Source organism: Lissotriton vulgaris, chromosome 8 (assembly GCF_964263255.1).
Source record: "Lissotriton vulgaris chromosome 8, aLisVul1.2, whole genome shotgun sequence".
Classification (NCBI taxonomy): Eukaryota; Metazoa; Chordata; class Amphibia; order Caudata; family Salamandridae; genus Lissotriton; species Lissotriton vulgaris.
The window spans coordinates 814304769-814376857 of NC_141696.1; the positions used below are offsets into that span (position 1 = coordinate 814304769).

At 44.3% G+C, this 72089-nt stretch overlaps 1 pseudogene; it reads right to left on the reverse strand.

The window, feature by feature from the left end:
- Window positions 1-32373: 32373 nt before the first annotated feature.
- Window positions 32374-35008, reverse strand: LOC147698031 (uncharacterized; annotated as a pseudogene).
- Window positions 35009-72089: the final 37081 nt, after the last annotated feature.

A 72089-nucleotide genomic window follows, 5' to 3' on the forward strand; every position in this document is an offset into this window, starting at 1 on the left:
ACTAAATTAAGGATCGGTTCGAATGAACAATTTAAATCCCCTGCCACTAGGATAAAATTGTCACTACCTAATTCCCTCAAAAGCAAATCGAGGTCATTCAAGACTGGCTGTTTACGACCTCCTTGGCAGCCCCGGGCATAAATATTTATCAACACGGGACTCCGATCATTTCCCCTGTTGAGTTTGATACATAAGAGGTCCAGAATTTCGGATGGTCGGTATCCCAGAGAGTGTCTAATCCACTCCACCAATCCTCCAGAGGCTCTTCCCTTTAGGCCCTGGAAAGCAGGTTTATAGTAATTTAAGTATCCTGCTCTAAATAACGGGGCTGTTGCCCAGCTCTCCTGCAGCACAACAATGTCAAAGGTGTCGATGTATTCGGCCCAATCTTCATTATCCAAACGACCCCTTAACCCTGCTATGTTCCAGGAGACCACTTTGAGCAACCCCACTTGGCTACAGGCAGGGTTAGTCTCTAGTAAGTTAACATCCGCCACCCTGGTTTCAGTAATCTTAAGGACAGGACTCAAATTCAGGCTCTGACTGGGACCTTCGGACAGACGTACAGTGTCTTCACAATGTTCAGGTGAAATAGAGACAGAACTCACAGAAAGGGGAATATGTCAGGGTCATAAGCAGGTGCCTTTATCCTCGTAAGTCAGTCGACCTCATCTAAACATCCATACCGATTGAAAGTTGGGGCCCCTTCCCAAAAACCATTGCGACCTTGCCATCCATCCAGTCGCCCACCCCGCACTGGGTTTCGAGCTAATGACCAATTCCCATCTTGATTTAAACTTGGCCGCGGGGGGTAGAAGAAAGTAAGTGGTCTAACAACAATTGTTGAATTTTCACCTCGTGCATCCCAAGAGCATAAATGTTGTGCCGTGTGGGGATCTGCAAAGGAGACAACAATACAGTCACCAGGTATGGATTTAGAAGTTGGGCCTATCCAAGGGACCCTATGCACCATTAGGACATTACTTCTTAAATGATTAGGTAATTGTCTATTTGTATTAAGCCAGTGAATTACCTTATTTTTTAAAGACCAGAAGTTCTCCTGGGATTGTGTCTCCAATACAGGCACTCCAGCCAAGATCACGACATAGGGCCTAGCATCCGGGGGTAGATCTATAAAACCCCGCGAAAATTATGTACATTTCGGGATCCCTGTGGGTATGTACGATGAGTCACAGTGTTATTTGGTCTAGGGGCAGCAACCTGCTTGGTAGGTGGCATACATTGAACGGGGCGGGGAGCGGGGGCAGTAGTTTGGGGAATAGTGGCTATGGGATTATAAGCCTTGTACGTGGTTTGGGTATTGGTTTGGGTGGGGACTGTACTGGTGGAGCTGCTACTGGTACCTGCGCAATATTCTCTTCTCCCAGTAACATTTTTGGTTCCATTTGCTTAAGGCTAAGGCTAGCTAGTGTGACAATAGTCTTGTCCATTTCTAGCAGATGATTTTCTATGCGTGAGAGTCTGAGTTCAAGGGGAGATAAAAGCTTTTTCAGGGTCTCCCATACTATTCTTAAAAAGTTTTCATCACTCCCCTCTAACTCGCACACGGGTCCTCCATTAATCCCCGCGACGAGATGTGAGCGAGCCTCATTGGCTAATATATCTAATTCAACTTTATCTGTGCTTGTACAGGGCTCTACATCACTGAGACTTAGGTCAGCTTGGGGCACATCTTCATCCACCCTGCTTAATACAGGGGGTCTTCTATTGTTAAAGAATTGTGCCCTAGCGATTTTGGCCTTCTTTTTAGCATAGGCTGATCTAGCAATGCGCTTTCTTTTTTGATTAACAACCCTATGATTATTGGGACTCACAACCACATGATTCTCCTCAGAATTTCTGTTGGGGATATTTAAATCTAGTACAGGGGGAAGAGACTTTGGCTCAGGCTTGGGAGAAGTCGGGCCAGAGGTAATAGCTTGCACAGATGGAAAAGTGACTGTAGGATGATGAATAACTGCCTCTGTTGTTATTAACGGGCGCTCAGGGGTTTTGGCGGAGGCAATTTTACCTAAGGATGACCTTTTTGACATGGCTAGGTCCTGGGATAGTCTTCTAGCCGCGTCTAACTCGATAGAAACTCTATGTTGCATTTTGATAATTTCATTATCAATGGCCATGTTGGTCTTTGTTAAAAAGTCATCAAGTGTTCCGTTCACCATTTTCCCTCCCTTAGCGGTCTTACTGCGACTTCCTCGTGAACACATGGTATGTCTCTGACCCGATTGCAAGCAGGATTGTAGTGTAGTTCCTAGTTTCCCACTAGGCCCTGCACATTGGAATAACATAAACAGTAGTATAGACGTGGAACTGCGGATATTCCAGGCCTCCACTGACTATGCTAAACTTAATTGCGTTGTGTTACCAACTAGCTCAGAGGTCACTGGAAACTTTCTTCTCTGCATAGGAAGTGATCAGCTTCCTTGGCACAGACAAGAAGGGATTCAGCTTTCCAACAACCGTGCAACATGACAACTTTGCTCCTCAGATCAAGAGTCAATCTCTAGGGTCGTGTGAAACAATAGACATGTATTTCACTCAGTCAGTCTAGTGCAGTTTACTTTCACGAGATGTAGAGAATAGAGAGACAGGCGTTTGTCAATAAAGGTTAACATTTATTGAACAGTCTTTCTTCTCGTACAAGAGAAATGTATTGCCACAATTGCAAGAATTGTTATTATAAAAAGTACGTACAGTAAGATAAGTATTGCGAAATAGAACTGTAAAAGCATTGATATGGTTTCTTAGCCATACAATGGTTTAAAAGTAATAAAACATATATACAGTCATATATACATTAGGCTAACATACTCAACTGGTGCTTCTAACTAAGCCTACCCCAGTGTGCCTGACCTAAGCCTAACACGTGGAAGGGGAGCAAGTAAGTAGCTTTAAGTTAAGTTGGTTTTGCCAAGGTTTGTTTCAAGAATTCTCGTCTAAGGGTTTAGTCAACACCATACCTCTGAATAGAATGATGGAGGATTGGTATCTCCTTCAGGGGTCACTCTCGATATCCCAGTCACCCGCGAGGGTAGACCGGAAACGCCGGAGCTGGATTTCTCTGCACGAGAAAGGCAGCGGCTTTTCTTCAGCGCGTCGAGGAAGGAGGGGGGACAGCGTCCGCGGGCAGCTGGAATCTGCTGGATGTCTTCGCAGAGGACGGCTGTTCAGCTCCTAAGCGTACTGTACCATCGTTCGCGCTTTAGCAGCGATAATGGTATCAGCAGCTTCACCACCACAGGGACAGCAGGCTGCAGCGACAGAGTGCTAGATTTACCAACACGGGGTCTTGCAGGCAGCTGGCATCAGCAACAGTAGCTCGCATTGCTTAAGGCAACGTTGGTAATATTTATACCTGACAGGTGCCGGGTTTGACGCAAGTTTGCTGGACATAAGACGTCAATTAAAGATGTCACTAGGAAGTGATAGTTATCAGTTGCTCATTAGAGTTCCATTACTAATCAAAACACAGCAAGCGGGGATTTCCAGGTTTGCTGAGTTTTTATCTTGTTGAAGAACTCTGAGTGTTATCTAGGAATATCAGATAGTGACTACTGCTCTGTCATTGCACTAATTGGTCGCAAAGGAAGTGGCAGAGAGAACTATGCTGGAATGTGGCTCTGTTCGTGTGAGGCCAGAGATGACTTTTCAGAAAATCGCACTTGAACGGTTATGCCAATATAGGGAATAAATGGATTTATAGCCGAATAGGGGCATAAGGTCACAGTATCGATCAGGAACCTAGATAAACACGCAACAGGATATAATGGGCAACGAGAAAAGTTAAAAGGGAAAGGGCCCAGTCCAGTCCTTACCGGCCTCAAACGGCCCGCTCTTTGCCCAGGCTTCGCCCCGAGCTGCGTCCCGCGCTGCGGGAGACCAGCCCCAATATATGGGGGTGGTTACGGCCAGAGGGCGGAGAACAGGGAGAGCGGACCGGAAGTTGGGTGTCGGTCAGGCAGGGACTCCTGGGTAATGGAGTCCCTGCAACGCTCGCAGCCCCGTTACCTGCCTCTGCCCGGGACCAATAGTTCAGAACACCCTCGATGACAGCCTCAATCTCCACGAGGCGAAGCGGCACCCGCGAAGCAGCACCCGCGAAGCGGGTGCGGCGAGGCCCGATGTGCAAAGCTGTGCGATGTGCAAAGAAAGCAAGCAAGTCCTCCTCCCCTCAGCAAACGCTCTCCTCTGGTAGGGTCCACAGAGACGCGCCACTGTATCCATTTCGGATCCAGTGACACTGTAGGCAGGTTTACTGAATAGTGCCTCGAAGGCAGATTCTGCTGTGAGAACAGTGATCCTTTTGCCTTGTGCTAGTTCTCGTTCTTTCGCTATAGCAGTTTGCACTGCTTTCACAGTATTTTCTGTGAGACAATGTTTTTTCTGCTTGTATGTACAAATGAGATTTGTAAGCTATTGGTACCGTTTCTCCCTCATTAGAGGTCAGGTACGTGAATCCGCATCTTCCTGGGATGACTCGGATTACAAGGTTTTGTGTGTTGTCACGTGTTTCTAATTTATTTATTTATTTTTTTAATTTTTGGAAGACCTTTATTGATAAGAGGTTACACTTACAATCAAGCACACAGCCCGGAGGCTCAGCAATGTAGTACATTTCAAAAAGGCAAGTCCGTCAGGAACAATTACAGAAGCATTGCGGTCTAATTTTCAAATTAAAGTCTGAAGGAGAAATAGCATCAGGATATCGAAAAGCAACACATCGGTTCCGGCTTAATGAAATCAGGAGAAAACAGTATACAATGCAAAACATCGCAAGAACCACATCTCGCCGCAGTTGAGAAGTATCATGGAAAAAGCACAAATCGGGAAGTACAACGGACCGCAAGCATTTATCAGAACACAGTGTCCCACCCATAGGAAGCAAAGGTCTATAACCAGGTCGAAAAATGACACAATTTGTAGGTCTCCCCAATCGCGCTAAACCCCAATCCCAATAAAGAATAAGATGTATAAAAGAAGAAGAAAATAGAGAAGAAGAAGAAGAAGATAGAGGGCTATAGAACACAGAGTAACATAAAACACGTCCCATCCCCCAACCCCCCACCCTGCATACCAGCGGAAGGCCACGGCCCACCCCCCCCCCCCATAGGCATGCCTGTCACCCCAAGAAGAACCCCAAAAGTGGGAAAAATGGAGGAGGGCCATAGCACCAGCTCCTTGTACACCCCCAACCCCAGAAGCATAGGCCCACTTAAAAGGAACGCGGGCGCCAACATACAATCACCCCAACCACCCACGGTCTCCAGTGCAAACAATAATCCGTTTCGAAACCAAGGTCACAAAGAAGTATCATAGATAAGCAGCAGTCAGCCCTGGCCAGTACAAAAAAAAGTCAACAATGTCCCCCACTTGCACACAGGTGATGGCAACAAATCCGCAGTACCAGGGGGGGCCATCCCGGTTCGAACCAAAGACCAGAGTAATGACTCAGGAGACAGATCCACAATCCGCAAGAAGGCAAGGCAATGGCAATCAGGCAGGAAGGCTGCCAGCATGAGAGGAAATGGAGGAGTAATATTGCTGTTCCTGTCGTCACGCTCCCCGGTCTCATCAACATATATCCTGCGCGCCTGGGAGTCCTCAGCTGCAGCAACTGGGGAGAAAGCAGGCTCGCGTTCTACAGTGCACACTGCTGTATCCAATTGTTCCTCAGCAGGAGAGATGGCGAGCTGTGAGATGTGTGCAGTCGCCCGCAGGTCTTGTAATTCAATATGCCAGTCTCGGAGGGCCAGCCAAACATCCAGTACCGTTGGCGCCATTTTCGCACTTCCAGCGCCCAAGGACCTCGAGCCTCACACACCTAGGAGAATCCGTCCCACCGGCGGCCCGGCTGCAGCAAGCAGTGCGCGGTGTGCTAAGAAGCATAAATGAGGCATAAGCAAGCCCCCATGGATGCGCAGCGCTACACGCCTCTCACCGCAGTGCGAGCAGAGTCCGGTCGAGGCAAGCTGTTCTGCCGTCCGTTCACCTTCCAAAGTCGCCGGCACCGGCAGGGTGTTTGCGCCGCTGTAGTCAGTGTAGCGTTGCAGCAAGGATTCCAGGAAGTGCGGCGAAGAGCGGTTTCAGTTTCACCACTCGGGCCGCCAGATACTCATGGCCGATTGGGGCCGGTGTTTACACAGTGCGGGGCGGCTGTATCTCTATGCGAGGTCCCGGCTCACACTGGAGGAAAGGCCAAAAACTTGCAGACGGCAATGCTCGGCCGTCAGAGGCCGTGCGAGGATCGGAGTAGCGCGGTCGGGCTCCGCCGCGGTTCCGCTGCACTGGACCGTGGCTGGGGTGCAGGATCACTGCCAGGATAGCGTCGGAGGTGAGGGCGAGCTGCGGAGCCGGGCGTCTATGCGGCCATTTTGGCCGCCGTCTTGGCTCCTCCTCCCTCTAATTTTGTTTTTGCTAACATGTCTGTTTGCAGTGATCTCAAAACTTCTGTGTGTTTTTGAGTCCAGTTGATTGGTTTAAAATCAGGTTTAATTAATTCGTAGAGAGGTTTAATTCTTTCTGCGTAGTTTAGAATGTAAGTTCTTCCGAAATTCAGGAAGCCTAGAATCGATTGTAAGTTCTTCAGCGTTTTCGGTGCTTGGAGTACAGCGCACTTCTCTAAGAAGTTGTCCGCTAGGCTTTTTCCTTCACTTGATAATTCGTATCCTAAAAATAAGACTGTCAGATGGGCAATTCTTGACTTTTTAAAGTTGAATTTGTAACCCTCTGCTGCGAACCCAAGTATTATGGTGTTCACCCTTTTCAAGTGAGTATCCAAGTCGTCGTCTGTGAGATAGATGTCATCGACATAAGATAATGCCTCATCATCATATATTTGTAGTAACTCTGTTACTCTGGCTGAAAATAATCCCGGGCTATTCTTGAACCCCTGTGGGAGCCTACAGAAATTTTTCTGTGACCCCATTATTGAGAAAGCGGTCAAGTACCTGCTTTCTGGTGCAATATTTTGACAAAAGAACCCATTAGATATGTCTAATGTTGTTTTAGATTTTTTCCGAACTATGTTATTCATCAGTGCCGCACTGTGCGAATTTTGTACCGCAAATGTTTTGCAACATGAGTTAAGGTGTCTGTAGTCCAGGACTAGACAATATGAGTCGTCTGGTTTGGAGACAGGAAACAAAGGATTGTTCATTTGAGAGGTGCATGTTTCAATCACCCCCTGGTATTCAAGTTGATCTAAAATCTCCCTGACCTGTTTTTTAGCTTCTTGCTTAATTGGGTACTGCCTTTGTGCAGTCGGTTGATTTTTTAACTGGATTTTGTGAGGAGGAGAGTCCTCAACCCATTTTACATGATTCTTATATAATGCTGGTGCCTGGGCCACTGCCCATTTCCTTGCATATATATATTTAGTGTGAATTGGAATGTGATTTGAGAAGGCAGGCATAATCATTTCTTCGCCATGAGGGCACTCCCTGACAAACTCTGGGGTCCCATCTTTCTCAGCTAACAGGATGTCATAGCCTTTTGAGAGGTTATCCCAAAATAGACCCCTTATTTTCCTAGTCTTATCTCCCTCTATACGCAGTGTTATTTCGTATATCTTATGGTGTTCGCTAACCCTGCTGTCTGCAGTTTCTACTTGAATGTATTCATTTGTGTCCACTGTCTCCAGACGACTCATCAGGATCTTGCTAGCTATGGTGATTTCTGCTGCACTGTCTAGCATTGTCTGTGCCCACTCTCCGTTTTTCAGCTGTGTCCTCAGTATTCTCGGCATGTTCGATTACTCTAATACTGGCTACCTTCTTTCTTGGAAATTGTAATTTTTTACTTTGAGCAGGTTCCTTGTCTTTGGACTTGGTGTGCTCTCCTGGGTCTGACCGTCCTCTTCTTTCCGATTTCTGCGAAAAAGATCGAGAGGGACGTGTATCAATACTTTGATATCTATCAGGCTTTTTCAAGTTATCCCTATTTCTAAGGTTATATCTTTTCTCAGAGTGCTCCCTCTGGGGAGACTGGTGTTCTCGAGTCGGAGTTCTTTCCCTCCGCCGAGGAGACCTTCCTCTGGACTGGAAAACTTTTTCTTTGGGAGTGGATTGTTTATTTCCATCCCAGCTCTTTTTAGGAGTGTTTAGATTATTTGTAATAAATAATTTTTCAGGATTTTCGAGTAGTTGGGGTTTTACAGGTTTCCCACCCAAACTATCTCTACCTAATTCTTCATAGCATTTTTCTATAATTCTGGCAAGCTCAATTGGTTGATCTGTTACATCTGTTTCTTTCAATTTCTGGCGGATCGCCACAGATGCTGCTTCTCCTTTTATGTTGGCTAGTAATATAGCTGAGACCTGCTTGAAGTCTTTCAGTAATTTCATACCAAGAGTTAAAGCAGGTTCTGGACCGTATTCATTCTGAATTTGTTTCAGCACATCTGGTATTACCGCCATGGACGGAACACCATGTGTTTTTGTGTGGATGGAAGCAAAGACTGTGCCCCAAGTGTCACAGTCCTCCACATGTGGTGCGACCCCCATTGGAAGGCAGATAGTCAGAATTCTGTGTTTCTCAATAGGGGTAGTATTCGGGAACACTGCCTTTATTTGAGTAATTTTCTGTGCTAACCAGAAAGGGATTTGTTCCAGTTTTATGGGTGTTTTACCAAGTCATGATTGTATGTTTTGTGGTGTAATTTTATTTGTGTTCCCCTGGTGGGGAGTTAGCTGTGGAATATTAACAGCTGTTTGGACTGTTGCAGTCCGCATTACATATTGGACTAACTGTCTATGTATTTTAATTAATGTTTTTAGCTGTGCTAAAAGCTCTTCGCGAGACATTTTTTCAATGTCCGGATGTGGTGTGTAGCTGGCTAGAACCGGCCACGTTGCTCCTGGTCTACCTAGTGGACCGAGCCTGTTGATGTGATCATTATGTTTTAGGGCGCCTTTAAACCAGAGCAGGTGCTCTTGGTATTTTAATGGTATTTCAATCTCCTCAAAAGGAGCGTACTCTTCCGGTGGTTCCTCTATTTTGTAATAGTGGAATTCATGTGTTGTAGCGTTTGCCGCTGGAAAGTTTATCCAAGAATAGAATACCCCTGTCTGCCGATATTCGTGTGCCTCTATCACGAAATTGACTGTACCACCTCGTGATGTCAGTCCGTTTTCTATAAGTTTTGAAGTTATAGATTTTCTTATGTTTGCCGGGATGATAATCGCACCCGGTTAATTAATCCCTGTAACATCGGGACCCTGTTGATTCGCATCTACTGCAACTTCATTGGTTCCGTTGTTATTGCCATTTTCTGACATTGTATTAATGAAGGTTTGCAGAGCAGGTTTCCAAGGAAACAAAGATTAGGTGCACAATATTTTGGAACACTGTATCCTTCAACGTTGAATAAACCAGAAGCTCTACATAGGAATCTCTTCCTACTAAGTTCAGGCGGATTTTAACCTTTCACCCACTCCAGACGTCTATTGGAGTATTTACGGGAGAAAGGGTCTGTGTGAAAAAGCACGACTGACTTACTCTAACGTCTTGCGTTAGTTTTATCGCCTTACCAAATGTTGGGCGCCATGTAGTGTAGTTCCTATTTTCCCTATAGGCCCTGCGCATTGGAATAACATAAACAGCAGTGTAGACGTAGGACTGCGGTCTTCTAGGTCTCTACTGACTAGGTTAGACTTAATTGGGTTTGTACCAGCTAGCTCAGAGGTCACTGGAAACTTTCTTGACTGAATAGGAAGTGATCAGCTTCCCTGGCTCAGACAAGAAGGGATTCAGTTTTCCAACAACCGCATTAACATGACAACTTTGCTCCTCAGAATAAGAGTCAATCTCTAGAGTCATGTGAAACAATAGACGGCTATTTCACTCAGTCAGTTGTGCAGAATTACTTTCACCATTATGCAGAGAATAGAGAGACGGGCGTTTTTAATAAAAGGTATTATTTATTGAACAGTCTTCCTTCTCATGCAAGAGAAATGAATTGCCACAATTGCAAGACTTGTTATTATAAAAAGTGCGTACAGTAAAAGTAGTATTACGAAATAATACTGTAAAAGCATTGATATGGTTTCTTAGCCATACGATTGTTAAAATGAATAAAATATATACATTCATATATACATTTGGCTAACATCCTCAACTGGTGCTTCTAACTACGCCTACCCCAATGTACCTGACCTAAGCCTAATACGTGGGAGGGAGTAAGTAAGTAGCAGTTTAAGTTAAGTTGGTTTTGCCAAGGGTTTGCTTCAAGAATTCTCTCTAAGGGTTTAGTCAGCACCGTACCTCTGGATTAGAATGTTGGAGGTCTGGTATCTCCTCTCAGGACTCGATATTTCAGTCACCCGCAAGGGTAGGCTGGAAACGCCGGAGCTGGATTTTCTCGGCAGGAGAAAAGACAGCGTCTTTCTCAGCGCGTCAAGGAGGAGGGGCAGCGTCCTTGGGCTTCTCGCATCTGCTGGGCTCTCTGCAAGGGACAGCTGTTCTGCTCCAGTATTCACCACCACGGTCGTGTTTGCTTAAGGCAACGTCGGTATTATTTATACCTGAAAGGTGCCGAGTTTGACGTAAGTTTTTTGACATAAGACGTCAATAAAGATGTCACTAAGAACTGGTCGTTCTTACAGTGCTCGCAGGAGTTCTATTAGTATTCAAAACAAAGCAAGCGGGGCTTTCCCAGGTTGCTGGGGGGTTTGAGCTGTCGAAAGAACTCGGTGTGTTATCTAGGAATCTAAGGAAGTGGCTTCTGCTGTGTCATGTACTGTAATGAGCTGCAGAGATGAGTTACTGAAATATGGCTCTGATCGTTTATGCCATTAGAGGGATATGTATTGATTATAGCCGTGCAGGGGCCTAAGGTCACAATATTGATCGGGGTCCTAGATAGAACACAACACTGCAAAGTAGCACATAACTCTACTTTGGTTTAGGTTAGGCCACTTTCCAAAGCAAATCAACATTAGTATTGGAAAGTAAATCCCTGCGCAACTCTTTTCTTGTGTTTTTTTTGTTGGAGTTTTATGTAACACAAACTCGACCCGATGGTAACAGAAGGCTTTACGTGAGCACCAGTTACATTACAGTTGCATTACAGATGGACAAATTCATTTTTTTCGTTTGTGTCACTTTTTGCGCATATTGTGTGAGCCTGTTGTATACTTTGAACAGCTTAATGCTTTTTTTTTTAATTGACATATATATGCGCAATGCTTTTTCTCCCACACTGGGATCGCTTAGGTCTATAAACACACTAGTCTCTTGTCCCTAGTGCATCAACCAGTTATACACACAGATTTCTGAAGTAATCATTTTGAACAACTAAGTGTGCTTACCAGAACAATGCATTTCTCTGATTAGTTAATCTTTAATTTATTTTTCACTTAAGGTATTTGCATTATATTACACATGCAGTTATTGCCAACGTTTAGGGCCACTGGTGGTACATGGCAGAGACTGTGTGGCTGGGTTGACTAAATTATGCAGCACTATAAGGCAACTTGGGTGGCATAATGGTTAAATGTTTTAACGATATTACATATTTTTACATTTTTAGAAATATTAGCACTGGGAAAGTTGCACATCATTTGTACTAGTTTAACAGCTAAATACCAGAAAAGGCAACTGAAAGGTTGACCGGTAAGCTTGCGAATGGGTTTCCACTATTCTGCTAATCGCGTTGCTGCAGTTTTAGTAACTTTTCAACCATTTGAGCATGATCCAGCGCCCCTACAGAAAATCTGTCTCAACAACACAACCCAATACCATGATACTCACCATTAATCATAAACTCTTCACAAGGCCCATAAGTAACCGAGACAAATATTGGGCAACTGAATCATGTGACCTAATTAATTGGAACTAATCACAAACTATTTACAAATTATATACAACTGCAGTTTATCATTTTAATTATCATGAAAATATAACGGAAACATTTAATTAAGTCACTTAGGTAATGGATCAACTGATGGTAACTAGACTAAGAATAAACAAGACCAGCTTGTCATTTCAAAATCTATTTTATTAATTTTATTTTCAATCAAAGAGCATTCTTAGAATTAGAAATCTTTTTATTAGCAATTTTGAAAGCATCATTTAATCAAAGTAAAGGCACATTAGACTGACACTTCAAAACAGATCAGCTTGTAGAGAATTAATGTAGAAAAGATCTCATTCCCTAAAATCTATTACCCTGACTAAACTCAATTAAACCTAAAGGAAAAGTCATTAGTTCAGTTATCCTTACGTGAGTCAAAAGTCCGACAGCACGAGGGGCGTGGCCAAGATGGCGACGGTGTGAGACGTCTTTCAGAGTCCCTCCGTGGCCGAACTCAGCTAAGCGTTGTACAGCCCCCGGAGCAGCGAGCTATCGGCACCCCCACTGCCTGCTGTGGCCCCCGAGGCGGGGGGGCCGGCTCCGGTAACGCGATCTCGCCTCGAAGAGGCTTGGAGGTAGACTAGAGCGTGGCGGCGCTCTGAGGCCCTGCGATCCCCGGCCTCGAGTAGCGAAGGGGGCCGGACATCTTGAGACGCGAGGAGAGGGGCGGACTCTGGCGGAGGCCCGCGCACTGCAGAGACTTCGGCGCACTCGGCTATCGACTCGCCTCCTGCCGGGATGTGCTGCGCAGGGACCCCGGAGAAGGGAGGCCTCGCCGAGGGCCTGCATTGCGGCCGGTAGGGGGATGCTTGAGGTGAAGTGCTGTGATTGCCCTCCGCCTCCCCCCCATTTCCTGCCCTGGACTGGCGGTTGGGGTTGCCTTGCGGCGGTGAGCCCCCGGGTCCCTAAAACCCCGGCTGGGAAGCTGCGTAACACGGTGGTGAGCCGCCATTGTGAGGCCTGGCCTGTGCACGCCTATACCGTGGGAGGTGAGGAAGGAGACTCTGCCTGGCGTTGCAAAGCGGCGGCGGCCCCCGCAACGCCGGGAACACCCCCGGGGACTTGCCATGCGGGGGTCTTGTGTGGTGCATGACTGCAGGAGCAAGAGACCTGGCTGCCGACGTTTGCTGTAAAGGTGAGCCCGGACTCTAGGATCTGGCAGGCAGGGAGGCCTACTTTGTTCACTTGCACCACCATGGGCAGACTTCCAGGTCCGTGGAGAATGGTGCTGTCTGCGGTGGGGTGCCCCTGATCGTGCTGTGCCCATCGACCTGCAGAGTCCCGACGGTGGGCTCGGACCCACGCTGTGGATCTGAACTCTCTGCGGCACCCACTGGCGACAGTGCTTGATCCGACTACGGCGCAGTGGTCTGGAGGCGCATTTGATGAGGTGGACTTGCGTGGGCACCTAGGCAGAGTGAGTGGTGGCAGACGGACTGCGCCACGGGTGACCGGCAAACCGCGAGGCCCTTACGTCTCGTATCGACGCCTGGGGCCGATGGACAGAGCAGGGTCGGCCCCTTGAGAATAGGCCCGAGAGACCAGAGGCCGAGGTGGTAGTTTGACTGATCTCTGGGCTGGAGCCGGCTAAACCCGCGGCGGTGTGCCACCCTCTACAGTACAGGCCTACAGCGCGTCAATCTAGCAGGCCAGGACTATCCTTCGCCACTGGTGTGTGGGAATCCAGAGCCACATGGAGAGCAAGATTGCTGCCTCTGCTTGTTTGTTGCGACAAGACTTAGACTGTAACTCACTACGGCTGGGCCTCCATCGAACCAGCGGCTGTGACCAGTGTGCCTCAACCTGCATACCCGAACGAGCAAGGGCGTCGCCATGTCCTCCACACAACGTAAGGGGAAGCCCGGTAAGGATGGCCCCTCGAGGGGATCCCAGCAACCGGCGTCTCCCGGGCCTAGTGTATCGCCCAAGCCAAAGGAGGATGAGGCTCCTGCGACTAAAGCTTTTATGATGGAGCTCTTTGCTTCTATCAAGGAGGACATATCGGAGCTATGTTCCCAACTGGCCTCAGACCTTCGAGAGGTGAGGAGGGACGTGGATGGCATCGGAGAGAGGGTGGCCACTCTGGAGGACCACGATCTAAGCATGGCGAATGATGTCCATCAACTGCAGCAAGATATGATTCGGCTCGTGGAGCAGAACTTGGACCTCCAGGCGCACGCAGAGGATTTGGAGAACCGTTCCCGTCGGAACAACATCCGCATACGGGCTGTGCCATGGGACGGAGAAGCTGGTGATTAACGAGGCTATGTTCTTGCTCTCTTTTTGCAAATCCTGGATGATGAGGATATCCAAGACATTAAAATGGACAGAGTTCATAGGGTCGGCTTGCCTAGGCGTGGGGGGGGGGCGCCGCCCGACATTTTGGTCTGTGTCCATGACTTTCAGCTGAAAGAACGCATATTACGGAAGGTGCGAGAATCCACATTATTGCACTTCCGGGATCACCACCCCCAGCTGTACCAGGACTTGGCCGCCTCGACGCTCCAGAAGCGACGTGAGTTTCGGCCTGTGACAACCTATCTGCGTGAACACAACATCTCCTATTCCTTGGGCCATCCCTTTCGCATCATTTTCAGGTGGCAGAATAGACTGCCGCAGATCCGTTCTCTCCAGGCAGCAAAGGACCTTCTGGGCCTCGACGACACGGCCCCTTCCCCTGGGGGCGGAAGTTCCCCAGGACGGAGAAGACGACGGTCCTCCTCATGGCAGAGAGTGGGCCGAGAGGCAGATCGGGGAAGACCGGATCGTGCCACCAGTTTACAGGAAAGGGGCGCAGCGCTGGCATCCGTGGCCTCAGTGACGGAGTCAGCCTCACAGCATAGCTCCGGGCGGCCTGAGTTCTGCATTAAAGAAGGAGTGGCGCCGGAGGGACACGTAACTCCAGGTACCGTGGGTACACTTGTACTTTTTGGGAAGACACCCCGGTTAGTGGCCTTTGGGGCACACCATGTGGTGCCCCATCCTCTGCCCCTGGAGGAATCCACAAACTGTTGTGCATCAGGATTGTTAAGTGCCTTGCTACTCCTTGGTTTCCTCCTTCAACTTGCTGCTGTCTATTGTTTTATTGGTTTGAATACTGTTCCGGGTGTTCTCTGGGGGGGGGAGGTATGTATGGATGACTGACTTTTTTGTATTGTGGTGTATGCGTGTGGTGGTTCAGGACGACTTGTATCTGGCTTCTGGGTCTTTAGGGATCTGTGCTGTTATTGTGATAAGCTGGGGTGGTTTCTGGGAGTTCCTTCTCCCTGCAGGGGCGTAGGGAGTGGGGACGGTGTGTGGGCCTGTCTGATGGGGGGCCTCCGGTCAGCGGGGGGGGAGGTTGAGATATGCTTTGGCCAGTGCTCTTACTATATTATCCATGAACACCGGGGATGGCTTTGGAGGGCAGAGAAGGGGCGGTGTGGGACTAGCGTTAGCGGGATTGTTACCTAATGATGCCTATTAGTATTGGGTCGTGGAATGTCAAGGGCCTGAATTCCCCACAAAAACGTCAGAGGGTGTGGAAGTATTTGCATGACCACCAACTCGATATAGTGGGCCTCCAGGAGATGTACCTGACGCGTAAGGATGAACTGCGCCTTAAGCACAAGCTCTTCCCTCTAATTTATATATCTTCTGTAAAAGATGAAAAATTAGTTGGCCCTTTGTTGAATGAACACATTAAAATGAACCGTAGTTTATATTAATTTCTGCCTTTCACCTGCTTGCAAATAAAATGAGCCCACTAGTCATAATGAAAGGTTGCTCCATAGTGCACAGCTGGTGCACAGAGGGTTAAACTGAACTGTCTGAATTTCAGATAAAACCAAATGGATTGCACAGGGGGGTGGCCCTTCTCTTCCGGGCGGCCCTTCATTTTCAGCCTATAGGTGTGAACAGAGACAAAGAGGGCCGTTGGCTGATGGTGAAGGGTCTGGTCCATGGCAGGCTGAGCACCTTCGTAGTAGTGTATGCTCCCAATGCGGGACAAAATAGCTTCATCCAGGGACTGCTGCACAAAATATCAGAATTTGTTGAGGGACACCTCTTCTTGCTAGGGGACTTTAACTTGGTGTGGAGTAGGGAGATGGATAGCTCCGGCACCCACAGGGCTGAGGCAGGGTTGTTCTCTGCTGAGACGCAGAGGCTTATTGGTGACCTGGGCTTAATTGATGGTTGGCACGCATTGCATCCCCTCTCCCGAGATTACACCTTCTTCTCCCATGTTCACCATTCCTATTCCCGCCTGGATGACATATTCCTGAGTCAAGCCCTCAGGGGAGATGTCCGCGACTCTAGTATTTTCCCATTATCTGTGTCTGACCACAGCTTGCTAGTGCTTGGGCTTCGCTGGTCCCCGAGGGGTGATGGTCTGAGAAAGTGGTACTTCCCGGCGGCCGTTGTTAGGGATGACACGTCATGCAAAGAACTACGAAAGGCTATCAGGGACTTTTTTGAGCTCAACCCTGTGTCTGACAGGTCCATATCCACCACGTGGGACGCCCTAAAAAGCGTCCATCAGGGGTACCTGCCTGACCCTCAATTCCAATCTCAATAAGCTGCGCCGAAAGGAACGTGAGGGTTTGGAGGCGGAATTGGCTGCACTTGAGCAGGCCCACAAAAGTAATCCTTCTAGGTTGACCCTAAGCCCCTTGACGGCGGTCAGGGGGAAATTAAGGGCCAACTACAAAAACAGAGCAGAGTTCACCCTGCTACGAGTACGGCACCTTTCATACTTCCAAGGGAACAAAGTGGGGAGACACCTAGCTCGACAACTCAGTGAAAAGAGGGAACGGGATTATGTAGGAGGTATCCAGGACTCGCTGGGAGAACCTCAGCATCGTGATGAGATCAAGGCAGATCTATTTGGCCGCTTCTACGCAGCTCTATATACGGGAGACACGCTTGATTCTGACGCCCAGCGGGAATATTTACGGGGTCTGCCCATACCGCAGGTGTCTAAGGAGTGGAACGAACTCTTGGCTGCTCCGTTCACTCGCGAAGAAGTACTTGAGGTCATCAAACTCCTAAAACTGCACAAGGCACCGGGGCCGGATGGCTACACTGCCCTCTTCTATAAGACATTTGCCACGGAAGTGTGCGACTTCCTGGTCTCTCTTTTCAATAATATGGCTGAAGCCGGCACCACCTCTGGCTCGCTGGCTGAGGCTGTCATCTCCATCATTCCCAAACCCGAAAAGGACCCTACTCTGTGCTCTTCGTACCGCCCAATAGCCCTTCTCAACATCGATGCTAAGCTTTAGTCCTCAATTATTGCTACTAGGCTCCAGGACCTGATGCCGGCCCTTATCCATCCGGATCAATCTGGGTTTATTAAGGGTCGTCAAACCCACGACAACACTAGACGAGTGGTCCACTTAATAGAAAAAGCCAATAGATTTCGGATCCCGGCAGTCCTAGTAGGCCTCGATGCAGAGAAAGCTTTCGACCGGGTGAATTGGGAATTTTTATTTCATACTTTGACTGCCTTTGGTTTTTCGGATAAGTTCCTCTCAATGGTGAAAGACAATTATAGCATCCCCCGCTCTAGAGTGCCAGTGAACGGTCACCTCTCTGCCTTTTTCTCGCACTCCCGCGGCACTAGGCAGGGCTGTCCTCTTTCCCCCCTACTCTTTGCCTTGAGCATTGAACCATTGGCGTTGGCGGTGTGGGAACACGAGGAGATACGGGGCCTTCCCTTTACTGGGGAACAGCACAAGATCTCCCTATTCGTGGATGATGTGCTACTGTCTATTATGGATCCTGGTCCTCCTCCCCAAGTACTTATACTTATAGGGAGGAGTGGGTCTCCCGGACATGCACTTGTACTATAAAGCGGCACAATTGCGGGTACTGTTGGAATGGTCTCAACAGACCTCGGAGAAACACTGGCTACACATGGATAGGAGTGTCGCGGGCCGATCAATCTGGGATCTGGCCTGGAAGCCCAAGAACGACAGGCCCCAGAACGCCTACATTAGCACCTCCACCAGTGCCACCTTAAAAGTCTGGGACACGTTAGCCGCTGATGACCGCTGGACTACCTTTCCATCCCCATTCACACCTATTCACTTTAACCCGGAATTCCCGCTGGCACTGCAGGAGGGCCCCTTCAAAGTGTGGAGAGAGGGGGGATGTAGAGCCCTAACCCATCTCTTCCACGGTGATTCTCCGCTTACATTTGATAACTGCATGAGGGATTATGGCGTTCCATTGTCAGAACGGTATCAACACGTTCAGATGCTTCATTGGGCCACGTCGCCAGGGGTCCTCGAGGCAGCCACGAGGCCTCCCTCGCCATTTGAGGCGTTTATTCTCCGGACATCAGTTATGAAAGGTGCGATTTCCTTTCTTTATCAACTACTGCTTGCCTCAGCAGTATCTCCGTGCCCCCGATACATGGGGCAATGGGAAGAGCTCCCGGGAAGGGACGTCTCGGACAAGGAATGGTCAGTTCTTTGGCGCGATATTGCAGCGCATAACCACTCATTGGACTTGAGAGAGGCCCACCTTAAGACGCTCATGGACTGGTACTTGTACCCGGCCAAGCTCCATCGAATTTTCCCGACGACCTCTGACAGATGTTGGAGGGGCTGCGGATTGCTTGGGGACTTCCGCCACATATGGTGGGATTGCCCAATCATTCGTCCGTACTGGGAAGAGATCCTTTCCCATATTAAAGAGATCCTTAGCTACCCGGTGGAGGATTCCATGGCTTATGTGCTGTTGGGCCTCCGGGACCCCGCCCTCGAACACCAGACACGTGTGGATAAGCAAATCTTATGGCTCTGTCTAGGAGCCGCCAAACTTACCCTGGCCTCAGCCTGGAAAAAACCGGAGGCTCCGGCGATTTCCCTCTGGCATGCAAAGCTGTGGAAATTACTTAGCATGGAAAGAGTGGTGGACATCTTCCTGGGCAACTTCAAGAACTTCCAATTCCGTTGGGGCCCCTTGATCCGTTTCCTTTCCAAAGGATTGCCATCTGCGGTTTTTCCATCCTCCATACGCGCTCTCCATCTCTTTCAGGTTTAATAGTGTGAATGTGCTGCATGCTTGTTGAAGATAGTTGCCACCACCACTGTGGGAGGGGGGTGGGAGGGTTGGGGGGGTTTTTGCCTTTGTTTATTTCCTGTTTTGTGGCACCCACTCAGAAGCGGTGGGCTACTGTGGCTGGACATATAAGACTATGGGCACAGGCGGCTGCCCTTTTTACAGAGATCTGGCTGGCTTGACGGACCTTTTGCACTGTGCTTGCTACTGCTTCTTTCCTGGTCCTCCTCCTCTGCCTTTCTCTTCTGCTCGTTAGCGGACAGCTGTTGCTTCGTATCATTGTGCATTGCCTATACTAATGCCCCCTGCGTGGGACGATGTGCGGGTTTGCCGCTGTTTTTCTCACTTTGTTCCTTCTAATAAACCAAAAATATATATATATTTTTTTTAAAAGTCCGACAGCACTTCACGCCCTTCAGGAATCAGGAACGAGCCAACCAGCTCCTCCCAAGGGGTCAGGTTTTATACCTTTTCTCTAGCTAAAACGTACTAATTCACACTAAAAGAATACTTTTTCTCCGTCATTCAGCATTTCTATTGGCTGACAACAGTCAGTCCATATGAGATCATAACCTTTTCAATCCAAAATTGTGCTTTTCTAAAACGTCTTTGTCCTTTGTCCACAGGCGACATTAGCTTCCGAGGATTTTGCAACATCTTATTAAATAACAGTTTGCTGCTTCCTCAGCTTGGCTGATCTGCCGTTTCTTGTCCTTGAAGTTATTCAACTCAGAGCACATCTTGCACAGTTCCATTTATGTATTTACTGACGGATATTATTGTGGCAAAACTTTTCCACACTTTCTTAGCTGTGCTCGGCTTATCACAACAGGATTCCAAATACCCTTTTAAAAGCTAGCCTCAGGCCTCTTTCTCGAAAGCTAGTATGCAAAGAAACACAAAACATTAATTAATTTGAGTAATGAAGATTATTCTGTTACCCACCCCCTTGCTAAATATTAACCCATTAGTTTATGTTATCTAGCTTTAAGCACATGAATGCAGCATTTATAAAAACCTTCTCATAGGCCTCCAGGATTCTCCACAAGCCTTTGCCACATATAAGACATGACATAGACAAAAGCACATTTAAATAAGCACATGCCATTAATTAAACAGCCGCAATTAATGTTGACAAAACAAATAGACAAGGTTAGTTCATTATTTTCAACGTACTTGCAAATGCAACAAAGAGCACATAATGTTAAACACATATGTTGTGAATGCATCTTAATCTAGGTTGATTAGTACATTTTCGTGCATAAACTCATTAATATGATTAATTATTATGGAAGTTTAACTTCGCGAGTCAAAAACATAATTAATTTCTGAAACTCGCTTCATCAATCCCTCATCTGGTGATTTCAAAATCACCAAACAATACCCACAATGTTTACCAAAATGTTACTTTTGAAGACAACATGTTTTGAACACTCTCTGTGTTAGTATTTCTAAACTCCTGTCTCAGCAGTTTGTCTACAACTCTCATATTGTGCTCTTCGAAACTCTTCCAATTCTATCTCCTTCTGTTCTTTTCTGAGTTTATAAATCCTTTTCTTTTCCCTCACATGCTTCTTTCTCTTGTGTATCATGCAACTGATTTTTAACAAAAGTGTCACTATGACTATGATTATTACAGGATAAAGTATTTTGCCAATGATTGAACTGCCAATCTCTCGAAACCAGTTTCCAATTGCTGCAAATCTTTTGCTCAAACGTTTTGTAAAATTGTCATCTTCCAGGGGTTCTATTTCAGAATGAAATTCAGTGATGTTTTTAATAAGCATCTCTATATTCTGGCTCTTATCTGGTGTAGGAAGGTACCTCCTGACTATGGTTGCCCCCAACTTTTTGCCCTGTGTTTTAGCTGGTTTTTGACATAGTTGACCTGGGACCCTGCCAATCAGGACCCCAGGCCTACTGCTCTCTCTGTAAAATGGATTCCATGTACCTTAGGTACATTTCCAAATGGTACTGGGCCACCTTATCAGACCCTGTAACTCAGGGCATAGGTGTACCCAGGGCTGCCAGGGGCTGAAGCATGTATTATGCCACCCCTGGCTAGCCTCCTAATTCTGACACAACTGGCTGCATGACAGCTGGGGCAAAGTCGTGTAATCACCCTTTGCTGTAGATATAGTATACCTATATCTAACCCTAAAAATGGACACACAGATTCCTATCAGTCACTCCTATGGCAGGCCTTAACAATCCTGAAGGCAGAGTGCATGGAATCGTGTGAAATGGTGCTCTGGCATGAGCTGAGCCAGTTTGCAGCTTGCAGAACCAAGTCCTAATAGCTGTTCCATGATAACGCATACCATATACTCTTAAGTGCATTATAATCCTCGCGGTTATATGCCATCTCTGGTATTGCTTTATCAAAACATGTCGAGTAAGGTGTCATACGAATTGGAATACTAACCCCTCGCCAATTCTGGCGACGGGGTTAGCATTCCACCCTTCTAGAGGGACACGACATGTATGTAACTGTGAAACACCCGGTTAAAGTTAAACGAAGCCTCAGCTCCACAAAATGGATGCTGCCCCCACAGACACGAGTCTGACCTCCTGCTGCTGGGAGTCCTTCCAGCGAGGAGAGCTTGGACAAAGGGTTTCCTGTCCGGGGCGGTGCTAGCACCATCCCAGACAGGGTTTTGTGTATCCTGGGTAGGCAGGGCTTTACAGGAAGGTGACTGCTGAGTGGCACCCCGGTGCTCACTACGCATAGGCCGGTCAGAACCAGTTCCAGGGGCACACCAGCCCCTGGCCTGGGGAAAGTCCGGCATGGGAGAGGGGTGTAACCACCCCCCTCCTAGTCCCACCCATAGGCAGGACCTAGTCACCGGGTCAGCCCCTTTTCCTAGTATAAAGTTAGGAGCGGGCCCCCTTCCAAATTAGATCATCTTTGGAATCAAGACACGACTTTCTTCGAAAGGACTTCAAGATTTCTTCTTCAAGATTCTCCCTTGTGACTAAGGAGTAGTCACTCTGCATCCGCAGGCACCATCTTAAGAACACAGCGGTCTGCTGCAAGTCCTTCCTCCGGAATCCGACTGCCCAGCTCGACGAGAACCGGCTTTCCTGGCACCTATGACCTCTACTCACCTCTACAGCAAAGCTGAGAACCGTGAGTGCGACGAGACCTCGAGGGACCGGCCATCTTCAAGACTGCACGACTTCTTTCCAGCACGACCGCCGAGGGATCCTCTGGTCAGTGCTTTGGGGTCCGAGAAGCCCCGACCCTGAGCAGCTCCAGCACCGAAGTACAGCCTCCCAGCATCTCCACGATCTGCGGGGGCCCTTCTGCTTTTTGCTGCTCACTGCGTTGTTTGGCTACTAGCCCGCTGGCTTGTGGCCTTCTGAACGACGCCCGACGACATCACTGCTGCTGGTCTGGTTGCTCCAGACTGGCCCTTGCTCCCTTCCAAAAGAGGAGCACCCTGGACCCTCCTGGTCCACTCAAGACGCCATTTTAGGTCCACCGCGTGGGCTTGAATTAGCCAAGGCTTTGTTGCCCAATCCTGGGTCCAGCGACGCCGACAGCTTCATCCATCGTGGGACAGCTTGCTCCTCCATCCTGGTCGCCGACAACGCCTCCTGGTCCGTGAGATCTGCAGAGCCCAGCGTCGCCCACTCACCTAGTCGAGGTGACTACCATCCGGTGCCCTCCTGGTGCCACCTGACTACTGGCTAGTAGTCACGAACTTGGTCCCCTCTGCTTTCAGGTGTCATCTCTCTTCAAGATCCAGGCTTGGATCACTTCAAACTCTCTTCACTGGTCGCCTGCCAGCATCTTTCTTCCAGGCTCCTGGTCCGTCTACGAGGATTCCCGACGTCTTTTGAGACCTATGCAGCTGCAGCCCCTGGGCTAGGTAACTTCGGCATTTCGGTGCCCCAGCATAGCCTCACTATCCAAGGGTCAGAATCCACTTTCGTTTTCCTCCTACCAGGTCGGGTTCGCCCGAGAACACTAACTTTGTCTTTACTAGCTACCATAGACTTTGTCCCGCATCACGCGTGAGAGTGCACACTCTGCACCAGAGTCCCCTGGGTCTCCTAGAAGTAATCTAACTATTCTATAGTCAAGTCCTAGCGATTCCAAAGCCTATTAGTACTGTACTTACCTGCTAGTAATTTCGCATTCCACTTTCAGAGTATATGGTTTTCCGTGCACCTCGGGCATTTGTATATACTGTGCTAACTTAAGTATTTTCGTAAGAGTTTTGTTTTGTGCTTAGTACCCTGTCCTCATAAAGAGTACAGGGCTGTTGTGATTCTAATAAATACACTGTTTATTTTCATAACACTTGTGTGGTATCCTTTCACTTGGTGTTCAAGGGGTATATATGATGGTATAACAGCTGGCTTAACACGCCCTCTCGAGTCTTTAGCCTTAGACTGCTCGTATCCACGCTACTAGGATAGCTGGTCTATAAGGTTGACTTACAACCAATCATCAATAAGGGTTGTTGGACTGATACATAGTGTTCACTAGAATAGTGAGCACTGCATATCAGGCCACCTTCTCACATCTGGGATATAAGTACAGCAATGCTGGACATGTAAAATCCCACAAACTCCTCCTTCTTTTGCTATCAGAATGTCTAATGCAAGACGGTTCTGCATTACCATGCTTCTTGTGGCAACAAGTTCTGTGTTAACTAATTGGAAACCACTTGCGGTGTCTGTGGACAATCTATCTACAATTGTGGAAACTTTTCTGATTTTGACTGCATTCAGGGTTTTTCCCACCATAGGAATTATTGCACCAAATAGGTCACCCATGATTTCTGAAAAACTTTCCCTCCTGTACCTGTTCAGGTTTTTGCCAATTTCGAATGAACCTTCTGCATTTCTGTCCACATGAATTTTTTTGGGAAAAACCAAACCAAGATAGCACGTCCCATACCAATGGTCTGGGAGGCTAAAGTAAGCTTTGTTCCCACAGACAAAATAAATTCCAGGAAAAATTGGGTCTTTGCCACCTTTAAATCCCCATCCCCCTATGATACGATAAGTATCTTCACATTGACTTGCACCCACAAAGAAATTATCATATAAAGTATTGTCTCTCCTAAAACAGAATTTTCCACTAACAGGTTCATCTATGTGAATAGCAGTGTATCCATTTCTACCATTTAGCTTTACAGCCTCTACTTGCCAAAACTTGGATTTGGTTTGTTTCAGCATCTCATTTCTCTTGTAAATCGCCCTTCTCTCCACAACCAAATTTAGAAAAGATTTCACTTCAGTTCTCATTTTGCAGGTTAAATTGTTTTTTAAAAGCGTACTCATAGGTGAGTTCATTAGTTACTAAAAAGAATTCCCTCATCTGCTTAGCAGGTTTTACTTTGTTCAAGCTATTTACAACTTTCAAATTTGCAAAAATGTCGTCATAATCTGAGTAATAGTACTCCAGACGACCTGTTTGATAGAACAAACTAGCTATAACACTGCATGTAATGCCATAAGTAAGGGGTAGCATGTTATATTTAGGGCTCCCGGTTTGCCGTTTTTACGGATTTTTACATATAAATACAGACGGAAAAGTATTTTTCCTTTGTCTGTATTTATATGTAAAAACGGCAACATACAAGTACATTTTGCCGCGCTGCCTTGGTACTGAGTTGCTGTGCCACGCCCCTGTTCCTGTGCTGGGAATTCCTTCCAGTGACGTACTGTGGTTCAGGGCCCTGAAGTGACCCTGAGCCAATCCTGGTTGTTTTGAAGCGTCACAGTGTGGGCGTGCTAATACCTCCAGCCCTGCCTTTAAAGCCGCTCCTGCCTCTCTCTATCCCTCTGCAGCCTCGGGCTCATGCCCTCCCTCCCCCTCCCCACGTATGAAGTGGTGCAAGCAGCTGTTCGCATCCTCGTGTTCATTTTAGTTTTTTTCTTGTGCGCTGTTTGGCTTCCACACTGTAACCCCTTCTGGAAAAAAAGCACTCTTCGCTGGAGAATTTTCAGAGTTCTACCCGAGGTTGGGCAAAAGTATGCGAGTAGGTGTGTGTGGAGGGGGGGCAAGGGGTCTAGGTCTCCCAGCACACACGAGTACAGCCCCCTAATTCTGGGGCTTAATCACTGGCCTCTCTAAACAGCCTCTCTCTGTTCGCATCCTCGTGTTTCTTTTCTTATTTTTTCTTGTGCTCTGCTTGGCTGCCGCACCGTAACCCCTGCTGGAAAAAAAGCACATTATGTGTTATCTATTGCATTATGTTATGATTTGGAAAATACATGTTGGACTGCCACATGGTACACACAGATGCTCTTTCACATATCGGGCATGGCCACAGCCATGGAATAGTTCAGCACAATTCCTCAGCTTCATTTCATACAAAAATGCATTGTTCGTGTCTTGACTAAGCAATGGCAAAGCACGTGCCCAGTTTCTTCATTATATGCCTGTTGCTGTAGCCAGATGTAAATCAGACTCTCTCACTGTGCACATCGTACCAACAAATGGGGTAAATACTTCTTATCCTTACGGCACTCCAAGTGCATGTCATTGGAATTGGTTTAATGATGCATCCAATGTAAACTGAGTGGGTGGTTGTTGAGCTGGCCTTTATGCACAGATAAGGTGAAGTAGAGTCAGCTGTTCAGAAAGTTGAGTGAGCTCTTTGTGACAGAGTGGAGCTTATTGGCCTGCCAAAGCCACACAGGCCGGTACATCTGATCTAAGGCCAGTAAATTAGCAAGGAGATTCCAGTTTATTTTGCAGCTGTACTGGGTTTCTCTTAGCATTTCTCACATGCATATTTTGGAAGTGAATTATAACAATATTAAGTGTAATCTCAACATCTTATTCTCACTCTTGTTGCTGCGCTTCTACTGGATAAATACTGCTGCTACATTTTTTCTTGTGCCAGTAGATTTTCTTTTGGATAGTTCTTCGGTTTCATTAGAGGTGGTCCTAGTACAGAAGTTGGAGTGTAGCATTGGAATGTGGCATGCACGGGAGAACACGTTTCCCTATGCCTCCAGACATGCCATGAGTTACATCAGTGGAGCAACATCTCAAATTACGAAGTAGGAGTGAAGCAAAACTCAGGAAAAGGGTACTATGTTGGTTCATTTGCGTAGATCCAAGATTTTAAACTCCAAGGGCAGGGGTTTAAGAGTTGGGCATGGATGACATTTCCATTTCTTCTGCGTAATCTTGCGTACTTTCATATCACACATATTACATTTCAGAAATTATTCTAGTACTCCACATTGTTTAGTTATGCGCTGCTCGAAACAAAATAAAGCACTCGGGAACAATGAGAACGGCCAGAATGCTGAGGGCTGCTGGTTATGGCACTTGTGTTTTTTTGCACTATTCTTTAGTGCGAAATGTGTTCTCATAACCAAACTATGTAAGGACACATTTCACTCTGAAATATAGCACCAAATGCCATGAAATTATTATTAGTATTAGCACACTGTTTAAAAGAGAGGTTGTCAATTTTGATTCAGTGGGCCCACTTGGCCTTTCATCCTTATCTGGTCGATAAACACCTAGTTTTAAGTCTGTATGGTGTATGCCTACTGTGAGGGTAACTGTTCAAAGAAAAAACACATCATAAAACATAAAAACACCATTTGTCTAGCTGTCTCCCCACTGGAAAAATTAGAATTTGAAACCTAAAATAAAGCTTTTTTTAACTCAGAGGAAATCCAGAACAATAAGGAAACCAGTGCACTTCATTAACAAACCAGAAAGAGCCTCAAAGTACTCAAAGTTTCTTGAAATGCACATATGCTTGTACTACAATGGCAAAGTTTTCAGATGAATGTATTGTGTTGACAAATAACAACCGGGCGCAGGTGTCCCTTGTCAATTTAAATAAATCTGGATAAATACAGACGGAAATGGCAAAAAAATAAATACCATAAAACCGGGAGCCCTAGTTATATTTAACCCCCTCTGAAACAGAAGCAGGAAGCTTCACACAGACATAAGTCCTTCACATCCATACCTTTTACATATTCTGACAATAATCTTGAGAAAGAATTAGTAGAAAAATCACCAACAGATCTATCTTGGTGGATCTCTGGTTTGTGCTCAATAACTCTATTAGTTTTGCCTGCTACATCATGAACAGCTTTTTTAGTTTCAGCTTTACTAGTCATGTTAGCTTTATAATCTTCTTTGTCAATTCCAAAAGGAAAGATGACTGCCAAAATCAACCAAACCAGAATTATTAGGATCACACAAATAGAAGACCTTTTACAGCATCTTCTAAAAATAGCACACCTTGAATTGTCAGTATTATGCATCTTTTTTTTTTTTTTACAAGAGTTTTACTTAAAACAAAACCAATATTTTTATATACACCTCCTCTTTTAATTTTTTTTTTTTTTTAGTTAGCCTCTAACAGCTTTTCTTCGACCTTGCTTCTTACATCAATGTGTTTTTCCAGCTAACACAATTTCTTCGACCTTGTGTCACCTAACACAATTTCTTCAGCCTTATGCCAAAAATAAATCTCAACCTAAAAAGAAAACAACTTTAATCATTGTCACTGGTTTCTTCTATATCTTCCTGACTACTGCTACTGATTTCCACTACTGGTGGAATTATTATGTAGGTCCACTCAGGGGACTTGTACTTCTGGTTTGGCTTTAATGGTCTTTTTCCCCTACTGCTAATGACTTCAATTTTCTTTCCTGCCCAATTATCTCCTTTCCTTATGAATTTCTTCTTTGGCTCAGTTTCGTTACATTCAGTTTTCCAAGTTCTTTTTCTGAATTTTCTTATTTGAGAATCTTCATCACTCTCATCTGAATCAGTCTCAAAGACTTTGAATTTATATTTAGGATCTTCTTTACTCTGCAGTTTCACTCCGTTAGGAACATCATCCTTGTAGCTGGTACTCGGTAATTCTTCTTCTTCTTCTTCTGGAATTACTTCTTACTTCCCAGTTTCAGAATTCTTGTTCATGTTTTCAGAGCTTTTATTCTGCTTTTCAATACTCTCCTGATTTTGATTCTCTTCTGACTCAGATTCTTTTCCTGCTTCTTTTTCTAGCAAATCTTCATCATTTTCTGAATCTAGAATCACAACCTCTAGATCTTTTTCATTCAATGCCTGATCCGCATCTGAATCTTCCAGATGTCGACCTTCTTGTCGATCGTCAGAATCTGGATTCTCTTCAGGTTCTTCTTCAGAATCTGAATCAGTTGTCATGTCACTATCCTCATCAGGATTATCAGGAGGTGGTACACGAATGGTATGACTTGCATGCACCCACCTTTTCAAACCTTTGTATTTAACTGCATTTGTTGTGACTAATATCACCTGTCTTGCTTTTTGCCGCCGGGGTACTAAACAGTTTCTTCTCTGGTGTACTTTTGTTCTCACCCAGTCTCCTGGCAACAGATCATGAGCTTGCTCCTTTTCTTTTGAAATCACATCAGTTCCCACCTGATGGAAGACAGAAGTCACCACATCAGACAAGTTCTTGCAATATTCCATAATCGCACTTTCATTAATGCTAAGAACTTTTTCAACTGGTACAAATGCTTGTCTCATTACTCTGCCCATAAGAATGTCATGAGGACTTGCCTAAACAACCTGAGTTTAGAGAAGGTCTATAGCCAAGTGACACAATTAACAAGCAATTTTGTGATTATATAAAGTTCATAGTTAACATAACCCAGATCATAAAGTCCAACTGTATGCAAAAACATCAAACATTAAATATTTCAGCTTTGATTTTATTGGTATATAATATATGTATTCATTATTTCTTTAAAGGTACAAATATTTATATATTTTTCTTTTTTTCTCTTCTGTTTTGTTTTCTTTTCTTATGATTATTTTTTCAATATGACAACATTCAATTAAAATCATACTAGAAAAAGTACATCATCAATAGACATGAAACTGTACAAATTGTTGAAGGCAAAGCGGTAGTCGGCTTTTTTGCTATTTTGGGATACCGGGAGCCAGAAGCATTCTGCTATTTTCAGCAGATATGGAAGTGTGAAAATCATGTACCACACAGAACCTTGCTCCTGGGAAGTTATTCACAGTCTATCTTTAGACTGCCAATAGATCTTTCGATTTTACCATCGTTCATCATCTTCCATTACTTGGAGTGAAACTCAATTGTGGAGATATCATTAAATATTCCAGCTAAGTCAGAACTTTTTATACAACCCTCAGTGTTAATATCGCGACAAACATCCGACAGGATCACAACTATTGATTTTTAGATATCAACTACGTCTCTCTACGGCTACAACATATGTCCTCAACATCTCTTTCATCTACCTACGTTCGAAAGATATCAAGAAGCCCTCATTTTCGACTGACCTATTACATCTGCGCCACTTATCAGGTCTGGGTCCATATCAATTGTTAGCAATAGACGGTTACCTGAAGAAGGCTCAAGAGCCGAAACGTGCGTATCATTCCTTAACTTTATCATTAACACCTGAAGGATATAAGGCGGTTTCGTTTCACGAGGCAGTTGCTTGTAAACAGCGTTCCTGCTCGCAGGCAGTCAGCTTTTTTGCTATTTTGGGATACCGGGAGCCAGAAGCATTCTGCTATTTTCAGCAGGTATACCAATAAAATAAAATCTGAAATATTTAATGTTTGATGTTTTTGCATACAGTTGGACTTTATGATCTGGGTTGTGTTAACTATGAACTTTATATAATCACAAAATTGCTTGTTAATTGTGTCACTTGGCTATAGACCTTCTCTAAACTCATTTCTTCCCTATGTATAGCAAGTGTAATAGTAGTATATAGGGGTCCCCTTTTTCCAAAACACATGCCTAAACAACCTGATCATAGAGTCTCTTCCTAAATGTCCTGGACCATGATACATCCGTGCCATATCAGCATTCATGCAATTTGGCATTACAGGTCTGTCATCTTTGTCAACCCAAACCTCATCTTCCCCCCGCTGTCTGCAACCTGCTTTTAGCCATGTGTCTTTTTCCTCATCATCTGCCTCATCTTGTAGATCTTTAACTCCTTGCTATTTCTCAACTACAGATATTAGCATGAGTGAGTTCAAAACATGATCATTGTCTTTTTCTAGATTAATTGAAAAATTGTTTTTCGCACAGTATTGTGCAATCTCATCAGCAAAGGAATTACCTTTGGTAATGTAGTCCTCGGCCTTTGTATGTGCTGCACATTTTACAACAGCAATTTTCTCTGGTAACTGAATGGCGTCAATCAATCTCTTGATCAATTTTGCATTCCTGATCGGTGTTCCCGCAGTAGTCAACTAACCTCTTTGAGACCAAAGCTGGCCATAGTCATGGACTACGCCATATCCATACTGACTATCAGTCACTATGGTAACCTTTTTTCCTTTTGCTCTTTAACATGCACGAATTAAAGCAATTAATTCTGCCACTTGAGCTGAACGAATTCCTTCAAGAGAGGAACCCTCAACTACTCCTGCAACTGTACAGACAGAGTAAGCTGCTCTCAGAATGCCTCATCTGTTATTAAGCAGGAGCCATCAACAAAGTAAACAAAGTCTGATTCTGGTAAGGGTACATCTTTTATGTCTTTCCTAGGTTTAGTTCAGTAATCTAAAACATCCAAGCACTCGTGGTCAACATCAGTCTCATGTTTGATTTCAGTAATAGCACCATCAGGCAACAACGTGGAAGGATTTAAATTCACACATCTTGCAATTGAGACATTATCTGATCCCAGAATAACTTTTTCATATTTTGTCAACCTGTTACTCGTTAGATGCTGTGTTTTACTTCTGGTAAGAAGAATTTCAACTGAATGAGGTACATACACTTTTACAGGAAACCACATTATGATTCCTTCACTCTGCTCAAGGTTTACACATTTGTTGCAGCTCTGCTTTTAAGCAACCTGGCAATGCTTTTGCAACAGGATCAAGAACAGCTGAGAAATAAGCTATTGGCTTTCCCAGTTTTCCATGTCTCTGAATCAGAACTGATAATGCACAACCTTCCCTTTCACTGCAGTACAGCTCAAATTCCTTGTCATAGTTTGGCATTCCCAATGCTGGAGCTTCACATAAACTCTTTTTTTAACTGCTCAAAAGCCTCTAACTCAGTTTTTGTTAGGGTGATCGGATCTTTTATGTCTGCTTTTGTCAGTCTCTGTAGTGGTTTTGCAATTACTGAAAATCCACTAATCCATTGGCGACAACAACCTACCATTCCTAGAATCATTCTGACTTGTCTCTGTGTTGTTGGAGGTTGTATTGCTCAAATCATTTTTATTCTCTCAACTGTCACTTGTCTGATTCCCTTTGCAATTCTGTGACCAAGATATTTTACTTCTTGTTTGCAAAACTGTAATTTTGCTGGTGACACTTTATGTCCCTCATCTGCCAAACGATTCAAAAGCGTAATGGTGTCTGTTACACAATTTTCTTGTGTTTTTGCAGCCACTAGAAGGTCATCAATGTACTGGACCAATGTTGATTTTCGAGGTAAATCTAGATCTTCCAAAGATTTCTTTAACAACTGATTAAAAATAGATGTACTCTCAGTATACCCTTGAGGGATACGACACCATGCTAAGATACGATCTTGGTATCTGAACGCAAACATTTGTTGGCTCTCTGGATGCAGTGGAACTGTAAAGAAAGCATTACATAGGTCTTTGACCATATACCATTCTGCATCATGCGGAATCTGATATAGAATTACCGCTGGGTTTGGTACAACTGGACAGCAAGGAACAGCGATTTTGTTAACCTTTCTCAGGTCCTGAACTATTCTGTAAGTTCCATTTGGCTTTTTGATCCCCATAATCGGTGAATTACATGGGCTGCTCTCAATTTCTCTTAAAACACCTTGTTTTATAAATTTCTCAATCACAGGAATGACACCTTCAATAGTTTCAGCTTTCATTTTATACTGAGGAATATTTGGGAAATCTACTCCTTGTTTTACAGTAATTTGCACTGGGTCTACATGTTTCATTAAACCCATTTCATCTCCAGTTAAATCCCTGATTTTTGCATTAACTGTCTCTTTCAGTTCTTTAGGTAAATTATTTTTATCAAAAGCAGGAAATAATTTATTTTCTTTTTCAACCATTAGCATTGTTAGCTTGTACAGACCATCTTCTTCTAAAGTTTGCAGCTCAATACCATCCGGTGAGCAATATATTTTGCAATTCATCTTGCACAAAATGTCCCTCCCTAACAGGTTTACAGGACTGCTGTTACAGACTACAAATCTGTGTTTTTCTTTGAAATTTCCAATCTCAATTTTAACTGGTTCTGTTAAATCTGTTTTAATATGTTGATTTGCTACACCAACTACTTGGATGGAGAGAGGAAGGTTTTCTATTTCCACTGATCTAACAGTAGAACGGGTAGCACCAGTGTCCACAAGAAAAGTGATTTCTACATCATTCACTTTACCATTTACAAATGGACCGGACTGATCTACCTCAAGAGTGGCTCCAAGCACACACTCTTCTTCCTCTCTCAGGCACCGTCATGAGTAATGCTCTGAATCACTCCCTTCATTTTCTTTTAACCAAAATTGTTGAGAAACATTTGACACATTCACTCTTGGCGGTCTGTTTACATGATCACCTCCTCTGTTTCAGGACTGAATCTTTGCCCATTCACACAGTTTGGAAGTGGCGGTTGTGGAATTTGACTCTGCTGATTCACTAACTGTCGCTGTAGCTGTTGCTGCTGATTTATCTCATTCTGCATCTGTGGATTTAATGATGTATTTTTAAATTTCTGGGCGGATTCTTACATTCACGCTTCCAGTGTCCAATTTCGCCGCAATTAAAACATGGGAGCTTTTGCTTGAGCTCTTCAATATTTACATTAAATTTTGGCTTGTTAAAATTTCCTTTAAATTTGCCATAATTCTGGTGAACATTTTTATTTTCTACGGCCGCTATGTGCTGTTCAGCTACCTTCACCTGTGCCCACATTGCTTTTTCCTTAAGCTTCTTTTGCTTGGCATCTATCTCATCACTGCAGTATTTTGCCTTTCTCAGAAGGTCGTCGACTGTTAATGATTGCCAGCCGACAATTCCATTTCTAATCATTTCACCAATTTCAGGTCTCAAGCCATAAACAAACCTGTATATGAAGTGGCTCATGTCTTTCTCACTTAATTTTTCGTAGCCACTGTATTGTTTAAATACCAGCAGTAATCTTTCATAAAATGAATGTTCTGACTCTTTTGGTTCTTGATTTGTTCTGTCAATTTTAACCCAATCTACTTCTTTTGGAGCAATTTTGTTTTTCAACCACACAATTACTTTGTCATATAAATCCATGACATCTGCTGAAGTAGCACCTGTTATTTTATCTCGAGCTCGTTCTTCTTTGGGCCAACTTACAGAAATTTTACATTCTGTCCAAAGATCTGATGGGACAACAATGTCAAAGACTCAATCAAGATCAATCCACAGAACTTTTGAAACTTTAATGAATCTGTCTACTTGGCGATACAATTCTACTGGCTTTTCTCTCATCCGAGGAAAATCATTTGTAAACAGTAAAATGTCCTGTCTTGTCCAAGGGACATGGACGTACCCTCCGCCAGCTATTTCTCTCATTGGAAACTCATTTGCAACTTCCCCTTTTTCTCTTTTTTCTTGTTCTCTTTTCTTTGTCCATTTCACTCTCCATTTACTTAATTCACCTAATCTTTTTAGAAACACAATTAATTCTTTTACATGAGTTATCCTACCTGTGGTGTTCACATTTTCAATATCTTTTTCAGAAAAATCCACTCTGTAATGCTTTTGCAGTTGTTTCTGTCTAGTCAAATCTATTTCTAGTTCAGCAGCCACTTCCTCGAATTGATCATACTTATTTTTTGTTTTCCATTGTATGCTTTTGCAAATAAACAGTAATTCATCATCCTGATATTGCTTTAAACTGTCAGTTCCAATTGTGCCAATAATTAATTCTTCCAAATCTGCTTTCAATTTTGCAACATCAAGTTGTTTAACTTCAGGGACTTGTGGGGTCTGTGGAGTCTGTGTTAAATCTGTTTTATTCATGCTCTTTTCTGGAGATCCAGAATCAGATCCTGCAACAGTTGGTGTCTGAACATTTGACAAACTTTGATTAAAAGTTAAATCTGGCATTGTTTTTTCTCGATGTATTTCTGATAAATCTGAATAAATATTTTCAGCTACTTTCTGAATTTCCGCATTTAATGGAACAGTCGGAGCTGAGTGTCTATTTTCTCTTTGGTCAAAAACTGGTACAGCAGGACCAATTGTTACTGGTACTGTTACTGCTTCCATCCCTTTCGTTAATTGCTGTATTAATTCCTCTTTTGCTCTTAAATATTCCGAAACTTCTGGTATATTCCCAAGTCTCTCTGTTCTTTTTACATTCCTTGGGAATTCATTTCTCTGTTCTGGAATCTCAGGATAATTTCTGTTTACTCTTGGAGTACTAGAATTACTTCTTGTCCCCACTCTTTCAGGTAATCTTAAAAATCTAGGTGAATTTTCATCAATTTCTCTGGGAGGTGCACTTGGAGAGGTTCCTGAAGAAACTCTCGGGGTAGACTGTGAACAATCTGGTTGATAGGGTGGCGGGTTACGATTTGTAGTATAAATTTCTTCTAAAACCGCATCATCTAATTCTTCATCAATATTATTTTTCTTTCGGGTATTCTTTTGACCTGGTGTTTCAGTAATCATCACTCTTAATGGGTACAAACCATCACACATGTCTGCTTTTCTCCAACGTCGTACTCTATCTTCATGAGTATCCCTATTAATATCTAATTTTGGGCCTCTTGTTATACCTCTGGTTTCTCGTTCAAGTTCAAACATTTCAACCTCCCATTCAACTAAAGCGTCAAATTGAGTAGGTCTAGGCTTTGGCACAAGAGCCGTCATTTTTTCTCTCAAGTTTTTCAAAACTTTAATATTAAATGACCCATCTTCTGGCCACGCTAATACACCATCATCTTTGGTATATTGTATCCAATTTTCAAACCAAAGGACAGTATGATAACCATATTCACCTTCCATATATGCTGCAGGTGTTTTATACGTATGAAGTAATTTTCCACCTCACGTTTCAATTTTCTTATCGGGGCTGAATATATTTTTCAATTTCTGAAACCATTTTGGCTTCTTTTCCTCCTTTCCGTACCACTAACTCATGTTTTAAAAAGATCGTAAGTATTTCTTGTTGTTCCGCTACTCTAGCCAATCCGTGCGCGAAACTCACCAACAAGCCAATCAGGTTAAGCTATGTCACTACCTTGCTCAACCAATAGAAGTACTCTTTTCAGAAAGGACCAATCAGCTATCAGCTCATTTTGGTCACATGAACCAACCAGTGCGCTTGCTGTGACTTTTATGTTGATGTGTTTTATCTAGGAACCCGATGCAATATTGTGACTTTATGCCCCTTATCGGCTATAATCAATAATAGCCCTATAATGGCATAATCATCAGATCCATATTTCAGTAAATCGCCCCTGCAGCCCAAGGCATGGCAGAAGCTACTTCCTTAGATTCCTAGAGAGAACATCGAGTTCTTTTGACACACCAAACCTCCAGCAACCTGGGAAAGCCCCGCTTGCTTTGTTTTGATTTGTAATAGAAGTCCTGCGAGCACTGTAAGAACGGCCAGTTCTTAGTGACATCTTTATTGACGTCTTATGTCCAAACCTTACGTCAAACTCGGCACCTTTCAGGTATAAATATACCAACGTTGCCTTAAGCAAACACACGGTGGTGATTCTGGAGCAGAGCAGCTAATGTACTTTCTGAGAGCCCAGCAGAAGCGAGAAGCCCACGGACGCTGCTCCTCCTCTTTGACGCGCTGAGAAAGACGCTGTCTTTTCTCCTGCCGAGAAAATCCAGCTCCGGCGTTTCCAGCCTACCCTTGCGGGTGACTGGGATATCGGGTCCTGAGAGGGAGATACCAGACCTCCTACATGCTATTCCCAAGGTACAGTGCTGACTAAACCCTTAGAGAGAATTCTTGAACAGATCCTTGGCAACAAACCTACTTAACTTAAACTGCTACTTACTTACTCCTTCCCACGTATTAGGCCCAGGTCAGGTACACTGGGGTAGGCGTATTTTAGAAGCACCAGTTGAGCACGTTAGCCTATGTATATATGTATATATGTTTTATCCATTTTAAAGTGTCTTATGGCTAAGAAACCATATCAATGCTTTTACAGTATTATTTCATAATACTCCTTTTACTGTACGTACTTTACTTCACAATAAGTATTGCAATTGTGGCAATTCATTTGTCTTGCATGAGAAGGAAGACTGCTCAATAAATAATACCTTTTATTGAAAACGCCCGTCTCTCTATTCTCTGCATCCTGGCGAAAATACATATGCACAACTGACTGAGTGAAATAGCTGTCTATTGTTTCACACGACTCTAGAGATTGACTCTTATTCTGAGGGAGCAAAGTTGTCATGTTTATGCGGTTGTCGGAAGCTGAATCCCTTCTTGTCTGAGCCAGGGAAGCTGATCACTTCCTATTCAGTCAAGAAAGTTTCCAGTGACCTCTGAGCTAGCTGGTGCAAACCTAAATTAAGTCTAACATAGTCAGTAGAGACCTAGAAGACCTCAGTCCTACGTCTAAACTGCTGTTTATGTTATTCCAATGCGCAGGGCCTATAGGGAAAATAGGAACTACACTACATGGCGCCCAACATTTGGTAAGGCGATAAAACTAACGCAAGACGTTAGAGTAACTCAGTCGTGCTTTTTTACACAGACCCTTTCTCCCGTAAATACTCCAATAGACGTCTGGAGTGGGTGAAAGGTTAAAATCCGCCGGAACTTAGTAGGAAGAGATTCCTATGTAGAGTTTCTGGTTTAGTCAACATTGAAGGATACAGTGTTCCAAAATATTGTGCACCTAATCTTTTGTCTCCTTGAAACTTGATATGCAACAAGAAACCTTTCTGACAGCAAAATGCCAGATAGTGAAGACGAAAGGGAAGCAGCTAGATTAGCAGCCGACTATTAGAGGATGACACGAGTCTCCTACAGAATGACCAGAATGCTATCCTCATTCCGGTCAACATAAGGAAAACTATAACTTTAAAGCTTATAGAACACGGACTGACATCACGAGGTGGTACAGTCATTTTCGTTATAGAGGCACACGAATATCGGATGACAGAGGTATTCTATTCATGGATAAACTTTCCAGCGGCAAACGCTACAACACACAAATTCCACTATTACAGAATAGAGGAACCACCGGATGAATATACTCCTTTTGAGGATATTGAAATACCACTAAATTACCAAGAGCACCTGCTCTGGTTTAAAGGCGCCCTAAAATATAATGATCACATCACCAGGCTCGGTCCACTAGGTAGACCAGGAGCAACGTGGCCGGTTCTAGCCAGCTACACACCACATCCAGACATTGAAAAAATGTCAAGAGAAGAACTTTTAGCACAGCTAAAATTACTAATTAAAATTCACAGACAGTTAGTCCAATTTGTAATGTGGACTGCAACAGTCCAACCAGCTGTTAATATTCCACAGCTGACCCCTCATCAGGGGAACACAAATAAAATTACACCACAGAACATACAATCATGTCTGGGAAAAACACCCACAAAACAGGAACCGATTCTATTCTTGCTAGCACAGAAAATAACTCAAATAGAGGCAGTATTCCCAAATACTACCCCTATTGAGAAACACAGATTTCCTACCATCTGCCTTCCAATGGGGGTCGCACCACATGTGGAGGACTGTGACACTTGGGGCACAGTCTTTGCTTCCATTTACACAAAAACACACAGTGTTCCGTCTTTGGCGGTAATACCAGATGTGCTAAAACAAATTCAGAATGAATACGGTCCAGAACCTGCTTTAACTCTTGGTATGAAATTACTGAAATACTTCAAGCAGGTCTCGGCTATATTATTAGCCAACATAAAAGGAGAAGCAGCATCTGTGGCGATCCGCCAAAAGTTGAAAGAAACAGATATAACAGATCAACCAATTGAGCTTGCCAGAATCATAGAAAAATGCTATGAAGAACTAGGTAGAGATAGTTTGGGTGGGAAACCAGTAAAACCCCAACTACTTGAAAATCCTGAAAAATTATTTATTAAAAATAATCTAAACACTCCTAAAAAGAACTGGGATGGAAATAAACAATCCACTCCCAAAGAAAAAGGTTTCCAGTCCAGAGGAAGGTCTCCTCGGCGGAGAGAAAAAACTCCGAATCGAGAACACCAGTCTCCCCAAAGGGAGCCCTCTGAAAAAAGATACAACCTTAGAAATAGGGATAATTTGAAAAAGCCTGATAGATATCAAGATATTGATACACGTCCCTCTCGATCTTTTTCGCAGAAATCGGAAAGAAGAGGACGGTCAGAACAAAGGGAAGAGCACGCCAAGTCCAAAGACAAGGAACCTGCTCAAAGTAAAAAATCACAAATTCCAAAAAAGAAGGTAGCCAGTATTAAAATAATCAAACATGCCAAGGATACTGAGGACACAGCTGAAAAACGGAGAGTGGGCACAGACAATGCTAGACAGCGCAGCAGAAATCAGCATAGCTCGCAAGAACCTGATGAATCATCTGGAGACAGTGGACACGAATGAATACATTCAAGTGGAAACTGTAGATACCAGAGTTAGCGAACCTCATAAGATATACGAAATACCATTGCGTATAGAGGGAGATAAGACTAGGAAAATAAGGGGTCTGTTTTGGGATAACCTCTCAAAAGGCTATGACATTCTGTTAGCCGAGAAAGACTGGCCACCAGAGTTTGTCAGGGAGTGCCCTCATGGTGAAGAAATGATTATGCCTGCCTTCTCAAATCATATTCCAATTCACAGAAAATATATATGTGCAAGAAAATGGGCAGTAGCTCAAGCACCTGCATTATATAAGAATCATGTAGGATGGGATGAGGACTCTCCTCCTCACAAAATCCAGTTAAAATGTCAACCTACTGCACAAAGGCAGTACCCGATTAAGCAAGAAGCTAAAAAACAAGTCAAGGAGATTTTAGATCAACTTGAATACCAAGGGGTGATTGAAACATGCACCTCTCAAATGAACAATCCTTTGTTTCCTGTCTCCAAACCAGACGATTCGTATCGTCTAGTCTTGGCCTACAGACACCTTAACTCATGTTGCAAAACATTTGCGGTACAAAATTCGCACAGTGCGGCACTAATGAATAACATAGTTCGCAAAAAATACAAAACAACATTAGACATTTCTAATGGATTCTTTTGTCAAAATATTGCACCGGAAAGCAGGTACTTGACCGCTTTCTCAATAATGGGGTCACAGAAAAATTTCTGTAGACTCCCACAGGGATTCAAGAACAGCCCAGGATTATTCTCAGCCAGAGTAACAGAGTTACTACAAATGTATGATAATGAGGCATTATCTTATGTCGATGACCTCTATCTCACAGACGACGACTTGGATACTCACTTGAAAAGAGTGAACACCATAATACTTGGGTTCGCAGCAGAGGGTTACAAATTCAACTTTAAAAAGTCACGAATTGCCCATCTAACTGTCCTATTTTTAGGATACGAATTATCAAGTGAAGGCAAAAGTCTAGCAGACAGCTTCTAAGAGAAGTGCGCTGTACTCCAAGCACCATAAACGCTGAAGAACTTACAATCGATTCTAGGCTTCCTGAATTTCGGAAGAACTTACATTTTAAATTATGCAGAGAGAGTTAAACCTCTCTACGAATGAATAAAACCTGATTTTAAACCAATCAACTGGACTCAAAAACACACAAAAATTTTGAGATCACTGCAAACAGACATGTTAGCTAAAACAAAATTAGAAACACGTGCCAATACACGGAACCTTGTAATCCGAGTCATCCCAGGAAGATGCGGAATCACGTACCTGACCTCTAATGAGGGAGAAACGGTACCAATAGCTTACAAATCACATTTGTACACACAAGCAGAAAAAACATTCAGTCTCACAGAAAATACTGTAAAGGCAGTTCAAACTGCTGTAGCAAGAGAACGAGCACAAGCACAAGGCAAAAGAATAACTGTTTTCACAGCAGAATCAGCCTTCGAGGCGCTATTCAGCCCAGTAAATCTAAAAACAGTGGCACTAGATCCGAAATGGATACAGTGGGAAAATTCTCTTGCTGCAGAAGACGTGACATACTATTTTGTCCCGAACATGAAAAAACTGAATGATTTAAAATATGAAGAAGACTATCTTCTGCCAATCGAAATTCTGCCTCTCCAACAGTACTCTTGTATAATCTATACAGACAGATTTGTACAGCATTACAATGTAGATGATAAATCCTACAATGCAGCCTGCTCGATTGTTAAAGGTCACTGGCTCTGCGGTAAATTCAGACCGAAAATAACAAAAACTGAATCACTGAGAAACTGTTCGGCTCAGCCAGCTGAAATCAGATCTTTAAAGATGGTGCTTGAAAATGCCGAACGTGAATTCCCGACACTAATAGTGTGCGATTCGCATTTCTGCGTCAAATCTTACAATAATGACTTGCAGAACTGGGTTCAAAATGATTACAAAGACGACACAGGTGCCACAACCAAGCATAAAATGCTTTGGAAACGGGTAATTCTTTTACAGAAACAACTACAAAAGACTCATGTGATGCACACTCTGAGTCATCAACGTGATGGCGTTCACGTTGCAGGGAATTAATTGGCTAATACAGCCACAGCGGAAGCAACTCAAACGGCTTCCGTAGCCACAAAAAAGCGTTCAGAAAAATACATAGACGGGGAAACCATGCTGCCGGTAAAAACGTCTTCAAAAGGCAACTGTGCAGCACTACCCGTGAATTATTCACTTAATTATACATACGTAATTGATGCAAACTCCGTTCCTTTTGCTCGAATCCCTGGAGTGGGGGATAGGGTAATTCCAAACATGAACCAGAGAGTCTTATTAATAGCAGACGCACACATGGGTGATGGTCCAAGGCACAAACAGATGAAGGAATCCCTGACTGAATTACAATCGGAATACTGGTGGCCGGGGATGAGCTTGCAACATTATAAATTTGTGAACAGCTGTCCAGACTGCAACAGAGACCGCAGTAACGAGCCAACCGGAGTATTGCCATGGCCATTTCTGTAGTTAGCATAAGGCTATCTATACATAAAATCCAGGGTCCTGTTAATTCATTTTAAGACTAAATTCACTTAATAATGTGGCCCCAGCGCTCGGCTGACGCCAGAACTGTTATAAAAGATTTGCGAGTCTTTATCGGCATATACGCAATTGCCATGCTTCATTCTGACCAGGGTCCTGCTTTTAGCTCTCGAGCTTATAAGGAGGCCATGACCAACATGGGCATTGGGTTGCTGTTCTCTTGTCCCTTCCATCCTGAGGGAAACGGGGTTGCGGAAAGAAAAAACCGAGACATAAAGTAATCTATAACGGCAAAGGTATTAGGTTCGGGTGATGGGTGGGTCCAGCATTTAACAAGTGTCCAACGTAGTCTTAATAATCTGCCACGAAATTCTCTAAAAGGTTTCAGCCCGTACGAACTATTGTTCGGAACTAGAATGTATGTTCAGGACTTAGATAGTCATGCTTCAGTGGTAGAAGATAAGAAAAAATGCTTTGACATCAAAGATCATTTGGCTGTTTTACAGGACTTAAATGAAACAAGAAAAGCCCTGAGCAACATAAAGTTAAAACAGCACCCAACAACCACTGAAGACACACCACCTGTCCCACCAAGACCTGTCTGGATTCCAAAGATTGGGGATCTGGTCAGAGAGAAAAAAGCGGTGAAGAAGGAATTTGGGCCTTCTTACAGAAAAGCAGTACCTGTCTTAGCAATCAACGGAACAAGATCAGTTGTACTACCGCCCCTTGCTGGTAAAAAGAAGAACCGAGTGGTATCCATCGACCTGGTAAAACCCAATCATGTGGCCAATAATAAGTAGTAGGCCAAGTGGACTCCCAAGAAATAGCAGAATACCAAAATTTGCTACAATCCAAGAGGTTCAAACTGAGAGACTAATCACATTTGATAAACCTACAGTGAATAAAAAAGGACTATGCAGAAATGCCATGGAACTTGTGCCTCTTGAAACCCAAATTGAAACAGTTCGTCAAGAAACACCAGTCTACAATGATGTAGCATCAGAATGTGCTAATGAAAGACAAATTGAAAAAACAATTCCAACAATTGACAGAACTGCATCTGGCTACTTCATCAATTTCAATAACTTTTCTGAAGATCAAAGTGAGCCTGAAGTAACGCCAGCAACAAAGACTTTTAAAGATAAAGCAATAGTACTCTTTCATCAACTCTAAGAAGCATATCTAAATGCACCTTCGATTGAATATTGGATTGTATCAGGGGTACTCCTACTCCTACTCTGCCTAATTTTAGTTTTAATTTTATGAAAATGTATTACAATACAATGGACACAAGAAGTCAGAACATCAACTTAGTTCTGAAGCCACACAAGTCATCTCACATCGAGAAAAGAGAACTATCATCAGTGAATGTCACAGCAATTCCAATACCCGGCGGGGTAGTTTGGGACAAAACAGATTACGAAATATATAGACCGGTCGAACTCTTGAAATATCCTCATCAGTTTAAGGTTTCATTAAGTGACTTTGTAACACCAAGTACATTCTCTGATGATTGAGACTTTGAAAGCATAAATAATATGATGTCAGACTTAGTATTATCAGCAAAATTTACAGAACATGATTATTTGCAAGGTTCATCGAATTATGAACAGATGTATTGCTATACCCACTATGCAGACCACTATTTGCATAAATCTGCTCAACCTAGAATTTTTTTTAAATATAATCAATGGGAACATTGTGCAACTCCACCTAAAAGCAGTTCAAAAACATTCTATGAGAAATTCCAATACTTCTCAGGGTTTAACACAAGTGATGCAGAAACATTTTATTATAAATTGTTAGATAAAACAGGGACAAAAACCATGCTGACAAATACTAAATTGATCTATTCGGAAACATTTTATGAAAAAATTATTACATTTGATTTTGATTTCTGGAAAAACAACATTGAAACAAAAACCATCTGGGGTACAAAAGAATGGCAGGTACAAGGCCTAGAAGCATTATTTCGAGCCTGCATGATACCAGAACAAATAATGTTCTTGAATGACACCATTCAACAAACTACCTGTTTTGGCCTAGCCAAAATCAAAGACTTAAACAAACCGTCTATTCCAAAGCCAATACCTGATAACATAACCACAGATATTGAGATAGACGTATCCAAAGTTTTACATGAAAATAGAACACATCCTGATTGGAAAAAGTGGTTAATCTGGCCAACAAACACAAATAAATGTCAAGATAGATTCCTGAACAAAATACAGGGGTTAAAAATGACCAGACCAGACCTTAGATACTCCCGGAGACAACATCCAGGGATAGTAACAACATACAGTGTAGGGAAACTATGCCTTGAATGGCTACACACATCCACACTGGCAGAAATTAAGCAACACTTATCTTTACTTAAAGATGGTGCTGACTTGCGCAATTTCATAATGGGACCACGCAAACAGCGTCAAAAACGTTTCATAGCGGCCAGTATATACGCTGCTTACAACGAGGCATGGAAAGTGACTCAAATTGAGACAGCAGAGAAAATACGAGAAATTGATCGTATTAATTTGGAAAAATCACTTTCTGTTGTGGACAACGGGTTAATGACTGTGTCCTCCAGAATATATTCACTGGACAGTATTGTATCATCTGCTATAGATATAATAGATCAGGACTTGCTAATGTTACAACATGGTCAGTCCCAATTACGTTCTATTGTACAGCTAGGCTGGACGTTGCAAAACCTGCGTTCAGGCTATGTGCCTTGGCGTTTAATCAACATTACGTCATTGTTCTCTATCTTTAACCTTACTGATAAACAAATCAGTTTGGCACAGAAAAGAGCAGATTATACGATTCTGAGCATTGAAAAACTTGAGAGATTACCATTGACAATGTCAGAAAGACCTGTCATTGAATGGATAATACACGGGATTATCACAATCCCGATAACAACTTTCCAATTTAAAAAATGCCTACAGTATATACCAGCAGGCCAGTATGAAAGGTTGGGTAAAGGGTACATTAAGTCATCATGGAAATTACCTTATACACACACATGTTATAGTGACAAAAACCAGAATGTATTTCTTAGTGGTAATAATTGTAAACAATCACTAAGCGGTATACTTCTGTGTCAAGGTATTAATTTACATGGGGCCTGTGAGGGGACTTCAAATAACCTTTCATGCCACCAGTATGGCACACCTGCAACACAGATAGAGCCATTCTTTAGACAACTTTCTAACAGGAGTTACGTTCTAATAACGGACCACAGCTGTTGTGGCATGGTGCCAGGGAAAGCATATCTCTTAAGCGTTAGTTCCATGGTCACTTGCTGTATGCAAGCATTGTATCCAAACGGCCCTGGAGACTCAGAGGCGACGATTTGGCCTCAGTTGAATATCTCTTCTATACGAATTGATTCTTTAAGCAGAATGAAGTCTGTGCTTTTACAGACAACAGTGCCCATCACGTCATCAAAAGAAACGTATGATCTTCAAGTTGCAAGGACAACGGCAGAGATACATACACTTTTATCAACTAATTGCCCCGTGCATTTCGTAGAAATGCTAAGCCAAATCCTAAATATGTCAGATGCCAGTGGTATCTCAAATGTATTTAAGACAGTTTTTTCTGGACTGTTAACACCCTTCGAAGCAGTCCTGGGCATGTTTCCCAATTTTGTCCATTCGGTTTTTGGTGGCCTACCTATAGTTTTGGGACTCGTAGCAGGAATCTTATTTTTGACTCTTCTGCTCCGATATGGCAAGCCAAAACGCAGACATGACTCCGGCAACAATGGAAGAAACGATCCTAGCAATACGCTACCGGGACCGCATAACTAAAGTCCTTGGATTGGCCCGGCCAAGAGATCTGAATATGACCTGGTTTCTTTAATTCAGACCTATATGGCAGAACTGCATTTTACCTGTGCTTCGATGTATGCTATGAGGAGAAGAATGTGTGTTAGACACCTGTCTTACACTACAATCAGCAGTGCCAATGGATGTCGATACTTTACTAAGTCCAGTAATGGCTCATGCATCGTGTTGTCCCCAGTGGTTACCAATCCTGATGACGGCATTCGTTGAGACTTCTGCACTACGATTAGGTGGTGGCAGTGAAGCAAGAAATGAGAGCAACATCACCCAGGTATGACCTTCTGTGAGCATTGCTGATCCCGAAATCAATGATAGCAATCATTCTCACGACTGCCCGGTTACAGCATTATCATCCTTGGTCGAACTTTCACCTGAAGCTGTAGACTGTTTTTTTGCACATCTATCTGAAGTCATGTTCTCCCCTGAACCAAAAGAATAACTTTTAAGCCAACCGGCACACAGTGTTCCCCTGAACTCTAAATTCGGCCTTCAGCTTTGAAAAACAAAAGCTACTGAAAACATTTGGAACTATATTTTCCCCTGAAACAAAATTATTTTTTTCGAAAATTTCTAAATATTTACCTTTTTTTGGTACACGTACTCTGCTTACAGTAGAACTATTCATAAAGAACAGAGCTTCTATTTTTAGCAAATCTAGAGACAGTATATTACCGCAGCCTCCAGCACTCTCACAAGCAATTTCATTTATATGTGATGAAATAGTCTCGACCTTCTTTTCTGTAATTAAGAGACATTTCATGTGTAATTTTCGCAAATCGTTCAACTGAATATATATGCAATTTTTGAATGATTACACTGCTTAAAAACGTACAATACCTTAACGTTCCGTGTATTTCGCATACACCATTTCAAATGCAAAATGTATTTTGGGGTGGGTTTGAATACACATGCATCTTTATTGCTTAAGTTTTTAGTAATTGATGGACATAAAACCATGGAGTGGGTGATGTGTTTTATCTAGGAACCAGATTCAATATTGTGACTTTATGCCCCTATACGGCTATAATCAATAATATCCCTATAATGGCATAATAATCAGATCCATATTTCAGTAAATCGCCCCTGCAGCCCAAGGCATGGCAGAAGCTACTTCCTTAGATTCCTAGAGAGCACACCGAGTTCTTTCGACACACCAAACCTCCAGCAACCTGGGAAAGCCCCGCTTGCTTTGTTTTGATTTGTAATAGAACTCCTGCGAGCACTGTAAGAACGGCCAGTTCTTAGTGACATCTTTATTGACGTCTTATGTCCAAACCTTACGTCAAACTCGGCACCTTTCAGGTATAAATATACCAACGTTACCTTAAGCAAACACACGGTGGTGATTCTGGAGCAAAGCAGCTAATCTACTTTCCGAGAGCCCAGCAGAAGCGAGAAACCCACGGACGCTGCCCCTCCTCTTTGACGCACTGAGAGAGAAGCTGTCTTTTCTCCTGCCGAGAAAATCCAGCTCCGGCGTTTCCAGCCTACCCTTGCGGGTGACTGGGATATCGGGTCCTGAGAGGGAGATACGAGATCTCCTACAATCTATTCCCAAGGTACAGTGCTGACTAAACCCTTAGAGAGAATTCTTGAACAGATCCTTGGCAACAAACCTACTTAACTTAAACTGCTACTTACTTACTCCTTCCCACGTATTAGGCTTAGGTCAGGTACACCGGGGTAGGCATATTTTAGAAGCACTAGTTGAGCACGTTAGCCTATGTATATATGCATATATGTTTTATCCATTTTAAAGTGTCTTATGGCTAAGAAACCATATCAATACTTTTACAGTATTATTTTATAATACTCCTTTTACTGTACGTACTTTACTTCACAATAAGTATTGCAATTGTGGCAATTCATTTCTCTTGCATGAGAAGGAAGACTGCTCAATAAATAATACCTTTTATTGAAAACTCCCGTCTCTCTATTCTCTGCACCCTGGTGAAATTAAATATGCACAACTGACTGAGTGAAATAGCTGTCTATTGTTTCACACGACTCTAGAGATTGACTCTTATTCTGAGGGAGCAAAGTTGTCATGTTTGTTGTCATGTTTATGCAGTTGTCGGAAGCTGAATCCCTTCTTGTCTGAGCCAGGGAAGCTGATCACTTCCTATTCAGTCAAGAAAGTTACCAGTGACCTCTGAGCTAGCTGGCGCAAACCTAAATTAAGTCTAACATAGTCAGTAAAGACCTAGAAGACCTCAGTCCTACGTCTAAACTGCTGTTTATGTTATTCCAATGCGCAGGGCCTATAGGGAAAATAGGAACTACACTACAATGTTAACCAATCACAGCGCGAACCCTGTGACGTATACTGCCGCTGCAGCTTCGCTGTCTGCACTCCGTAAACTCACACCTCCTTTACAAAATATTTTCACAGCGCCATTTTAACAATTGTTTTCAATGAAATTTAATTAGTAACTACAGAAAAACAAACCATTTGTCTGATTCACTAAATAAAGCAATAGTTTTCTCAATCATTCGAGTATTCTTTCTCGTGAAATAGACAACGCTATTCTCACAAAATCATTTATACACATTCATACGGAAAACCCTAACCATGTATACGTGAAATCTTTGGTAGGACTTTAACCTGCCAATAGAAAATCCTTATTCGCCAGTAAGAATAGACGACGCTTCCTTACCCTTCACTCAAGCTTGGATAAATCCTAATACTCTTTTCACAGTGAGTTTTAAAACAGGCTCTTAGGGCCAGATGTAGGTAGCCCTTTACCGATCGGAATGGGCCGAAAATACCGATTTTCGGCCGTTTCCGATCGGTAAAGGGCTATCGAGATGTAGGGGCACATTTTCGGTAATTTGACCGAATCGGTATCATTACCGAATCGGTAAATTTACCGATTCGGTAATATGTACCGAATCGGTAAAATAATTACCGATTCGGTAATATTTACTGATTCGGTAAAATTACCGAAAATGCAATGTAGGTAGGCTATTTACCTTTGGCACATGGCTGACAGAATCGGTATTTTACCATGGAATACAAATCCATGGTAAAATACCGATTCCTGTGTACATGCACATCTGTGCATGTACACATGTGCCATGTGACAGACAGACGTGCCCTTAGGGCATGTCTGTGTGCCACATTGCACACATGCCCGTTTTGGGGGTGCTAGAGGGTGTCAAAGTGACACCCCCTGCACCCTTGACAAAATCGGTATTTACCGATTCAGTAAATACCGATTCGGTATTTGAATTGAATCCTATGGGCTTCAAAGGCCCATAGGATTCAATAGCAAATACCGATTCGGTATTTACCAAATCGGTAAATACCGAATTTGTAAGGAATCGGTAACGATTCCAGATGTTGGGACCTACATCCCATTTACCGATTTTGAAATACCGAATCGGTAGCATTCGGTATTTCAAAATCGGTAAATGGGATTTACCTACATCGGGCCCTTAGTCCCTATACTCAAAGCTACGATTTCATAGGCAATCCTCACTATACATTTTACCTATCACACCTAAAATCCCTAAACTTGTGCTGTACGTCCACAACACTAGTGATATGTCAATACCACTATTTTGAAACAGAACAAATGCACTGTGTAACTTCACCTGTTACACTACTCTTTTGCCGGCAACCAGGAATTTTCACACTGTTGGAAAAAACCTTTCGACTACATATAACAAGAGAACAAACTTAACTTGTTTTAGACATGGATCCTATGTAACTACCATGTAGCATGTCCGTTACCATAGTAACCGTAACTCTGCTACCAGAAAATTGATCCAGCGCCCCTACAGAAAATCTGTCTCAACAACACAACACAACACAATTATACTCACCATTAGTCATAAACTCTTCACAAGGCCCATAAGTAACCGAGACAAATATTGGGCAACTGAATCATGTGACCTAATTAATTAGAACTGATCACAAATTATTTACAAATTATATACAACTGCAGTTTATAATTTTTAATTATCATGAAAATATAACGGAAACATTTAATTAAGTCACTTAGGTAATGGATCAACTGATGGTAACTAGACTAAGAATAAACAAGACCAGCTTGTCATTTCAAAATCTATTTCATTAATTTTATTTTCAATCGAAGAGCATTCTTAGAATTAGAAATCTTTTTATTAGCAATTTTGAAAGCATCATTTAATCAAAGTAAAGGCACATTAGACTGACACTTCAAAACAGATCAGCTTGTAGAGAATTAATGTAGAAAAGATCTCATTCCCTAAAATCTATTACCCTGATTAAACTCAATTAAACCTAAAAGGAAAAGACATTAGTTCAGTTATCCTTACGTGAGTCAAAAGTCCGACATCACTTCACACCCTTCAGGAATCAGGAACGAGCCAACCAGCTCCTCCCAAGGGGTCAGGTTTTATACCTTTTCTCTAGATAAACCTTACTAATTCACACTAAAAGAATACTTTTTCTCCGTCATTCAGCATTTCTATTGGCTGACAGCCGTCAGTCCATATGAGATCATAACCTTTTCAATCCAAAATTGTGCCTTTCTAAAACGTCTTTGTCCTTTGTCTACAGGCGACATTAGCTTCCGAGGATTTTGCAACATCTTATTAAATAACAGTTTGCTGCTTCCTCAGCTTGGCTGATCTGCTGTTTCCTGTCCTTGGAAGTTATACAACTCAGAGCACATCTTGCACAGTTCCATTTATTTATTTACTGACGGATATCATTGTGGCAAAACTTTTCCACACTTTCTTAGCTGTGCTCGGCTCATCACAACAGGATTCCAAACACCCTTTTAAAAGCTAAGCCTCAGGCCTCTTTCTCGAAAGCTAGTATGCAAAGAAACACAAAACATTAATTAATTTGAGTAATGAAGATTATTCTGTTACCCACCCCCTTGCTAAATATTAACCCATTAGTTTATGTTATCTAGCTTTAAGCACATGAATGCAGCATTTATAAACCCTTCTTCTTATAGGCCTCCAGGATTCTCCACAAGCCTTTGCCACATATAAGACATGACATAGACAAAAGCACATTTAAATAAGCACATGCCATTAATTAAACTGCCGCAATTAATTTTGACAAAACAAATAAACAAGGTTAGTTCATTATTTTCAACGTACTTGCAAATGCAACAAAGAGCACATAATGTTAAACCCATATGTCGTGAATGCATCTTAATCTAGGTTGATTAGTACATTTTCGTGCATAAACTCATTAATATGATTAATTATTATGGAACTTTAACTTCGCGAGTCAAAAACATAATTCATTTCTGAAACTCGCTTCATCAAGCTAGAATACATTTCTGAAGATTACGCATCAGATGAAGGATTATGTGACTACTCCAGCAGCTACAGAATCACTTCATTCAAGTTGCCCTGCTTATAGTGAACTGCTCGGCATGATATTAGTAAAAGTCACAAGCTGGCCCACACACACGGTGTATAAAAAATGAGCACAACACAGGATACTATTACTTATCAAGAGTGGTTATACTCATTCTGATTTGAAAAGAAGTCAGTGATCCAGCTGGTTACCAGCAACAGGTAATCTAACACCACATACTCGCCTGGGCCCATAAATTCATTCACAACACACTGTCAATAACCGCTGGGATCATGTTTTTGTTATTCTCTAGATTCGTTTTCTTTAGTCCCTAACTAATCAATATACTTACCTATTGGAAATGATCACAGAGTCGGGATGTCTCTATTTTTTTTTTATCTTAGATCAAATTCATGTGAACCACTTACACAGTACAGAACAAACTCCGTCTCTCACAGGAAGGAAGATTCAAATTATCAATCAAGATACATTCATCTATAGTTTGCAATAACACTACATGAAAGGGAGAGGATAGAGAACAAAGCACATAAGCACATACACAGATATAATGACCAAGTATGGTGTGTAAACCAACTCCCAGGCCTAGGAGTTGGAAAGGGTCCCCCAGGAAAGGTCTGACGAACAAAGACTTGAGTACAGGAATTTAGGACAGGAACAGGACAGATGACCTCTCTATCACAGACACTTGCATAGTACATCTCTCTGACACTCTCTTCCTCCTCGAGATTCTTCTGCGATCTTCTAAATTAATTTGCTTAGGATAATTGGTTCAGTAGTTCGATTCTTCTTCAGCATCACTCGTCACTCCAACAGCATCCCGGTCAGGACTTCAGCATCTCTGTCTCCAGTCTCACTAACTAAGAACTACCTCAATTCTACCTTTCTGTATGTTTGTACCACACATTAATCTTTCAAAATTCTGAAACTCCTAACTCTGATTGGACAGGCAAGGGGAGGTGATCATCACACCATGCTTATTTCCCATTATTTTCTTTCAGTTCTTTGTTTTCACAATGTAATTGTCACATATTAGAGAAAAAAACGAGTTCTCATGCATTTCAGTGGACTGTCGTTCTGGTTCCCATGAAAGTAACCATTTACAGCCTTGGCCGATGTTCAAGTTGATATTGCGTCTTCCAGTTTGGATTCACTGCGCATGTGCGATAGAACGAGAGGGAATAGACTGTGGTTCGGAACTTTAGGCCCATAACGAGCACTATTGAAAGAGTCAAAAAGACAAATGTTAAAATAAAAAATAAATGGTTTCACTGTATACCACCTATCTCTACTCTAATCCCATTTACTCATTATCATTCTTCACGCATTAGTATTAGTATAATAGCTGCGTTTAGTTTTTCAGCAAGCAGGTGGCAAGCAGGTGAGTTTGAAGCAGCCATTTTGTTAGTTACTGCGCAAGTGCAGAAAGTTTCCCTCCACGCAAAGATACGTCATACTATGTAAATGCAGTAGACGCATGCGCACTAAAGAATTTTGGTTAGCAGCCATTTTTAGACTATACTCTGGTTACTGGTTAGTAAAACACATAGGCAAGCTAAATCTTATACTTAAATGTTGTGTAATGCATGTTATTTCACAATACAAGTTTAAAACAGGGTTAGTGGTTACAGGAGAAGATTGCATTTAAGCAAGTCTCTTTTTCACGAGTCCTTGCTCCATCAATCCCCTCTCTGATGGCATTTTAAAGCCATCACAACATTTTCCCATCCCTCATCAGATGGCAACTTTAGCATTTTTCAATTTCTTTTCTTTTACCACTCCTGTTCTCATCTTTGTTCTTTAATCCTTTCATTTGCTCATATAACTTGCCTTTCATTTCCTCCAACTGAATTTCCTCATAATTTCTCTTATTTGCCTTTCCATTTATTTCATATCTTCTCCTTCTCATTTTATTAGTACAACACTTACACCATATTATTATGTTATGTTATGTTATGTTATGAAAATTTATAACGCGCACAGCTGCTCCAGCAAAGGAGCGTCCTTGCGCTTGACAAGGTAACAACATAACACAGCTAAAAGAGGCAACAGACTAAGAAGAGCAACAATTTAAGAAAATAAAAAGGTCTTAACGGCCCTATGAAATGAGAGAAGTTCATCAAGGGCACGGATCTTCAAAGGAAGGGAGTTCCACAAGGCCGCAGCGCGTACTCGAAATGAGCGCCCACCAGCCCGACTACGCTTGAACCGGGGGCCTACTGCAAGTTCATGGCCCAGCGAACGTAAAGAGCGAGCAGGAACATAAGGGGACAGAAGATTCAAAAGAATCTGGGCAGGGGAGCCCTTAAGGATCTTATGAGAGAGACAGAGCACTTTAAATTGGATACTCTGCTTAACCGGTAGCCAATGAAGGGAGCGCAGAGTATTGGCAGCGGAACAGAACCTGGGTAGACCCACCACTGCTCTAGCTGCCGCATTTTGCACACGCTGTAGACGAGTGATTTCAGCCTGGTTTATCCCTACCAAGAGGGAGCTGGCATAATCAAGCCGGGAAATCACCGTCGCCTGCACCACAAGCTGCCTGGTCGGGGTGTCAAAGAATTTTAACACTGGTCTTAGGCCACGCAGGATGCCGAAGCAGCATGCAGCAATTCTCTTAGTGTGGCAGACAAAGCTAAGGGCAGGATCTAACCACACCCCGAGGCTTTTTATCTCCGAAACCGGAGTCGGGGTGGGCCCAAGTTCTGGAGGCCACCACATATCGCCCCAGAGTTCTGCTTGCTTGCCGATGATCATGATCTCTGTTTTTTTTGCGTTCAACTGGAGACAGTTGGAATTCATCCAGCTGGCAACCGCCCGAAGTCCATTCTGGAATCTTGGGGCATCCGAACAAGAGTCCCCGCTGAGCGTGACCGCCAGCTGAGTGTCGTCAGCGTATGACACCATGGTCATGCCCCACTGCTTGACGACATCAGCCAGCGGCCTCACGTATAGATTGAAAAACGTGGGTCTCAGCGAGGATCCCTGAGGGACCCCAAGGTCCAGAGGATAAGATTTTGACTGATGGGGCGGAATGGCCACGCAGAAGGATCGATCGGCAAGAAAAGAGCGGAACCACTGAAGGGCAGGATCAACGACGCCAGCTTCCTCCAAGCGCTGAAGAAGAATCCTGTGCAAGACGGTGTCAAAGGCGGCGCTCAGATCTAATAAAACAAGCGCCTACTATAGGGAATACTACTTGTCCTAAGAAACTTTTTCCTATATTTGAAAACCAACTCCCTACTGAAGATATACTTTTTGTTAGTTTTTCCCATACATTATCAACTTCCAGTGGTTTCAGTTCTTCTTGCATTTTTGTAATATTCTTTATATAGCCTTTTAATTTCAGTACTTTTAACTGGAATATAAGTCAGACTCGCCCTCTTTAGCTAATAGTATATCAAGCGCAAGTCGAGTTTGCAAAACCATAGACCTAATCGCAACCATTTCTGTATTAATCATCAAGAAGCCTTCAGCAGTATCAGTCGATAGACGATCAAGTACTGTTGACAATTGACAGATTCTAAAAGAATTTAGCATTTTCATTGCTTCCAGTGATTCTTTATACATGGTAGATCTTTGGAAAAACAATTCCAAAATAGCAACTCCCACACCACCTGGCAGGCAGCTTATAATAAGCCTTGTTCCCACACAAGTAGTAAACTCCAGGAAAAGACAGGATCAGTTCCCCCTTTTAGTCCCCAACCTCCCAAAATTAGGAAGTTATGTTCACATTCACTGGAACCAATAAATACGTTATTATAATCTGTCTTTAATGTATGGAGGCATATTTTCCCTGTCTTCACAAAATCTAGAGCCATCGCAGCATGTTCTTTGCCGGCTGTATAAATTCCTTTTTTTCTGCCCATGATGGAATATGATGTTTCTGTTCAGCAGCTTTTCTTTGGAAATCTTGCCTCCTTTCCTCAACTAAATTCAAAAACATTTTCTCTTCTTCACGTAATGAACATGTTAGCTTATCTTTATGTGCCTTTTCTATATCTAGTGACTTCATTGTTAGGAAAAATTTGCCCATAAACTGTGCATCTAAACTAGTTTTCACTGGATTCATAGTCTTTCGAACAGGAATTTCTGTAAACACTACATCTATATTAGAATAATAATACTGTAATTTTCCTGTTCTATAAAATAAACTTGACAGTACACTACAAGATATACCATATGTTAAAGGCAAATGATGCTATGTCACTCCTTCAGGTAATGAAGTAGGTAATTTCATACAAACATAACAATCACTTATCTCCATCGTGTCTACATACTGAAATAATAACTTTGTGAATACATTTAAAGAGGTATCATTGTCAGTTACTGTGTGATGTAAATCTATCTCATCTGATGCTTCTAGTTCCACTCTATCTCCTTTCATGTTAGCTGTTTTCTTATTAACGTTAGTATCATTCTTTTTATCTGTTATTAACAAATAAGGGACTGATATTGTTAAAAGTAACCAAACTAATATTACTAACAACAGACTACATATACAAATTCTACAACATCTTTTTATACAATTTCTTTTTGGTCTTTCTGTAATCTGGTTTCAGCCATTTTGATTCAAGAAGATTTCTCTTCTTTCTTTTAATTTGGAATCAGATTCTTTTAAGTACTTCAAGGAGGTCTCACTTCCCATTTCGTAAATTTTCTCAATATTTACTTCTTTAGATTCTTCATTTATGTCAAGAGTATCAAACTCTTCAAGAATCACATAGGTCCACTCAGGTCCTTTGAACTTATTATTTAATACTTTCAATCTTGGACTTCTATTACATTTTTTAGCAATTGACTGTTCACCCTGAGTTTGACTTGTAACTTTGTTTACTTGTTCTGGATCTTCATTTATTGTTTTTAAACACCATTTTACCCTTTTGACCCCACTTGGCCTATTGTCACCTTTTCTGACCCTTTTGGCGTGCACTGCACTTTCACTTTCTTGGTCCCTTTCAGGAGCCCTTTTATTTTCATTATGTTGTGGCACAACCTGATTTTCACACTCTACCTTTCCTTGTTCAGGACTTGTCTGTGTGGCTTTTTTGGCCTAAACTTGTTCTTCTGTTTCTACCTGTTCCTGTTCTGGTATTCTGTCAGATTGTTCTTTTTCTTCTTCTTCCAGAACTTGTTCTTCTATTCCTAACTGGTCTTGTTCAGGTCTTGTTGCACCCATGTCTTTTGCTGCCTGAACCTATTCTTCTACACCTGTCTGTCCCTGCTCAGGTCTTTCGATTTCTTTACTTGCCTGAGTATGTTCTTCTGTCCCTATCTGGTCCTCACTATTCTCCCGTTCTTCTAATTTTGCTCTACTCCATGTTTTGATGAAGACTTCAGGTATGTCAACTATTGGTACCCAGTCCTCCTGACTTGTGCTCAGTTGTTCGTTGTCAAAGTCTCTAGAGTCTTTTGCTCCAGGATCTTCGACTGTACAACCTTCAGCAGCTTCAACTGTTTGCGTCAGTTGTGGCCTTTCCTCATCAGGGGCTGGCACCCTTTTTGTATGACTAGCATGTACCCAGTAATGCAAACCTGCACACTTCACTGCTGTGCTAGTGATCAGTATGACTTTTCGTGGCTCATCCCACCTTGGTACTAGGCACGACTCTCTGGTGTGAACCTTTATCACCACCCAATCTCCAGGACTCAAATCATGAGCTTGATCCGGTTGTCTAGTCACTGCGTCTTCTCCAGCCTGGTAAGAGATAGAACGCACTAGTTCAGCCAATCCTTTGCAAAAATCCAATACCAGATTATCAGTTATACTCCATAATCTATGTCCTGGTATAAATGCTAGTCTCATTGCTCTTCCCATGATAATTTCATGGGGACTCATTCCTGTGTTCCTGTCAGGAATACTTTTGAGTCCCATCAGAACAAGAGGCAATGCATCTGGCCAACTCATTGAAGTGGATGTACACATCTTTGCCAACCTTGACTTTATTGTGCCATTCAATTGTATCACCACTCCAGAAGCCTCTGGGGGGTATTCACAGTGCAGTTTTTGTTCAATCTTGAATGCTTCACAGATTACTCTAACTATTTCATTGTTAAAGTGAGTTTCTCTGTCTGATTCCACCAGCGTTACTGGAAAACCAAATCTAGGAATGAGCTCCCTCAACAATAATCTGGCAACAGTTATGCTGTTGTTTCTTTTTGTGGGGTATGCCTCCACCCACCGTGAAAACAAACAAACAATCACAAGGACGTACCTCAACCCCTTGCATGGTGGTAGTGCTATAAAATCTAGCTGTAACCTCATAAATGGTCCTTCTGCTTTTCCAAATTTTCCCCAACTAACCACTGTGTTTCTTCCTGGGTGTATCTGCTGATAGGTTAAACATCTCTGGCAAAGACTCTCTGCGACTGCCCTAAATCTTGGATTGTACCAATCTTGTCTGAATAGTCGAATCATTGCATCCCTGCCAACATGTGTGTCTCCATGGTACATTCTTGCCATTTCTGAGAGCAAACAATCTGGCATAGCTGGTCTGCCATCATAGTACACCCACACACCATCTGCTTCTCTTTGTTCACAACCCTGTTTTATCCAATTTTCCTTTTCACTTTCTTCCACTTCTTCCTGCAACTGTCTCACCTCCTCCCATGTTTCAAAAACTGAAAATGACATAAGTTGGCAGCTGATTCCACCAGTCTTAATTTTTCTGTTTATGGACATGTTGTTTCTAGCACAATATTGAGCAACCTGGTCAGCGTAACGATTACCAACTGTCACTTTATCATTTCCTGACAGGTGAGCAGCACACTTGACCACTGCTATTTCTTTTGGCAATTGTATTGCTTCTAATAATTCTTTCACAAATTTTCCATTTCTAATAGGGGATCATGAGGAGGTCATGTATACCCTTTGCGACCATAATTGGCCAAAATCATGCACAACCACTTAACCATATTGGCTATCAATAAACATGGTCACTCTCCAATTTTTCCAAATTTTTCAAGCTTTGATTAAAGCAATCAATTCGGCTACTTGTGCAGATTTTACTCCAGGATAACAAGATGTCTCTTTAACCCCAGTTAATTTGCATACAGCCTAGGCTACACTTAGCCCACCTTCCTCAAGCCTCAGACAGGAACCATCAACAACTAATTTGTGTTCTGGTTCTTTCAGTGGTTCTTGTATGTCAGGACCTGGTTTGGTGCACATTTCAGTAACGTCTAAGCAGTCATGTTCTGCATCATCTTTCACTTCACAGCTAGGATTTGGTAATGGTGTAGCTGAGTTCATCATTGTACATCTAATCACTGTCACATTTTCTGCTCCTAGAATTATTTTTTCATACTCCGTCATCTGACAATGGGTAAGATGCTGTGTTGGAGTTCTTGTTAACAAAATCTCTACTGAATGTGGAACATATACATTCACTGGATGTCCCATCACAATTGACTCACTCTGTTCTATTTTATTTTTATTTCTATTTATTTAGGTTTTATAGAGCGCGAACCAGTCCCGTGAGGGTATCGGAGCGCTTTACAGTAGTATCAGGTGGGATAAAGAACAAAGGGGGGAGGAGAGACAAGGGCTAAGGAAACAAATAAATACAGTATATGCTAATACAAGCAGCAGCAACTGCTTTTAAGCAGCCTGGTAATACTGAAGCCACAGGATCTAAAGTAGCTGAAAAATAGACTACTGGACGTCGGCTTAATCCACGTCTCTGTGTTAAGACTGATAGTGCACAACCTTCTCGCTCACAACAGAACAGTGCAAACCCTTTTGAATAATCTGGCATTCCTAGGGCTGGGCCGTCATATAAACAGCTTCGTAATTTCACAAAGGCTTCTGAGCTTTCATCATCCCAAACTATTGGATCTTTCGCTCTTTTCCGTGTCATTTGGAGAATTCAACAATCCACTGTCTACAGTATCCTACCACTCCTAGAAACATTCTGATTTCTCTCTGTGTATGGGTTAGTTGCATTTGTCAGAAAGAATTTATCTGATTCTTTCTGTGGTCACTTTCCTGACCCCCCTTTCTATTTGATGTCCCAAAAATGTAACTCCTCGTTTGCAAAAGTTGTATTTTTCTGGAGATACCTTGTATCCTCCGTCAGCCAAATGATTTAATAGTGCAATTGAATCAGTGGCACAATCATCTCTACACTTTGATGCCAGAAGCAGGTCATCAATGTACTGAACTAAGACTGAATTTCGGGGCATAACTAACTTTTCTACACACTTTTTCAAAATCGAAATAAAATAGATGGACTTTCAGTATACCCTTGAGGAACACGATTCCATGCTAAAATACGATCCTCAAACTTAAAAGCAAAAAGATACTGGCTATCAGGGTGTAAAGGAATCAAGAAAAATGCTTGACACAAATCAATTACAGTAAACCAGCCAGCATTCCAAGGTATCAGATAAAAAAATCACTGCTGTATTTGGCACCACTGGACAACATGGTACTACAGTTTTATTGATTTTCCTTATCCTTGCACTATCCTGTGCTTCACACTAAGCTTTTTGAGACCTATTATAGGCAAGTTACAAGGACTGCTCATTATTTCTTTTAGAATGCCTTGCTTTGTGGAGAAGTGTGGCTCAATGGTTAGAGCGGGCAGACCTCGATGCAGAGCTCTGGCCAGGGACCAGGGACCAGGGACCAGGGTTCGATTCCTGCCCCGGCGGGTCTTGGGCTCATTAATTCCCCTGACCGGATATTCTCGCCTCAGTGCCTATTCTGATCATGGGTCCCACGCTGCAACTCTGGGCAATAGCTTGCTTAGTCTCCACAATGGCCCCCACAACGAGAGGGATGCCTGGTCTGCACCATGGGGGTGCCCAGGAGTGGACACTTCACAGGGAAAGCCAGGAAGGGTTCCCTTGCGGTATTTGTACAAGCGCCGGGAAACCCACAGCGGGTAGCTGTGCGCTATAAAAGTACAAAAACATTTACATTTACATTTAATCATTCAATCAATTTTAGAAGCTACTCCTGCTTTAACTTCTGGACTCATTTTGTATTATCGGGAGTTTGGATTAACTGCACCTTCTTTCACGGTCACTTTCACTGGGTCTACATTCGCCATTAGACCTTTTTCTTTTCCAGTGAAATCCCATACTTCTGGATTTACTGTAGTCTTCAACTCTTCTGGTAAGTCATTTTCTGTCATTAATGAATACACCTCGTCAACTTAAGTACCTTGCATAGCTAGCATTATTTTATAAACCATATCTTTGTCAAGGGTTTGCAAAGCAACACCATTCGGTGTGCAATAAATTGTGCAATTCATTTTGCACAAACGGTCTCTGCCTAACAAATTCACTGGACTTGAATAGCATACTACAAACGTATGCATATCTTTGAAGGTTCCAATTTGTACCTCCATAGGCTTTGTAATTGGGATTCTGGTCTGCTGGCTGGTAACTCCAACCACTTGGATTGAGTCTCCAAAGAGGGGTAGGAATACTTGCATTGATTAACTCATTGCTACCAACTTGGCTAGGTTCTTGGGGCAATGAGTAGTTATGGTCCCAGTTTCTGGAGGCATTTAATGGCACTTGATCTGGTAACCTTTTCAGGATCCAGATGTTGGAAATGGAGTCTGCCCAGGCTGTCATGAAATTCTCAAATCAAGCTGTCACAGTAAAAGATCCTCCTCCGCATAGGCAGCAACTTTGGTATTTAGAAGGGGGAGATTTTTTCCTCTGTTCAGACTGATTTCCCGAAATTCTTATATTTCTGTTTTCTGGAGTGGCCAAACTGTTTTTGTTGCAACCACCTAGACGGTTGATGAAAAGAGGACTTGGAAGAATCTGTTTGCCACTCTTTCAGAAATAGACGGCATTTTGCTGCAATGCTGGCCCTGTCTACCTGTGCCAATGTACATATAACATCAAATGAAATGTCAGAAAAATTCAATCTGTTTCTCCATTTGTTCCAATAAAGTAGGACATGCATCCCCCTCTTTACTGCCCTAAAGAACAAGTTACTACTCTTTTTATACCTAACCACAGATTCCTCACGTTAATATACTCCCCAGGTACCACACTGGATCAAGAAACTTTCCAGCGATGCTCCTGTGTGCCATTAGATGGTGCAGTTTGGCTCTGCACTGCATCATACCACCCCAGAAGTGACGGAGCAGAGCCACATGTAGGCGCCACCATTCTATGCTGATATCAGTTTCTTATTTTTCCCTTTCTGTGCTCCCTGATTCGGAGTGTTAACAACTGTTGGTACCAATGTGATGTTTTCTAATTTGGTAGTTTTTTATATGTTAAAAAGAGGCAACTCCGGGGGCGTGGCTTAGCGGGCGCTGATGGCGGACGTGGCTCTCTAGAGCTCCCGCTAGCCCGGCGATTATCCGTCTCATTATCCTGGCCCCCGGACCCAAATTCTGTGCCAAACGTGGGGTGACGGTGGCGGACAGTGCTGGGAGCCATCCGACCCTGGAAGCGGCGCTCCCGGAACATTCAGGGCGGCGGAACCGGCCGGAGCGGAGAGCGGCCTAGACCCGAGCACCAGCGCCGGGGCCTCGAGTTTGGCGCACCCGGACCGGAGAGCTCGTGCGTGGGCCGGAGGCCCCACCTTTCTGCCCGAGCCCTGGACGGCCTGGCATTAACGAAGTACCGGGGTGATCCCTGGGTGCCCCTGTAGTGGTGGTGGCTGGGGCTGGTGCCCGGGGGCCGCAGAGAAGGAGCAGCGGCCTACCTGGCCTTGGTGAAGCAGGGGCCTTGAGTTTGGTGGCGCCTGCCCGGCTACACCAGCTTCTGTTCTCGTGGCTGGAGTGCAGTGGCAGTGAGGCCCGGGGAGCGACGAGGCCAGTGGTGTGCCCGCATCGGACTGCAGCGCCCACCGTAGCTGTGTGCACCGGAGCGGTGGCCTGGGGGCCAGAGGGACTGCCAGGAGAGGTTTGTGTCCGTGCCGGGAGGGGCATGCCTGCAGCCCTGGTGTGGACCTAGCGCTGACCCTGTGGAGGCGATCGACGAACAGTGAGTGCCCCCCCCCCCTGGAGGACACCCCCCCTTGCATCGTGGGGACGGCTGGAGGGCGGAGGGGCCCGGCGGGACCGGGTTGACACTGCATTGGGTTCCTGGGCAAGCTGCCGGATCTACCTGCGGGCCTAGGGTGCCCCCGGTCTGTCGTGGGACCTACTGAGGTGGCGGGGACCCGTGGATTGACCCCCTTCCCTCTCCGCCCGGTGCGTGTGTGGCGTACATCGGCTGTAGCAGTGCCTCAACATTGACCTTTCCTTGGCTGCTGCTGGGGGTGTGCGCTACCTTTCCAAAGGATCTGCTGGCGCTTTTGGTGCGGCAATACCGGAGCGGGTCCTGGCCATGACCAGAGGGGGGGGTGGGCCTGCTAGGCAGGGGCCCATCGACAAGTTCACGGAACCGAATGGCGGCCCCGGAGCACAGGGCGGTCAGGGGTCGGGGCCGGACAATGCGGCGCTCATGGCGGCGATAACCCAGTCCAGGGACATGCTGGATGCCAAGATTGGGGCCGTTGGGGCGGACGTGACCCTCCTGAGACAAGACCTCCGCAACGCAGTGGCGCGCATCACAGAGACCGAGTCTAGGATCTCAGTGGTGGAAGACGATGTCGGAACCCTGAAGCAGAAAATGGCGGCAATGGAGAGCATTCAAAAAGGCCTGGCGCTACGGGTGGAGGATGCCGAAGGGCGGGCGCGCAGGAATAACCTCCACTTCGTAGGTTTTTCAGAGGGCTGCAAGAAGGGCAATATGGAACACTTTCTTTCCCAATGGCTGGAGAGCTGGCTCCCCCCGGATAACTTATCCTGCTGCTTTGTGATTGAGCGCGCCCACCAGGCCCTGACTCAGAAGGCCGCCAGTGGGAGAGTGGCCCAGACCGGTGATCGCCCGAATCCTGAACTTCCACGATAGAGACACCATACTGCGGGAGGCGAGGGTCAAGGATTCCCTCTTATTTGAAAACCACAGGATCATGATCTTCCCCGACTACACCAAGATGGTGCAATAGCAGCGGCACTCCTTCCTGGCTGCCAAGGCGAAACTCCGGGGCCTTAAGATTCAGTACTCGTTGCTCTACCCGGCCCGTCTGCGAGGAGTATTTCAATCCCGGACACACTTCTTCGATACGCTGGAGGATGTCTTCAGGTGGACGGACGAAACAGTGAGGATCAGGCCCCACGCCCAACCGGGCCTTGATCCGGGCCGCACGAGTGATTCATCGCAAACCCAGAGTGATCAACAGGCCCGAAGCAAACGGAATAGAAAGTCCAGATCCCGAAAGCGTGCCGCCTCTGGCACTGGGTCTCGAACTGCTGCACCCACTGACTCAGACCACTTGGGTGGCGATGGCTGAAGGGTTATGGGTGGTCCTGCCCACCTACGGATCCTAGTTGCCCGGGCTGAGGGAAGAGACTCTTCTGTGCTACACGCCATTGACATTTGAACGCTGCATAAACTGTCACACAAGTTTGGTTATTCCAGTGTTTGCTGAAACAATGTGATGGGTTCGGGGTGCTCCGATACAGGGGCTACCTGCCTCCTACTCGAGTGGGAGATGTCCGGGGGATAGGGGGAGTTCTTTGGTTAGTGGGTGTTGGGGATCCATTGGGATGGTTGGCCTTGGGTACTCTGTTCTGGACCCGAGGCTGCCCATGCCGCGACAGATACTTCAGTGTTCTATGAGGTATTGGGGGGGGGGGGGGGGGTAGGCAGTTGTGGGTCTTGTTTGGGGGACGGGAGGGGACAGAGGCTTGGGACGGGGGAGGCTGGGATGACAGTGGGGGGGTGGAGGGGAAGGGGGGAGGTGGATAAGGTTGACACAGTGTCTGCGCTAATTTGGCAAGTGTATTGTTTGGGTGTGTGGCTCCGTGAGCCCAGGCTACTACATCCTCTTCCCATTGACAATGGTTGATGCCCAAAGGCCAGGCCTCCCGCAGGCGATGCTACGAGTAGTGAGTTGGAATGTCCGTGGGATGCTGGATAAAATAAAGCGTGGGGCGGTTCTGCGGCAGGGGAAAAGGGAAGGGGCTGACGTTCTCCTCCTTCAGGAGACGCACCTCCAGGGCACCAAGACCCTTAGTTTACAGAGGTATGGCTACCAACAAGTATATCATGCAGGCTTTGCTAGGGGGTCCCGGGGGGTGGCGGTGCTGATACATCGCAGGCTCTCTTACGTACACGAGAAGCACTGGATAGATGCCCATGGTAGGTACGTGTTTATTAAAGGTATGGTTGGAGATGAGCCGATGGTCTTTGGCAGTGTGTATGCTCCGCCCCCGCTGCAGGAGGCACTTATTGAAAAGTTGTTTGAGGTGTGGGCTGATGTCCCGGATGTCCTGGCGATTGTGGGGGGAGACTGGAATGACGTTATGGATGCCCGTATGGATCGCTATAGGCCCGGTAGGGAACCCCAGGTGGCGGCACGAACGAAACTTAATGGCCTTGCGCAGGGTATGGGTTGGATCGACTCCTGGCGGTATCAGCACCCTTTGAGTCGCGAATATTCATATGTCTCGGGAGTACACAGGTCCTTCTCCAGATTGGATTACGTGTTCATTCCCCTCCCCTGGCTATCGAGGGTTGTCTCCAGAGCTGTGCATCCTCGTGGTCTCTCGGACCATTCCCCCGTGTCCTTAGACCTGCGGTTAGACAAGAGGCGACAGCCCTTCCGGTGGCGCCAGTCGGCGTGGCACCAGCAGCAGGATGGCTATCGCACGCACCTAAGAGAGGCCATTTCTAACTATTGGGCGGAGAACGACGGACCGGAGGTGGACGCCGCCACCCAGTGGGAGGCACTGAAGCCGGTGCTCCGGGGGGTGGACATTGCTTGGCGTGCCGTCGCAGAGAAGTGGAGGAGGCGGCGGGATGGGTTAGAGACCTGGAGAGGGACTGTACGATGGGCGACACAGATGAGGCTGTGGGGCGGCTCCTCCTAGCGCAGCAGGAGTACTCATCCCTGGCACTCGGTGAGGCACCCCAGCTTTGGTTGGCCACACAGAGCAGAATATATCAATGGGGGGACAAGTCCAGCACCATGCTCTATAGACTCTGCCAACACACCTACCAGGCTCAGACCCTGCCTGGTATTCGGGACGAACGGGGGGTTCAGATGTCAGCTCCTGAAGACATAGCGGCCAGCTTCGCTCGGTACTACGCGGACCTTTATGCCCCCCGGGAGATTCTCCCTGCTGAGGACGTTGACAAATTCTTGGCGGAGCTCCCAACGCGCGTGCTCTCGGATGAGAGCCGTGACCAGCTGGAACTTCCCCTATCTTTGGAGGAGCTGGGCACGGCACTTGGGGGACTGAATACTGGTAAGGCCCCGGGACCCAATGGATTCCCCTGTGAATTCATGAAAACCTTTCATCTCCAACTCAAGGGGCGATACAGGCAGGCATTGGAGGCCGCCAGGGAGTGCGGTCGCCTCCCGGCGGACTGGCGGCACGCTGAAATTGTAGTTTTTTGCAAGCCCGGGAGACCCCCTGAACTTCACTCGTCTTACAGGCCAATTTCCCTTTTAAACTTCAAGGCGAAGGTGCTGGCTAAGGTCCTAGCCAATCGCCTCCTACCTTACATCACCGACTTGATCCACCCTGATCAAGCGGGGTTTATGCCCCATAGGGCGACACAACACAATATCCGCCGGGCTCAGGTTGTGGTGGAGACGGCCCGAGCCGCCGGGATCCAGACGGCACTTCTCCTGGCTGACATGGATCGGGCTTTCGACTCTCTCAGTTGGATATACCTTCGAGCGCTTTTGCCCCGCCTTAATCTTGGGCCAGTCTTCCTTTCTTATCTAAACTTGCTCTATACAGATCTGACGGCGTCGGTGAGAGTGGCGGGAGCAGTGTCAAAACCCTTTCCCATTGCGCAGGGCACCAGGCAGGGTTGCCCTCTCTCGCACTACCTCTTCGCGTTGGCCATGGAACCCTTGGCAACGTGGGTACGGATGGACGCGCAGCTGTGGGGTCTGGAATGGGAGATGGGCCCGTCCGATCGCATTCCATTGTATGCCGATGACGTCCTCTTCTTCCTCACGGTCCTCAATAGGTCAGGGCCCAGAGTCCTGGAGATAATGCAAATCTTCGGGGAAGTCTCGGGCTTGCATCTCAACGTACAGAAGTCTAAGCTATGGGTGCTGGGGAATAGCGAGGGATTGGGTCCATGGGCGTCGACGCTACAGACGGCAGCAGGTGGGCTCAAGTACCTGGGCGTCTTTATTACAGACGTTCCTAATGTGGTATGGGAGCACAACGTAGTGCCCGTTTGGGATAGCGTACGAACGGACATGAGAACTTGGTCCAGAATGCCACTGAACATCTATGGCCGATCGGCGATTTTTAAAATGGTGGCCCTCCCGCGCCTCCTTTACCAGCTCCAGAACCACCCGTGCCCAATAGCACCGCAGTGGTTTCGTAAGGTGAATGCTGCGCTGAGCCAATTCCTCTGGGCTGGGGGGGTGGCGAGAGTGGCTCTTCGCACCTGCTTCTTGTCCACGTACTGCGGGGGCCTGGCCACCTCAGATATTCTATCATATTACCAGGCGGCGCACTTACTGGTGCTTAATGACTGGTGGTATGGGGACCGGGGCGACCCGACTTACGCCCTGGAGAGATACCTGATGGACCCGGACACGGTACACACTATTCTGTACTCGGCGACTATCAGGAAGCGGCTTCCCGTGGTCACCCAGGTGGTCTTTCGAGTGTGGCGGGCAGCGCTGCGCCGCATGGGGTGGTGGAACAAGTTAACGCAGGAAACCCCGCTGTGGCAGAATGGACGACTGCCGGCGCTGGCATCCTTACGGGGATTTAGGGGCTGGGACGCAATCGGCATCTCAACGCTAGGCCACATCATGAAGGGCACTACCCTTAAGTCCTTCCAGACCTTAAGTGCGGAATACGCCATGCCTAAAACCCAATTCTTTAAATACCTGCAACTGCGTCACGCACTGTCCCCCTCCTTGGTGGGCTTGGAATCTCTGCCAGAGTTCAGCCCCCTGGAGGCTAAGGTGTTCATGGGGGAACTGGAGGCAAAGAAGTTTTCGACTATATATCAGACCCTGGTCACACACTGCTCCTCCTCCCTGGATAGACTGCGCTCCGCGTGGGAGGGGGATGTGGGAGCCCTTGAGGAGGAGGATTGGAGGGAGGCCCTGGAGGCCCCACAGGGGGCGGCCATTGCGATGCGGCTGCGCTTCATCCAATTTAAGTATTTGCATAGGGTCTATTTTACCAGAGAACGATTGTGGAAAGCGGGCCTGATTGCCTCCCCTGAGTGCCTGAGGTGCGGATGAGAGACTGGGACATTTGTTCACACTGTGTGGTCGTGTGCAAACCTAGAGAGATACTGGAGGGGTGTCTGGGACTGTTTGGCGGAGGTCTTGGGATGGGACCTTCCCCGTACGCCGCAGCTCGGCCTGTTGCATGTCATGGAACAAGTGGGGGGCAATATTTACAAACGCCATCTACTGGTCCTGGGCCTCACTGTAGCTAAACGAGATATTGCCAGGGCGTGGAAGGACCCCAGGGCCCCCTTGCTGGAAGTTTGGAAACGGGGGTTGGACTTTTGTATGGGGCTGGAGCGTCCTGTCTTTGAGGCCAGGGAATGCCCTAGGAAACATTTTAAGATATGGAAAAGATGGGCGGACTATAGAGGACTGTGGCTGGAGCCACCAATGCCCCAAGACATTGGAGAAGATCTTTGAATGTTGGCCCCTGGGCGACCGGGAGCGCGCATCCTATTGTACTTTTATGCTATATGCCTTGAGATCTGCAGACACTGTATAGGGTAAGGGGTGGGACTCGGGGAGGGGAGTGGGGAGTTGGGGTTTGGGGGGGCGGGTGTATAATTTCCTTTTGCTTGTACTGACTGTATATCCTCTTTTATGTCTGAGCTCACTGGTCCTGCGATATGGTGCGGGACAGTGTCCCTCTTGGTGTTTTGTCGGTACTTAAATAAAATTTGTTCTGAAAAAAAAAAGGCAACTCCACAGATAGTAAAGGTGGGAGGACAGCGTAGAATCTGAGTTTAAAAGTATTCACCCGAAAGAGAGGTACAGAAGGTACGGTTTTCTAATGGATACTTCTAATTACATAATCCTCACATTAGAATATATAGATGTCAGAGCATTACCTCCCAAGGTGGAGTGTATGTGGAATTCTCACAAGGGGGGGCTTGAGGAGATTTAAGGACCAGCGGGGGCAAACTCCCCAATCCTACTAATATCTGTCACAAAAGAAGCCCTCGGGTCCACAGTCAAGCTGGGCGAGCGTGTATAAAGAAACAACTATGCTGTAAGGGGGGATCCCTTTTAAGGGCGGTTTCCCTCACACACCCAGGGGTGTGGAATTTAATAAAACATCTACTTGTCCATGGGGCAGGTTACTTCATAAATCTACTTGTCCTGTAACAAAATGCACTTGTCCCTTTGGTGCCATGTACTGTGGCGATCAATTATGGAGGTAATCTCATTATATAAGAACTCTGATATAGCCTCTCTGATTATGCCATGGTTCATACAATAGTAGTGTTTGAATACTTGCAATCCCCTTATGTTGCCACCTTTCCACAGATCTACATACTAGGGCTGAAATGAAGTGGTAAGCAATAGTTCCAGGGTTTGAATGCCCTTTTGAGTCTGTCCAAACCTACTAACTTAGATGTTTTAAGGGTTTTCAACAACTCTTTTCTAATCTGTTCTCATACTGAGAAATGTTGGCAGTTTACTCCTGACATCGGCAGACGTAAACCTTCCTCTAGAGTTGGGAAAAAAAGTGGTTGGAGGGAAAGTGAACATGCAAACACTTTTGCTCATGCTAAAATGCAGTTTACAAATATTTTCTAGGAGTACTATTTCTTGTCCTACTTCTCTAAATTCTTGGGAATTCACAAAAGCCATATAGCTGCACTTAATTCAAGGACATATACCATGGATGCACTTTGGAGACTTTCTTCAATAATTGGGCCCCTAATTTGGTCTGGCGTTGACCATGACGTTTTGAGTTTATTAAAATACTGTCTCTCTCACTGTATCGTCTGGCTTCACTGTGAGTGACAGCATTCTGCTCTTTCACAAGGAGCATATCGGCACACAAAGTAGTTTTGTTCAGTGCCGGCAACTACTGTGGCTGTGTGCTTTTTGAGACCAAAAACAACTTTTGCTTTTGCCAATGCTTGTTATAATGGTGAGGGCCGAACAGCTCCTACACCAGTGAGGTTTTACAAAAACCATACCAAAACAAGTCACACATTGACAAAACTAAAAAGCTGACCACCAATTTCAGACCTACTGGCTTTGCCAATGCTTGTTTATTTTTGTTTCCTATAATCTTATTGAAACTGGTTACACTGATTTTCCCTTATGAATATTTTTGGGAAATACTAGCATGCATCAACATGTTACTAAATTATGCTGCAAAGAAATTGTACCTACAATTTTATAGCGGTTTAGAGAAATGTTTTTTTCTGCTTTCATTTTTTTTAATGAACATTATATTTTGAAAGCAAAGAATCAGCAATCTTGCTTTCAAGCTTCTGCAAATATTTGCATCAAATCAGAGAGCATTCTGGGAGCATTATAATAGCCTCATATTGCTAAACTTTGAACACTTGTGTACACATTTTAATACTGGAACCACTGTCAGTAATGCAGTCAGAGCTTACAACATTCTTTAGAGCACTCACCCTAATAATAAGCGCTCTCAAATAATGAACCATAAATACAAGTTTGAACAGCATTAGAACATGGACACCAATATTACCTAAACTGCAGACAGCGCCCTTCCCTGATCCATAATTTGGTATTGCAAACTGGCAGCCAAAGGGTTTCTGCTGCAGGGGGCTGGGCCTACTTGTCCCAAGGACAAAATACGCATGAAAACTTGTTGCCCTTGACCCCAAACAATATGTCCTGGGCGTCGGGCTATAGGAATTCCACATCCCTGCACACCAGAAGTGTTGTGCTTCATCATAGGGATACCTCCTCGCGTCACAAGCATAGTCATGATGCGGGCTACAAACCTCTCGCTGCGAGGGAGGAGCTTACGGATGTTTTCAAGTAGGAGGTATTCAAAAAACCCAATGTGAGTGTGATGTACGGAGTGCAGTGCTTAGGAAAAAGTAGTTCAAACTAGCTACGAGGTTAGCCAGGCAAGGTTTATTATTGCTACCTTGTGCCAGGATTAAAATGAGATAATGAGTAGTGTAACCACCAAAATTAGAGGCCGTTGTACTAGGAAGTGAGCAACATGTTTCGGTCTCTAGACCTATATAAGCGTTGCAGTCATCAAGATCTCTTACTAGCTACTGCTATACGTGAGTGAACACAATAGTGAGTGATGAAAATTAAAAAATATAGTTAAAGGAAACTTTGGTGTGTAATACTGAACCAGTGATCCGGCAGTTCAGCAGATTCACTGATAAAATCTGTGGTGAAACGAAAAACCACACACTGCGCATTAAAAAATGGTAAGGTACAGCATGGTTGAACTACAGCAACAGGGACAAACAAACATGTAGTGTACATGATTGTGCAACAGAACTAGTGTGACAGTAAATCCAGTTTTACTTAGTTCTGCAAAACTCACCTACAACAGTCGGGTATTATACTGCATCTGTCCTGGTGTATCAGTGAGATTCCACTTCTGGTCCAGCTGTTTTCTTCAATGGGGCCCCACGTTGCCGGCGCCAATTGTAGTAGTGAGATTCCTGTCAGTCTCACTGGTGCAATGACAACCCTTGTCTACAGGTTCAGTAAATGAAGATCGACACTGGAGTGGATAAAACACAAGTTTATTATATCTCATGAGATGGCTCTGTGATACAGACACTACAAGTGCCTGAGAGGGAACAAACTAGAACAGTCCGAGACCTGCCTTTTATACATTTTGGGTACCATAGGATTTCACCAAAAACCCCTTTGTCATGGTTACATCACACTTTACATAACCCTCTTGTGGCATTTTTTCATAAAGCTTACACAACCCATTACACAACACCTTACGCATCCCCTTACACAATGCTTACATGCTGAACTGTGGAATCCTGATAAACCCCTACCCAAGTCACTTTCATAAATAGGCAACAGAGGTTACAGGCGTTGGTGGGCTAACAGATTAGACATCTGTGAACTTTGGCAGGGCAGGACTCCTTACTGTGGCACGCGAGCATTATCAGTACAACCAGCTTTCACGAGACACCAGGCACACCAGCTGCGACTATAACGGTCTCTTCCTGGTAACATTAATACACGCACCTACTCCTTTGTCTTGGTGCAACTCACCATTAACCTAACTATTCGCTATAACAATGTGTCGAATGCGACTGATGTATGATTTTCATATTCCAGTTTTTGCTGTTTATTGTTGCCATGGCTACTACCCATAGATGTCTATGATTAAGGACTGCTGATAACATATATGCGATACCTAAGTAACATCAACACATTAAAACATAAAAGCCATAGACCTGTATATTTTCTGTGATATGCAATGCATGATGTGTACAAGTTTTACTCTATCCCTCCGCCGGACCCCAGGGTTGTTGGCTAAATGGCTGTGTTATCCCGATACCGTTATACAAACACCACACTCAATGCAGCCGGCCTAAGGAGGTTGTAGGCTATATGCTGTGTCATTTACAAACTGTACAATAAAGGTCTTTAAAAAAAAAAATCAGTACAACCAGCTTTCAGTGAACACGTAACTTCTGACTTTATGAAAGTCCCCGCAGAAACACAAAATGGGGATGATAGGCAAAATGGCTGAGAGCAGAAGCTAATTTAAAAAAATACAATTTTTACCATTTAACAGTCCCTCCTTTTAGCGTCTGCTAAATAAATGTTGTCCAATTAAGAGTCTATTTTAAACGTATCTACATAAAAACCTTTGCGAATACGGAATATATGAAGAATAAAAAATCAAATCAAAATTATACGGCAACAGTTGAAGGTGCTCTATCTGCATCGTTCAAGCTTTCTGTATCTATTTTCATAAATTAATGTATTTGTTGCTGAAGCATAAGCTGCTTATTAGCATCACGAATATCCACTTTCTTAGGGATACAGGACATGCATAAAGAAGTACAGAGGGGGCATATAATGGGCATACATTGATTACAAAGGCTACACCCTAGAATAGCGCCTATTATACTGGCTGCGATTATAAGTAATTTCCATCCCCACGACATAACAATGCTCCAGAACCAACTAGACCAGGTCCATGTTCCAGTGTCTTGGTGTATCTCGGCCGCTATCTTATTTCATTTGAAAATGGCCTTATAAACGGAAGGTGCGTTGTCTGGTATATAAACAGAGCAACTGGCACCGATAATTCAGCATGCACCTCCATGATCTGCAAGAATAACATCTAGAACTATACTGTTCTGCAAAACTGCGAATCTTACCGGCTGGAGTTCCTCAGGGATGTTACCAAGAGATGTCGTAGTCTGATTAACTACTGCCTCAACTACTCTAGTGAGTCTTCGTATGTTCCTACTATTAAGAGGTGGACCAACGAAGAAAAACATACCCAAGTTCACGTCAACATATTCTTGCAATGAGGTGTCAGTCTGATCCACTGCCTCAATATCTATCATTTTCTTGGTCCGAGCTAATAAAGGATTGAGGGGAGATAGTCCAGTCTTATGATAAGAAGTTGGAGCTAAATAGACTGAGGGGAGGAGGAAAGATACATAACATATTCCTGACTATCCTGGAGATAGATAGCAATAACCCTTATTCCCACAAATAAAATATGTATTATGGGATGCGCGAAAACTACTAAGAGTCGGACCTGTTATAGTCAATACAGTGTTACAATCACTATTACCTACAAAAATGGGACCAAAACTTTTTACACATAGGGGAGCTCGTGTGTCTGTTACTGTTATAAAAGGGAATCCTTTCTCTTGTTTGGTCTGTATCCTTGCAAAGACAT